The sequence below is a fragment of the Protobothrops mucrosquamatus genome, unplaced genomic scaffold (assembly GCF_001527695.2).
Source record: "Protobothrops mucrosquamatus isolate PMUCROS unplaced genomic scaffold, P.Mucros_1.0 scaffold673, whole genome shotgun sequence".
Classification (NCBI taxonomy): Eukaryota; Metazoa; Chordata; class Lepidosauria; order Squamata; family Viperidae; genus Protobothrops; species Protobothrops mucrosquamatus.
The window spans coordinates 7,541-79,629 of NW_015386961.1; positions in this window are offsets into that span (position 1 = coordinate 7,541).

Consider the following 72,089-nt stretch of genomic DNA (forward strand, 5'->3'; position numbering starts at 1 on the left):
CTGTTCTGGTTTGGTTATCAATAGTTTTCCTGTTGATGTCCATCTGTCTGTCTGTCTGTCCCTCTAATGTTTTTCCCCATAATTTCTATTCCATATTCTGATGAGTTAAAGCAGCAGTTCTCAACCTATGGGTCGCGACCCCATTTGGGGTCGATCGACCATTTCACGGGGGTCGCCAAGCAAGGCTGTCCGCCATTTTTTTCCCCCTTTTCCGGCAGGTGCCTTACCTCCCTTGAGCTGGGCCAGCTGGTGGTCGGCCTGCTCTGTCTCTGCCGCTTGCCAGCTACGCCTCGGCCGGCGCAGGAGGCGGAACCACGCATGCGTGGTGCTCCCGGGCAGGGAAAGTCCTCGACTTACGACCGGTTGGGTAGTCCTCGACTTACGACCGGTTTAGTCCTCGACTTACAACCGGTTGGGGGTCGCGGCATTAAAAAGGTTGAGAACCACTGAGTTAAAGAGAAAGAATAAAACTATCCAAGTCAGTTCCAGATTGTTGCCAAAGAAAGATATCTAGATGTGCCCAGTGGTGGGATTCAGCTGGTTCGGCAGAACTGGTAACTAATTTTTTGTTGCCCAGGCCAAGAACAGACTTCCAGAAGCAGCATCCACACAGAGAACTGGTTGTTCACAAATTTGAATCCTACCACTGGATGTGCCCATGAGGTTCCCAGGAGTTAAAGGAGATTTTATTTGTAATATGTAGCTAAGGTCAACAACTGGCTAACAGATTTCTTCATAGCAATGATACATTTAATTATTAGTTTCTGTGCTGATATCAATCTGTTTGATAAACTGCCAAGAGACATAGCTGTTGCTTATTTACAGCAGTATTCTATATGTTCCAACATGGCACACCTCTGTTTTCTGTATAGATCAAATGAAGTATCCGGACACTGGAGAAGAAAGAAGTGTCCTAGCATTTAGACCACATAATGTGAAAATACTGGGCTTTGGAGGAAACATAATTTAAAAATAAATTCATAATTCATGTAGGTTAAGATTGGTTATGGATATCATTACTACTAAAACTCTACTTACTGTGATTTTGATGGATTACATATCCCATATAACAAGTGCAAGAGCAATGGATGGTCTTCTTAGGAGAAATACTAACTTTCTGCTATAAGGTCTGTATGTGTTTGTATGTGTCTGTGTGGAATCATAGTTGGCACATAATGTTCTGAAAGCATCTGTAACCCATAAAAATTAAATTTTCTGCCCAGATTGCAGAGAGCACAGTGGAACGTACTGTAATGCTGCATGTACAGAGAGCATTTCTGTTTCAATTTCATATGAAAATAATTGAAAACATGTTATCAGCATTCATCAGCAATAAAATGGCGATGTTTTTGTATGCTGCAGTCAAGCACATGATGATATGATATATATTCCCAGCAACTAATAGAAAATCATCTGAAAAAATATTTCTTGAATGTGTTAAGATCTTTTCTTTGAATTTCTAACCAACATAAGAGAAAGACATATATGAAGTAACAAAGTAACCTCAAGTTGTCCTAGATTCCAGAACAACTTTTATGGAGGGAAAAGCTTTTGAATGTTCAGAATATAAGAACTTTGTAAAATATTGGAATAACACATTGAGGAAATAAACAGGATCTTTTCTGCTGTTAGATCTGCCATCTGTAACTAATTCCTAGTTTATCTGGTTGGCAAAATCAGCTAGAAACGTGAGTAGAATTGGATGCAAGCTGTTATAAATGCATCCTTAAGTGAAGGGGTGATGCCTCCTGCCTTGAAATAGGTGATGGTATGTCACATCCTCAAGAAATTATCACTCAAAGCAGGCAATTTAATCAACTATCAATTTTGACTCTAACTTATCTTGGTGGTGCAATGGTTAGAATGTAATATTGCAGGTTAATTCTACCGGCTGCCAGCAGTTCGATTCTCACACACCTTCCATCCTTCTAAAGTTGGTAAAATGAGGACCCAGATTATTGGGGGCAATATGGTAACTCTGTAAACTGCTTAGAGAGGACGGTAAAGCACTGTGAAGCAGTATATAAATCTAAGTGCTATTGCTATTATCTTCTAAAGGAAGATGGTTGGATTAAAGTTAAAAAGAACCTTGAGTAAACTGGATTATCCAAACTGTTTTCAGTGAGGATTCATATGGGATGAAAATGTGGTGTATTTTGCTCTTGCTAATGAGCTTTGGTGGGACCAGGATGGCGGGTTCTGCTGGATCTCTCACTGGTCTTTTATAGCTTTAATCATGGAATATTCCCATTTCGGGGAAAGACAGTTTAAGCCTTCAACAATTCTGTTATGTTGCAGATGTTCTCCCTACTACTTTATGAAACAATTGGGAGAGGTCATCTGCCAACATTGGTGCGACATCATCACTGGATTAATATACTGATGTTACATATTTGTATATCTACAAGGCAGATTCCATGGAAGTCTTGATCTAGGAGGATATGGGCAAGAGAAAATAGGGTTAAACTGGGCTGTGAATCCAGAAGATTATTGTCTCCAGAAAGAGCTCATCTTTGACTCTGAACAGAATAATTCTCTCCCAGACAGAGTGGGCTATAATTTGGAATAGCAGGTGGTTAAAAACAAGTGGAGGCTGAAGATAGGAGGGTCTTTGCACAGATTTTGTATGCCAATGTGAGCCTTTCCTGGATTAGGAGGCTTTGTATTGTTGTGATTCATGGGTGGATATTGCAATGATTTTTTCCTGGAGCTGTATTTGAGGTCAACACAGAAACTTCAGTTGGCTCACCACACAGCAAGCATACTACAATATGGGTGTAACTGAGATTCATTCATGTAACACCACTACTATAGAACTACTGGTTAATTTCCATGTGCACTGGATGATGTTGGCTTTTACCTTTAAAGCTCTGCATTACTCCTGGCCTAAATATTTCTATGACCCCTTGGTCCAAATTGAATCTCCCTTTGGAGAGAGGGCTTATCAAGGGTACCACAGTTGAGAGGAAACCATCTTCAGAGATCCCAGACTCAAGCTTTCTTAATGAACACATCCCTTATTTAAAACACCTTGGTCCCAGATATTCAAACCACTACCTCATTACTACCTTTTTGATAACAATGTAAGTCTTCAGAAATGCTTTTTTTGTGTGGTATAAATAAGATAATGGTGGCGCACCAGACAGAACCCTTAAAAACAAAAATAAATACAATGATTGTCATTATATTAATAATATAAGCTTCTCAGAATCTCTGGAAGTGGAATAATAAATTAAGGTTAAATTTCATAATATTCAGTAGAGTCATCACTACTGTTGAGCCTCTTTTTTTTGTAGCTATAGCACAGCAGCTTGTCCTTTGCAAAGGATTTCTTTCTGACTTTTAGCCAAGCACTTTATTCCAACTAGCAGTAATATGGGAAAATCATATCACCGTAGGTCAGGAGTAGGCAACCTTGGCTCTTTTATGACTTGTGGACTTCAACTCCAAGAATTCCTGAGCCAGCGTGGCTGGCTCAGGAATTCTGGGAGTTGAAGTCCACGAGTCATAAAAGAGCCAAGGTTGCCTACCCCTGCCGTAGGTCTTACTGGATGATCTGTCACTCCTTGGCTGATCTTATACACTGGCTGGAACCAGGAGGTGGCAAGAACAGAAAAAGAGAACTTATCTACATTGCCTCCTGGATCTCCTGGGTTGACACTAACTGGGATATGACTTCTATAATCTTCCAGCCTGCTGTGCAGCAGAGTTCTGGTGCTGGCCTTGAGCAATGCTAGGAGAGAATGACTTTACTGCTTTGGGGACTTCAGTGTTTCTTCCTGCTGAGACTGAAAGAAGGAATTTAAGCTCTGGACATGAATAACTCTATTCTGTCTGTCTGTCTGTCTAGCTACGTAGCTATCTAGCTATCTATACTTATAAACTGGATTAAAATACAAAAGTACAATAAAATAAAAAGTTATCAATAACAGCATGCATAATGCACACACATGGAACTGAGAACATTGGTCATATAAACTAAAGAATTTCCATTGTTACAGAAAATAATATTGCAACATACCCACCTAGCCTGGTTGAAAAACCACGTTTCAATGGTTTTCCTGTAATCCAATAGGATCAGAGCTATCTGGATGTCTGGGGAAATGCCGATCCAGAGAAGAGGAGAGCAATTGAAAGGATATTTCAGGAGGTAGCGTAGAGACGTTCTACAATATTTCTCTGTTCAGATAATCCAGATAGTCCACTTAAATAAGGGAAAACTGTAGTAGACTGATCCATAACCATCCAGAAGTTCTGGATTGAATGATGTCTTCTTGTGGAAGAGGAACATTGCAACTTCTGTAAAAGCAGGCAGTATCATCCTTTCTCTCAAGAATGTATTTTTTTCCTCCCAAATCACCCCTTAGTTCTGACTTTGGAGGCTTCCATCAACCAAGGAGGGCTGGGATCCAAACCAATTGGCAACTGTTGGCAGAGATTCACTTAGAGTGAAGGATACATTTAATAGGACACCGATGACCTTCAAACAGAATCTTAAGAGCAAGTTGCTTTTGAAATCTGGATGATAGGGTCTTTGGAAGCACCAGACTGGGAAGTCTTTCAAAATCCCTAAGGCATTCCAAATAGACTTACAAAGACACAGAGCATTGAGCTATAGTAAGTTGTTTTTCTGTCCCTGTCATTGTGCACACTACCACCTTACAATAGCTGATCAATAGAACCCACTAAGGTCCCTAACTTTAAAATGATCAAAATCGTTTTGAATCTTGAATGTCATTGTAAAGAATGTTTAACTTCTTTAAACTTAGTAAGCCCTTTGTCATGTGTCTGATTAACGTATATTAACGTATATTAACTGTATATTCTTGCTTTGACACCCTTCCAGTCTGCCGCCTTCTTTCCCAGCACAGGGACATCACACATATTGTAAGTGTTCTTTTTCTTTCTGAAAACTTCCTTAATATGCCAGATTTTTCTTCTTACGCATATAGATCCAAGAATATTTTAGAAGACTGCTGGCTGACAAATGATTTCACCAAAAGGAATTTATATTTTGATAAACTGGCACGTAGAAGACCTGGATTACAGACAGCCTCAAGTACTCACAAGTCACAGTGGTGACATTAGGAAGATTATAGCAATGCTTTAAGAATGATTCAATGTGAATCATATTCATTGCGTAGTACTTAACATATGGGGCAATTGCAAAAAAAAAGCAGCATATGATTTAAGCTGAAGAGCTTTTCAGTGGTATTAAGTGTTGCTGAAGATAACAGAACTTGGCTGACCTTTAGGCAAACTATTGACCTATCATGAAATATTCTTCTTCAGCTGATTCTTGGTTTTAGGACTAGGACTTTCTACAAATCATGCCAATAAATTTCTTAAATTGGTTCTTAAATTAAATGAGAATCAGTTTGGGGTAGTGGTTGAGGTGCTTGCCTAGAAACCAGGAGAATGTGAGTTCTAGTCCTGCCTTAGCTATGAAAGCCAGCTGGATGACTTTGGGCAAGTCACTCCCTCTCGGCCCAGTCCACCTCACAGGGTTGTTGTTGAGGGGAAAATAGGAGGAGGAAGGAGTATTAGGTAGATTCACTGCCTTGAGTTACTTATAAAGTAATAAAGGTGGGATAAAAATCAAATAAATAAATGATGATAGACATGAACATGTTGGGTTGATTATGTTATGTGGAATTAATTTGTAAGCAAAATGTATTCTGATTTGATGGTGCTCTTCTAATTTGCCTATCTTGGTTTAATTGCAAAGAACTGTGTTATCTGAGCATCATTTAATCCTTTACGTAGTGTAAGAAATATAAGTCCCCTGATTCAGTAAAACACAATTCAATAGTGTCTCAAGCTGTGTATTAAAAGAATAATTTATTTTCTACTTAAACTGAAATCAATTTAAGTTCAATTTGATGGGCTACAATACCAGTAAAAAATTTTTAGAATGCTCATAGTTTGCTAAATTGCTTTTTACAAATAAAGGAAAAGAAACGGATCACAATGCCCTCCCTACAGTTAGGGCTGAATATTCGGAAATGCATTTGAATATGTAACATGATTGCTTTAGAAGTGGCAAAGAGGTACAAACATCTCTTGTGACCTCGCTATCTGCAGCAGACTGGGATCCCTTCCAGCAACTGTTATCCTGCTAGAAAAAAAGGGAATGTGGCCTTACACTCATAGCTAATTTAGCAAAGTTCAACCATAGTGCAATTGGAGGTCTTAACATGGGCTGTATAAGTCTGTATACTAGGAAAGAGAGTTGCCAGGCTATTATTCTAATGTTCTCAAGCATCTTTTTTCTAAGGACAAAACTATGTGTTGTTTTTAAAAATAAAAGGCTTGGTGGGATAGAAGTATATTTTCTTGCTTTCTCCCTTTCAGTAAAGAAAAGCTTTTTTTAAAAAAAAAAATACTACGAGATTGTGCTCAAAAGTCTTTATATTCCTCCCCACCTCTTGGGGGGGGGTGTAGGTGAGAGAATTGTACCTTTATTTATTTAGTGGATTTCTACAGTCATCCATCTCACACACATGATTCTGGAAGCTAATAATATTTTTAAAAAAGATAAAAACTTGTACAAAAAAATACAATTGACTCATAACAACTATGGAAAGTACCACCATCCAAAGGATAATTCTGAGTCATGCAAATATTTTAATCTAATCAACTAACCTTCGACATTAGCTTGGAGGAGACGAGCAGCAATGGATCCATTTGGGACGAAATATAATCCCTCGAGTCGTTTCTGTTGTTTGAAACGGAATGAAAGGGTGGCCAGGAAGAACTCTCTCTTTCCATTCCTGAGACAATGATGATGTTGGTCAAGGAATTCTGGGAGTTGAAGTCCACAAATCTTAAAAGTTGCCAAGGTTGGAGACCCCTGTTCTAGAGTGACCCTGTGAAAATGAATTGATCAAGGCCTCCTAAATCTCCCTTCTTTGCAATTTTCCAAAACCAAATGGAAGAGGTGAAAAAAGGGGCAGAAAGATTGAGGATAGTATATCCTCTTCCAGCTCTGTCCATAATAGTGCTGATCAAGGTGGTATCATCACACATTTTAGAATGTGCAGGACTTGGCTGATTCCTGATTGATTGGAGTTTGGGTGATCGGGCACACTGAGGTAAAACAACTAATTGGAGGGATCATGTAAACACAAGTAATTTTCCTGCCTTATATCATACAATACTTTTGTGAAACTATAAATGATATAATGAGTTCAAAAAATCAGTAGGTGGCCAAGTGCTACATATTATAACACAGAGAGCCAGTTTAGTCCAGTGGTTAAGGCATCAGGCTAGACATCAAGAGACCAAGAGTTCTAGTTCTGCCCTAGGCATGAAAGCCAGTTGGGTGACTTTGGGCAGTCACCCTCTCTCAGCCTAAACCACCTCACAGGGTTGTCGTTGTAGGGAAAGTAGTAGGAGGAAAGAATATAATTCACCTTGAGTTATTTAAATAATAAAGGTGGGATATAAATAAAATAAATAAATAATCGTTAAATCCAGGTTATTAAGCTATGCTCTTTGTGAAACATTCAAAAAGCCATGTCAAACACCACCAAACAAACACATCGGAAAGCAGCATGTTTTAATCTACTCAGGTTTACAGAAGAAAACATGAGAAATGTAACTTCCCCCAGTTTAAAAGAAAATCAAGTTGCCTAAAATAAAATTGAAGTTTTATTTTAATACTCTGAGACTATTTAGTGTTCTATATTATAATGTACATGTTGGATGAATCTCCCATTCCACTCCTGCTTTCCTTTTAAAGTTTGATTAATTTCCTTTCTAAAATGTAAGACATTGTTTAAATTAAACCTTTTGCTGTTGGAGAAAAATCTTGCATTTATCTTTGCACTGAAGTTAGCTGTCGCTTGTCATATTGGGAAAATATCACAAAACCCACTAAGGATTATTGTGAGATTTCTACCATGTTTTGTTTTTCCCTTTCTCTAATCTTTCAACTTGGAATGCCTTGAGAACATCACTATCTTAACTGCTGAGTCCGTCAGGAGCAAATCAGGACTGAAATACTTCAGAGAACTCTTTTGTTGACAAAACAAGGCTTGTTGTAATTTTCTTTTTATGTGATTATCAAGAACAAGGTCTTCTTTCCTCTCTTCTTTCTGGCTTTTATAGTAGACAGAAACCATAGACTGCTAATGAACTTTCACTGTTGAAGTTATTTTCATTAACTTTTGTTACATTACCACACCCTTTCTATCCTGCTACATTTTGTGTTGTGTGAGAGTGTCCATGTTTATTTGTAACTCTTTCCTCCTCCTATGAGATGTGTGAACTATATATGGCCTGGGAAATCTGTGGCACTGTTGGTATTTTTAAACTGTTTTGGCCTCCGGTTTGAACACTGGCATGACACAGATAAGCAACATTTGCAGTTTCTCATGGGAACCCAGGGGTACCCCCATGGCTACTTGTAGCTTTGTTGTAATTTTGGAGTTACTTCTCTCAATAATACAAATCACTCCCAAAACATCTTCTGGGACTTCCCCTCCCCACCTCTTGCCCAAGGTCTACACACAGAAAGTTAATTTCGTAAGAGGGTAGGTTTAAAAACAGTGCTGTTTCTCCAGCTTGAGTCACAAGCCTGTCATAACTCAAGGGGTTGCGTTTTTTGATCTTCAGACGGCTTCTTGGTTTTGTACAATTCTATTACAATTGTCTGCCATTCCATTGGAATGATCTAGCTCAGTGATGGCGAACCTTTTAAAGACTGAGTGCCCAAACTGCAACCCAAAACCCACTTATGCATCGTCGAGTGCCAGGTGGGTGTGGCCCATTGACTGGGTGTGACCAATTGGGTGGGCGTGGCCAATTGGGTGGGCATGGCTGCAGTGGTAACGGCAGACTGGGTGGGACTAAAAAGTTCAATCAATCAATTCCAACTTTGCAAGAACTTTTTTTTCCCTGCGAGAAGTTGAAATTGACTGATTGAACCTTTTTTTTTTTTGCACATGGCGGCGGAGGCCTAAAGCGAAAAGATTTTATAAAACCCAGCTGAGGGCCTAGGTCTGGAGCGACGACGTGCGTGCCCAGAGAGAGGACTCTGAGTGCCGCCTCTGGCACCCGTGCCATAGGTTCACCACCACTGATCTAGCTGGTCAGATTTCTGATTCTTTGCTTTAAACAGGAGGATACAACACTACCTTGAAACAGATGCACACTTTAGCTGGGCGCGGTGGCACGAGCCTGTAATCCAGCTACTCCGGAGGCTGAGGCTGGCGGATCGCTTGAGCTCAGGAATTCTGGGCTGCAGTGGGCTATGCCGATCGGGTGTCCACACTAAGTTCGGCATCAATATGGTGATCCCCGGGGAGCCGAGGGCCACCAGGTTGCCTAAGGAGATGCACACTTTGGGGTGATCTTCACCCTCTCTTGTAAATAAACTAGGATTCTTGCTTCCCACATTTTTCTACGAACATTTATAATAATTGGATATTTTAATTACTGTCGTTCAATTTTATTCTGTTCATCAACCCCAAAGGCTTCCCAAAGTGGAAAAATGGTAATGAAGCAAAATTAAGAACAAAATAATGGTAAAACAGAAGAGAAGTTAATTAAAGTAGTGAAATCAGAGCATAGGGCACTGATGAAATCTGCATTTTTAAAAAAAAGAGAGAGAGAGAACAAACCACCTGCTGAAAAGATAAAATCAGCACTTCTGGCTATTGCAACACAAGGGTCAGCTTTCCTGCGGTTCCTCCTCATAGCAACCAGGTGCTATTCTGAAAGTAGCTACTATTTTCATAGTCCTGTAGGGGGTTCAATTTTTTTAAGGAGGCTCCAATGAAAGTCTGTTGCCCAGTTTTGACTCCCTTGGGTGGCTGAGTGGCTGGGTTTGGAGCAGTACCCAGTGGGATGGGTCAGGGAGATAGGCAGAGGATGCTGTAGCAACCCTGTGATCAGTCATAAGGGTGAACAACTGCAGGAGCACTTTGTAACTGTGTTTTAGTAGCTTTTGGTGAATCTGTCAAAACTTTGAGCCATTGCTAAGCAGTCATAAATCAAGGATGACCTGTAGCAAGTGTCTCTCCACCATTTACCCTTAAACAGTAAGGAAGGTAACAATAAAGAATATCTAGTAAGAAGCAAAATAAAGAACAAAAACACTCTCACTCAAACGAGAATCACTACTGGGGGAGGCCATTATTATATAAAATAAAATTAACTGCTTGATTTTAAGCTTTGATTTATGTCTTCTACCTTGAGAAAGACAGGGGTAATAGGTCTAATTGGTCTCCTTCCCAATCTCCTTCCCAATCTCCCAGACTTCTATTTGAAATATAAGGAGTGAATACAAGAAGAAAAAAGAATTAAAGTTCATTCTAATACTATTACAAATTTATTTCTGAACATATTGTATGCAAAATGAAGTCTGACAAATTTGTAAAGGGGGGGGGAAGCAAGTGATCATCAAAGCTTCAAGAGTGCCCAAAAAACAAGTTTGTGTTACTGTTATGATGGGAACATATATAATCTATGAATTGTCTTTACTGCTCTACAATATTGCTATATAGCTACAAGATGGTTCAGTACACAGGGAAGAGGTTTGCCACTTGGTTTGCCACTCTAAATGACTGCATACTTTTCAGTAAGCCATGATTTTTAAACTACGATTTACTGAGGAAGCTAAAACCATAATTGATAGGTTAGGATATCCTGCTGAATCATGGCACAATTTACCTAATTGTGACTCAACATGGGATTCAAACTCATTCATCATTTGCTGTTGAAGGATGGTAACTTAAATGCAGCAGCACACATTGAACTTTAGTGTGTAATGTAAGAGGATATAGATCACAACCATTCACATCCATCCAACTTCTTTTCACCTAAAAGGATGCTCAATTGATTTTTTTCTTCTGATAGATTTGAAAGGCTATATGATTCACAAAATTATACATACATACACCTGCAAATTATACATACATACATACATCTGCAAATTATACATTCTCTCTCTCTCTCTCTCTCTCTCTCTCTCTCTCACACACACACACACACACACACACACACACACACACACACTAGTTGTGTAACTTCTCAGATTTCTTTTGCTCTTCAAGCAAACCCATCTAAAGAAATTCTAGTAGAAGAGAGAGAGAGAACTAAAATTACAAAGAGGGCGCTTCCCAAACCCTGTTAGGATTTGTAGAGGTGTCAATTTTTTTGTGAGCTAGCTACTTATGCCAAAGAGCTAATCCACCACTCAATTACCACTCAGCTCTGCCCATAAACTGAAGAAAAGCAGCAGTGGTGATTGAGATTCTGAAAATCCACCGAATCTTCAAAATCCACTTAACATCCCTCAGAAGTGATCTGAAGGCACTTGAGTCAATGCCTTAAATTGATGCATAGATTTAATTTGAAGATTCAATTCGACTGTATCCCCTTAAACTGAGCAACCCATTCAAAGCTTTGCACAGCTGTTCTTGGCTGGGCTTCCATCTGAAAAGGCCATGGGATGTTTTCCCTTCAGAAAATAGAGCCCCCTTTTCCTGTTTGTTCTCTGAACAGGGGAAGACTATAAGTAGCAAACGTGACCAATAAATGAAGCAAAGAGTGAAGAGGTGGACTCAGTCGCTGAACCACATGACCTGAGTTAAATGGCTTCCTGCGCTGATGCTAAGACCACAAGCCCTAGCAGGAAAATGTTCAGGAAAGAGAAAGCATTTATAGTGGCAGGACTTCCCCCCCACCCCCTTTTTTTTTAACCAAAATAAATGAAAGGAAATCTTGTGTGTTGGTAAAAGTTTAGAAGTCATTTTTAGGTCACCAGGCTTTATTCTGGATGTCCATATTCTAACTCCCATATTCAGATACCACCTCAATCTGTAGAGTTACTGGAAGACTTTAGATCAGTTATCTTATTTTGTAATATGTTTGGGGAGATGAATTTAGAAAGAAGTAGGAACAGAAGCATATATGTGGTCTACTGCATTTATAAATACTCGTCAATATCAGTATCAGTCCTGTATTACTGATATTGAACTAAATCAATTTAGTTTGTTCCAGTCATGAATAATAATTAGGAATTATTGTGAACTGACGTTAGATAATATTTTAAGCCTTTAAGCCTCTGTCAGTCAATATTAGTTTCATGAGCTCCTGTTCCTCTAAAATCAGTTCAATTTTTCCACTAGCAGCATGACCTTACCACACGAGCTCTTTACTCACTCAGGGATCTTTTAAATGTTGGCTTAGCTTAATTTATCTGTTTTATGGAATCACACACAAAAAAATATCTTGGATTTACCCATTATATAGAAGTGATGCCATTAACACATTATATTTTTGAAAAGCGATGATCACTAATACTTCTGATGTGCCTTCTTTGGTTGGTTAACATAACAGTTGCCAATTTCCAGTATTTAATTTGAGTTTTAATTTTTCTCAGCATGCACAGCTTAAGGAATCTTCAAAGCAAAAAAAAAGGAGAACGCAGGAGAAAAGGATTCTTTTTATAATAAAATGGGAGAAAACACCAAACTCTTCCCACTCCTCTCTCCCTCCACATTTGTACATGCGCTCCTGTGAAATAAGAAAGCAGAAGATGCTTATGACAATTGAGTCTGGAGGCTGCCTAGAAAGAAGTGGTTTGACTGTTGTGGTTTCTTTTCAACCACAAGGATTTAGTGTGATGTTAAGGCTAAGTCGCATGTTACATTATACCAGATGTTTTTGCACTTTGGGGCCTTTGTCAAGGAGAAAAAAGTGTGGTACAAATGTATAAGTTAATCAAACTATAGGAAAATCCATGCCTTTCATAGAAAACTTCTGTATACCAGAGTAATGGTATCAAGGAAACTCTGTACTGGACCATTGATAATGAATTTCAGGAAAAGGTTATACTTACAGTACATATGGTAAGCTAGTTTAATGTTGACAATAGAGCTACCATTGCTTTTAAATGAGAATTGCAAAAATGCAGCAGCACGCTTCATACATTTATTACAGAAGTAACAATCCACCATTAACCAATTTCTTAATTAAGAGAAAGTTTTAAAAAGAGATTTAAACCGGAGCTTAAAACAACTGAACCAATTTCAAATGTATTAGCAAAAGGCCCACAATTGGGCCTTGCTACGATTTTCACGTTACCTTCATTAAAGGCACTTTTATGCAATGCACAGGCCAAAAACTAGATGTGAACACTTGCCAGTTGTTTAAGATTTTTTCATTATTAAATAACCAGCACTAGGAGATTAGCACCATATGGGAAAAAGTATCAACCTTTTTTCTCACTGTGATTCAAGCTCAGCTAGTGCCCATACGGTTATTATCTGCAATGAGAAACAAACAGTAAATAATTACGAAAACCACTAGATTTGTTTCTCTTACTACTAATAGCAGAAAAGCTTCTGATTGCAAAGCTTTAAACTGCCTGGTCCTCATGTCATAGTTCCAGCTCACCTTTGCCTACTATTCATTCTGTCTCTTGATCTTGATCCTGATCCATGACTCTACTATCTATCATACGTAATTTCAAGAGCATGCAGAATTTCTCAAGCTGGGGGCCCAGCCTTGGCCTTTTGAGTAGTGGTTGTCACTATGGTCCAAAAAGTGAGGGAAACATTTTTAGTAAATGATTATTAGTGATAGATTTTATAATTTCCCCTTCTGGCACATTAAAAGTTATCACCAGGTAGCAATATTTAGCAGGGCTGAGATGAGTACATCACAAATGGCGGGAAGCTACACGTGTCCATAGAGTCACAGCTTTGCCATGAAGTAAAGAATTGTAACCAAAGAATAACATAATTTTTCTGTAAACCAATGTAGGGCTTCTGACCTCCAAAACTCTCAAATATCACTTAATGGTGGGTTTTTACATCTCCTGGGTGCCATTCAGTGATCTCCTGGATCTTTGTAGCCAAAGATGCTTTGCAACTGGTAGCCTTAGTCAATCAAGGTGGTCAGGTGTAGTCTTTGAATGTTGCAGAGCCATAATGCACAGCCATGACTAATCAATGACACATATCAAGGAAAAAGAACAATATCCCTAAATCTCAAAGTGTATGTATATATGTATGTTTATACACATATATAGATATACATTATTTATATTATGTATATATTGTGGGTGTGTGCACACATATATATATATATACGCACATATACATATTTATACACATCTTAAGTGTAAAGATCTTCACTAGATGAGACGGTCTTATAAAAGAAAAGCCTAACCATACAGTACTTTCAGAAGGAGTCAATTTGTCCAACAAAGCATATTTCTATCACAGACTATATAATGAATTATCTGAAAACAGAAACTGATCACTAATAAAGCAGCTGTTCCTACCACATTCCATGCAGATGTGTTGAAGCACAGTTCCCATTATCTAAACCCTGTACTGCCACACTGACAGAGAAGGATAGGATGCATCGAGAGAGCACTATGGTGAAGAAGACTATTATAATAACGCCAAATTCTTATATAATTCATATAATTTCATCGCATTCTCATGGAATGAGCTATTCACTTTTTATTACATAAACTACAAACTGTTCCAGGATAAAACAGATTCATAGAACACACAAACAAAGCCAAAAGTTCAGATGATTGCAATTAAATCTATTGATATGTTCACATTTGAACAATTCCTCTTCCACGTTCTTGCTATGCCATACTTTACAGCTCCAGATTGGAAGAAATTAGAGACCAAAGCAACCAAAGAAATTAGAGACCCAGCTGAATCTAGAGAAATCACTATAATTAAGGTTACCAGGGCAAAATAATTTCTAATTCCTATCAATAACACAACAGTTAAGTAACAATATATCAGTCAAGATAAAATGTAGAATTCAACGGAAAATTCAAGACTTAGGATAAACATCTTTCTCTGGTTAGAGTCCCCCCCCTCCATCCATGTCATAGTTAGAAGCCAGATAGATTTTATGTGTAAGAATGATAAAACAATGAAACAAAACAAATGGATAGTATTCTCAAACTCACAGTGTCAGTAGTAGTGTGTAGACAACACCAATACAATATAGCAATTGGTATGTAAGACCCAGGTTCAAATTCTCATTTGCTCATACAGCTAAGTAACTGAGTTTGGGCCAGTCTCTGATATTCACAGAGTTCTTGTGGTGGGATCAATAAGGGAAAAAAGTAGCTTATATATATATGTTGCCTTTTGTTCCTAGGCATGACAAATCATGCTACTCAGAGGTATTCTGTTTTTTTAAAAAAAATTCCTAGCTATTACACCCAAGATACTGCAAAGCACTGCATACTGTGATTATACAAGCTAGCAGTGGTGGGATTCAGCCAGTTTGCACCACTTCGGCAGAACCGGTAGCTAATTTTTTGTTGCCCAGGCCCAGAATGGACTTCCAGAAGTGGCATCCACACAAAGAACTGGTTGTTCACACATCTGAATCCTACCACTGCCAGGCAGGTACAATTGACTATTCCTATCTAACAAAATGAAATTCAATGGTGAAAAAAGTAAGATTCTACATTCAGGCAAGAAAAACCAAATGTACAGGTATAGTATAGGGGGTACCTTACTCAATAGTAGTAACTGTGAGAGGGATCTCGGAGTCCTAGTGGACAATCATTTAAATATGAGCCAGCAGTGTGCTGCAGCTGCCAAAAAAGCCAACACAGTGCTAGGCTGCATTAACAGAGGGATAGAATCAAGATCACGTGAAGTATTAATACCACTTTACAATGCCTTGGTAAGGCCACACTTGGAATACTGCACCCAGCTTTGGTTACCATGATGTAAAAAAGATGTTGAGACTCTAGAAAGAGTGCAGAGAAGAGCAACAAAAATGATTAGGGGACTGGAGGCTAAAACATATAAGGAACGGTTGTTGGAATTGGGTATGTCTAGTTTAACAAAGAGAAGGATGAGGGGGGACTACTATCGTCACAAGGTTATAGAGTCCCCGACGGTGTTTCTTCTCCCTCAGTTCGATAAAAGGTTTCGCGGACTTCTGTCCTGTTCTTCGTTGCCCACCTTTGATTGGTTTCTCTCTTCGTTGGATCTTGATTCCTCTTTGAAGGACTGTCAATCTTGTTAATTGGTCACCTTGTTGGACGGAGGTCTTGCGGTGAATGTGCCAACACTGGAAGTTTTTAAGAAGAAACTGGACAGCCATTTGTCCGAAATGGTATAGGGTATAGAGCAGGGGGTTGGACTAGATGACCTCCAAGGTCCCTTTCAATTTTATCATCATCATCATCATCATCATCATCATCATCATCATCATCATCATCATCATCATCATCATCATCATCATCATTATTATTATTATTATTATTATTATTATTATTATTATTATTATTATTATTATTATTATTATTATTATTCCAGGCAATTGATTCCTCTTTATATTATCAAAAAAGAGCCACTCTTTTGTATGCATACCCTTCATCAGGGCTTTTTTTGTCATAGAACGCCCAGAACGGAGTTCCGGCACCTTTTTTGGATGGAACCTTGTAGGGTAGGCAAGGTGGGTTGTATGATGTGTGTGAGTTCTGGCACCTTTTTTTTTTTTTTAGAAAAAAAGCACTGCCCTTCATAGAGGCATGGACCGTCTGAGATTCTAAGAAGATATACACATTTAAGATGCATACATAAAAAACACCCAACTGCCTCCCTCAGGCACTTAGACCATGGATAGTCTCAACTTACAGCCACAACTGAGATGAGAATTTCTGTTGCTAAGCAAAGCAGTTGTTAAGTTGTTATTTTATGACCTTTTGCCACAGTTGTTAAATGAGTCATTGCAATTGTTAAGTGAATCATGTAGTCATTAAGAATCTGGCTCCCCCCCCCCCCTTGACTTTTGACTTTGTTGGAAGCTGACTGAGAAGGTTGCAAATGGCAGTCTCCATGACCCGGGGGATGCTGCAACCATGGTAAATACATGCCAGTTACCAAGTGCCTGAATTCTAATCACATGTCTGTGATTAGTAAGTGTGAGGACCGGTCATATGTCACTTTTTTTTCAGGGCTGTTGTAACTTTGAATGGTCGCTAAATGTATTATTGTAGATTGAGGACTATCTTTACATGTATATCTTCTTCAGGCTACCTGCCGGGTGTTAATCTTTCAGATATTACATTTCCTGAAGGCAAAATCAGCAACTTGCTGAGAAGTCCCAGCTGTCTCACCTCCAATTCTCTGGTTTTTTCCCCCCCATCTTCAATTTGCAAGTGGAATAGGTGATTCTTTACTATTTAACATGGGGCTAATTAACAAAAGAAAAAGTATGCACACGTACAACAGTGTTAACAATACAATGTACCAATATTGATATTCATAAAATAAAAATTAAAAAGGCAGAGACCCTTAGAATATATTATAAACAGAACAATTTCCAAAAATGAAACACTGCTCTAAAACATTGCTCTTTGCCATCTTATGACCATAAAGCAAAATAAACTTTTACCAATGTTCATCAAGCATTTGCCAACAATCAGGTGTATGTTTCACACAGGTTTCTTGTCCCTGTTTAGAGAAGCCCGTTTTGTATCTGCTGACAACATATTGTGTAGGAATGAAGACCTGGCCTTGAAAATGGAAAGTAAACTGTTAAAGAGGGGAAGTTTTCAGAAAAGATTGCTCTGTCTTGATAAGGAGAAAAGTGTGAGAAAGAAACTCAAGATACAATTGCCTTGGTTTTGTTTGGTATAAGACGGGGCAAAAGAAAATTCAACAGGCTTTCAAGATTCTGTTATTATACACAAAAACATTAAAAAGAACTTTTCTGGAATCCTTACCACGCCTATGTTTTTTTAACCTACCCTACCTCAAACAGTTGACACATACAGTATATACAGGATGAAGTTTCCATCTTGGCAAGGTGAAACTGGGAATTTGGGGTTGAAAATAGTGTTTTCTCTGACAAAATGGAGAACTATCACCTATGCAAACATTCTAGTGTATATGAGAGACTGGTCATCAGTTGCCTCCAGTTACCAGAGCCTGTGGCTTCATGATGATTCGTGAAGATGACGTGGCTATTAGAAAGACCAGCTGTATCCCTTGCCCAGGTGTTATTTTTGTCTGTGTGGTTAGGCCAGGGGAAGATTGACCTTGCAGAGGACTTTCCACAAGGTTGACATTCCACTCGCCTTATCTTCCCTCACTATTTTGCAAAGTTCAAAATATGAATAATTTACACAGGGAAGCAGTGGAGTGGCTCTTTGGATGATTAGAATGGGTGGGAGGAGGATTCTCCCTAACCTTGATGACATTTTGTGAAGGCAGCAACATTCCCAGACTCCTGGCAGAGATAGAATACAAGGCAGGCTTTGATGCCAGCGGTTCTTTCCCATGTCAAGGATAGAAGGGAAGCAGGGCAGCATGGCTACATGGATGTGCCTTCAGGATTGTATAATCATTCTTTTAGCTAGCCTCCAGGTCTGAAAAGTTCACTGTTCTTTATATCTTAATAGAGTCTAAAATCTACACCTAACAACTGGACTCCAAATCAACATTTATTGGGCTATAAATCAAAACAGGCATCTATTTGGAAGTCATTATATTTTATAATTTAGGGTAGGGAGGAAGGTTTTTTTTTCCTTTTCTTGTACTTTTTTCTGCCTTTTGTTTTCTGTCTTTTTCTTTAGATTTGCTTTTTCCTCTATATAACCCTCAAACAAGAACTTATTTTACACATAGCAATCCCAAATAATTAGAATCAATTGCAGCTCCAAATGTTCCAATAATAGTAATAGTTCTTTTTCTTCTAGTGGACAAGGCAGCACCTGCAAACAGCAGAATGGAAAAGATGGATAAAATCAAAACATATAGAGACCTGCAAATAGAAGTAGAACGACTGTGGCAAAAGAAATTATCACATCAAAGCAGAAGTCTACCAGATCAGCATACACTTCTTTATACCAAGTTCCTTCTGAATTCACAACTTTTTCATTTTATAAGCTGTAAGGCCTGAAAACTGTGATGAGCCATAATAGGCCATGCATACACATTGTGAAAATATGATTCACTGGAATAACATATCCAATACTTCACATTCAAGGGCTCTAAATTTTCATTAAAATAACATTACAACCTCACAGTGGATAGTTAAAATGGATAGTTTAAAAAAAAAAAGCTATGGCTTAGTTAGACCAAATACAATCCTTAACTTATCTTCCAATGCAAGTGGCACCATCTGCACATGTCTCCTCAAAAATATTCTATGGGACTTTTTCCCAAGTGAGTAGACACTGAATCATATCCTTAAAAAAGTTGAATCGATGGTCAGTCTTCTGCCCAAGAGCCAATCGTAATCCAGGGCGACATCTGACTAAAGAAAAGACTGGGTTCTCCATCTTGTGCCAAGAATTTGAGGGACTCTTCAAGCAGACCCTTCACGTTATCATTCCTTAACTTGCAACTGTTCAAATCAACAGATTCTGTTTTATTCTAATCAAAATAATAGCCAAATGATTAGGTATCGTGAAAGTTTCTCTCACAGTAAAGCTGGTTATTCTACATACATTATATAAGGTTATTCTTATTTGAGAATATTTGTTGCTAATTTATCTAGATCAGGCATTCTGTACTGAGTACTCTATTGTCAGCCCCACTAGGTAGACTGGGCCAGGAAATCAATTCCACAAGAAGAATAAAATTACCTTTATTGAGATTGCCTATAATCAGAGAATCTTACAACTCTGATTGTGCTGTATCTCCCCCACTTTGTTACAATTCAGTAATCAGGCAGGCCACTTCCAAATGTTATTCCATTGTCTTGGATTTAAACACTGTCAGCCTTCCTTGCCGAGTTAATAGTTCCTGGTAATGATTCTTGCAGATTTCCATCCATATTATCTTCCTTAGTCTCTACAGCAGGGGTGTCAAACTCAATTTCATTGAGGGCCGCATCAGCATTGCAGTTGCCCTCGGGGGGGGGTGTCGCCAGGGTGGGTGCAGCCTACTGGGTGGGTGTAGTTGGAGTGGGTGTGGCCTACTGGGTGGGCATGGCCAGCTCTACATCATTTGCGTCAAGGGTGCCTGTGGGGGCCTGGGCAGGAGTGGGACAGATCTGAGAGTCTCTGGCAGAAAGGGGTGGCACCAGGGCAGAGCCCATCAAGCTGGATATGTGAAGTAGGCGAGGGCCATTTGCTGGCCACTTCCAGATGATGGTGCATTTCTTCATTCCTCACAAAGGGTGACACTTCCCCAGCATACACCCAAGGGGTGGGGCTGACGCAGCAGGGGCTGGTTCCTCGCTGTTTCCCGACAGCCTTGGGAGCTAAGACTGAATGCATTTCAGCATAGATGGCCACCACAAAAATTGGACATTGGCTCCCGGCCGGCCTTGACCAGGGCCAAGGCAGCGGGGGCCGTTCCCTCACTGTTACCATGATGGCTTCGTGGGCCACATGAAACCACTTCATGGGCCGCATCCGGGCCCCAGGCCTTGTGTTTGACATGTCTGCTCTACAGGTATATAGATATTTGTGGCTCCACTTGGATCCTGGAGCATCCACTGGGAGAGGTTGGAGTGAGTTAAAAAAGAGAAAATGCCACCATGTGATGCCACTACATATAATCAAGTGACTCCTGCTAGTATCTGCTCTAAGAAAAAGAAGGAAAACATCCTTTGACTGTTGTATTTTTCCAGTTCTTGGGTACAGAGGTTGAATATTGTCGTGTTTAAATTAAATCTGATCTAATTAAAAAACAGGCCATCCTTTTAGGCTGGGACAACCAGGAAATCTTTACCATTTCAATGGGATCTTCATAGAGCCCAAAGGCATTGCTGCAAATTTTAAAAAATAAATTCGGAAGTTGATACCCTGCTGCTTGCATGCTAGTTTCTTGTTTATTTTTAATTAAAATGATCTTTTAAAAAAAGTAGGTAGGGAATGGAATTTGGTGGCACTTGGAGGTGAGGAGTGCTAGGGACAAATTAAGTTTGTCACCATTCCTAAATTGGTTATTCATCTACTGCCTGTGGGAGGAAACAGATGATTAGGTAGAACTATTTTCTCTATTGGGCCTTCTGTGAAGACTGATGCAGGAAAAAAAATCTGGACTGTTCCTTGAGAATGCCCTGCAGTAGAATAGAGACCCAGAGGTTTCCTGTTACAGGCTCAACTGCAGTACTTTAAAGAGCCTGGCTAGTTGCTCTGCTCCCTAGTCTCGTTCAGACAGAGGAAGCATCTCCTGAAGATTTACTAAAGTTCTGGATTTTTTTGTTTTTAAAGAAATGCTCTTCAGGAGAAAGGCTGGAGAGAACTTCCTTAAGTTCCTTAAAAAAAAGTCCAGTAAACAAACAGATTGAAAGGAGAAAGCACGAGTGTGAGAGAGATGGAAAGAAAATGCACACAAACAGCAGCAGACCATTTGACAGGAAAATAGCACCCTGACCTTCTCTGGTTAAAAGCTATCAATCAAGTTTAAATTTAGCTCCCCCACAGTCTCAGATGAACAGGAGGCAGCCAGGGCAAGGCAAGCTTAACGCCTGAGAATGTTTGTACTGTGTGGCAAGGAAAAATAAGAAAGAGCCACCCAAGCTTAAAGTCAACAAAGGCCAGCCTGTAAAAACAAATGGGGCTGATGAGAATGGGGCTGCCACCAGAAAGCTCATTAGCGGCCAGATGCACCCACTGGAGCCGTCTCTCTTCAGCTTCCTGAGAGACAATGCCGCCATCCCGTTGATGCCGCAGACTCTTGGGCTCAGGAGCTCTTTCCCTCTACCATCAGAGAAGAGAAGCCCACTCCCCAGCCCACAGAGAGAGAGAGAGGCAGAAATCCAGCAGGAGTCCTGCCCTTCCATGAAGTCCCCTTGGGTTTGGGGCACCAGTGGTTGAGGGCAATCATAAGGACAAGATAGGAAAAATCTATAGGATTTTCTGAGAAACAAAGCTGTTTTTCAAGACAAGAAATATGTGCAGAGACTTGGAATTAGGGAAGGGAAAACCCATTCGTGTTGCTTACTCTCCATCCCTTCTTTGTGCTAATGTGTCAAGTTGAGAATGCCAACTTGAGATCCACAGGTGTTCAGAGGGTGAGGTCAACTTCCACAAGATGGTTGCAGTTTTGGCATATGCATGCAATGTCCAGACACACACACAAGGGGCAGGACATCAAATACAACACTGAACCTGACAACCTGCAGATTTTGACGCGCTTCATGGATGCTGCTATCAATTTTTTTTTAAAAAAAATGGCACTAAAATACATTTTTGTAAATTTTTGTCCCCTTTACAATTTTATTGAGGGTACAAATTTCCCTAATATAGTCCACTTTTGCACATTATCTTCTCTTAAATACAAACATATATACATTTTTTAAAATTGTTGATGAATTGCATTGACTATCTCATGAAATATAACCAATTATGTTTTCAAAACTAATATATCATAATGAAAAACATTTGGCTAAAACATTTCCACTTGCATTCCAGGGGTGCTGTTTGTTTTAAATAAATGTGGAACAGCATTCAAATATGCAGTCTTCACTTGCAATCCAAGGTAGTCTAGTCTAGTAAAATATTTATTTATTTTTATTATGTTTCCATAATTTCTGTCCCACTAAATCTCAAAAAATTCAGTTGATACTCAACTATTTTTATGGCTCATGGTAGTATACCTGCTTATACAACTTGTGCTTGAATGAATGAGTGATAATCACATTCTTATTGGCAAGCACCTTTTAACGCTATATTTGCTGAGTAAGGAGAATAAATATGCAATCAACCCTAAGTTAGAATCAGTTATAATCCAGACATAATAGTCTATCAAGTCATCTGGGGAAAAATTACTCCTAGTGGCCCACTGTAGTAAGACAAGGGAGTTGAAACCGGCAGGAAAATTTCTCAAGAGTAATGCCAAATCTCTGGAGCTCTGTTGCTATGAAGATCAGGCTGGCCCCCATCTCTGCATGTCTTCAGGAGATGCTGAAATCAAAGCTGTTCAAGAGAACATTTTCTTGATTTGTTGCTTTTCTTGTTATTTGTTTTTATATCTTTATGCATGCCATGGATGTTTAAATTTTCTTTCTTTTGTGTAAACCAAACGAACAAATACATTGACAGTAATCGTATACATATTTTCAAAGATAATCCTGTTGAACTCCATGAACTCTTTCTGACATAGATAACAGATGATGATAGATAGATAGATAGATAGATAGATAGATAGATAGATAGATAGATAGATAGATAGATAGATAGATAGATAGATAGATGGACATAACAGAATTGAAAAGAAGAAACTAGAAAAAATAACAAAATACAAAGCCCTGCAAATAGAAATAGAATGACTATGGCACAAGAAAGCAAAATGAAAGGTGCCTTTGGTACAATACCAAAATATCTTGGGCATCACTTGAATACTAAGGGCATTGACAAAATTATCACCAATTAACTGCAAAAAGCAGCTTCACATAATACAGCTTGTGTCCTGTGATAATACCTTTAACAGCTTCAACAATAACATCTGGGTCCTTAGAAGGACTCAGTAAATGCCAAATCTAGTCTAAACATCTGTCTCACTGTGTAACTAAACTTAATCATATATGCTTCTCACTTCCAGTGACTAACCACCACCTCCTCCTCCTCCTCCTCCTCCACCACCACCACCACCACCACAAAATAGGGACCTATTCCAGAGCCATTTACCAGCACCACTCCGTCCCGTGAAATCCCCTGAATTTGCTATCCTGAAAGTGGGAATAGTACTTTTGCTGGTTCAGGGGCTGGGGAATAGTAGTTTAAATTAATCATGAGGAAGACTCTTTTATGTCATTTGCTAATTAGGATTCTCCTTTTCTTCCTTTGACCCTCCAAGGAGTTTCCCATAATGTTTCATGTGGAACTCTTTATATCTCTCTTGTTTAAGGCTACTATATCTTGGCTTCATAGATGTGAATGTCCATTAACTGCACTGTATCATAAGTCATAGATACGTCGCACACTGAAAGAAAAACCATAATATTGCAACAATTCGGATTGCTAGGTTGTAAAAACCACAATATTTCTAAGATCTTTTTAATCACACCCTTACAAAACAAGGCAGTAGTGTGCTTTAACCATAACTGTATTCATTGTGGAATACTTCCTAAGCGGCAATTCCATTTGGGAAAAAATACTACCATACGTGAAAGGGGCTTCAGGGTGGAGCCTGACTGTGTCTAAGCCTTTATGTGGATAAGCACAAACAACTTTTGTAACATCATTTGTCTGTGTAAGAGTTGTCTAAGAAAGTTGGGCCAAGTAGCACTCAGACAGATGCATCTTTGCCCAGATTCCTGATGCTCTTTGTAACCCCTGCTGGAAGGCTGAATGCCCATTTGTCTGGAGGATGCCTTTGGTGAACTTGAAGCACAAGGAGGAAGAAGGAACAGTCCTCCAAGCTTCACCCTGGCTGGGAATGTCACCTGGTCCCGCAGAAGGGCAGACCCCGCAGGCAGCAGAGGTCAGCTTCTCAAGTGGGATCAAATAAAAATGACAGGCGTAGGCCTTGTCCATAAAAGGACCTCTTTGAGGTCAATAAAAAAAAGCAATTCATTTTCTGTTCCCGTTTAGCCTCTTTAGAACAGGCAGTATGAGAAAAGGTCTGTGAACAGTTCTTGTTTGGAAGCTGGCCAACCAACAGAAGGACGCCCAGCCCCTTTTCACAGGACCTTTAGCTGCCATTGCTAACCTACGAGCAGCTTCAGCTGCAAGTTAGTCCTCTGTCTTGCCTCCCAGGCTTCCGTCCTCCCCACGCACACATGTTTTTACCTCCCAGAGACGTCTGCTCACCACCGTGCCTGAATGCCGTGCCAAAGCAGCTGGCCCTTTGCAGGACACAATCTTGAGAATCAGGGACAGGAAATTTAATAGAGATCCTCAGAGACAGGCTAGATATAATGCAACAACAACAACAACAGCAGCAGCAGCAGCAGCAGCAGAAATGGATTTTTCTTGTTGTTGTAAAAAAAAAAAAACTAGTTTTCTTCCTGCAAATCACTTTCCCTATCTTTGGTTTTAAAGACGAAACTATTCTCCTCATGTTTGGGATAAAAATGTCCCCTCCCTCCTCTCTCTCTAACAGACACAAATAGAATTGGGCTGCATTCTTGTTTCGAGTTCCCACCAAAAGAAAATGGCCCTTCACAACAAACATATGACCGTCCAAAGAAATGAATGGTTGTACTGAAAAGCACTATCAAATGAAAAATAATCAGGAAAGGTCACACGGTGGCCAACTTTCGTTTTTGAATGTGGGAAAGAGCAAAAGCTGGGGGCGGGGAGGACCTTTTTATTGCTGTTAAAATCCTGACTCTCTGCATTGATTCTGGATCTATGTGCTTTTGATGTTCCCCTAAAAACAGGAATCTTTGATAATCTAGATTATCAAATGGTTATATATGGCTTCCAAACAATTATCTTCTGGAACATAGTCATCTATTAATCCAGCTGTCCTGTTAAAATGGAATAGAGCTAGATCCCCCTAAAAGCAGGAAGGCATGTATAACCATTTATATCATCTCACTCAGCTGGCAGAAACATTTACCAGTGATCAAAATTCTAGCTGCACTATATCAAATCACCCATTTCCCCCCCAAATTTATCAATTATGTGAAATGATTGTTAGAAATTACTTTGCCCATTTATTGAAGACTAGCTTTATTTCGGCAATTTAGCATTTTGGAGGGGGTGTAGAATCTCTTCTCCACTTCTTGTTTAGGCTTCTTACACTTATCTTCAGAGCTGCTCCCTTTCTGAAGATTTCTTGCTAGCTGGAAATGCCACTTGTTCCAGGAAATAAATATGCAGAAAACAGCAAATGTATATATAATCATTGTGATGAAAGAGAAGGTTCATGGCACCACCCCACAAATGGAGAGAGATGCACAGAGCCCACATGTATAAGAAGCAGAGAAGGAACTTCTCCTTGGCCATTGAGAATCCTCACTGGCCAAGGATAGGATATTGATGATTCAGGAAGAACTCAAAGTAGCTCTGTATAAATGTGTAGAATTAGAGTGAGGCTGTTGCTTCTTCTTATCTTGCCGATTGCCCTTTCACTTGGCCCAATTCAGAGGAAGACCTCATGGTGAGTACAATGTGGCCTTGCCATCATCAGATAGGATTGGGAGGAAAAAACCCAATTCTGACTAAAATATTATAAGGTCCAATATATTAATGATTCTAGCTGAATGAGTGGTCTGATACCATGGGTTCTAGTCCTCTCTAAGGCATGGAAGCTGTCTGGGTGACTTTGGTCTGGTCATTCTCTTTCAACCCAACCCACCTCATAGGGTTATTATGGTGGGAAAATAAGAGATGGAAGCATTATGTACATCCCTTTGAGTTGCATGAAATCATGGCAGGATATGTATTTAAGAAATGAATGAATATATCAAAATTATCTGAAGAAGAGTAGAGATTCCAGCTGTGATCATTAGTGTCATAATAAATGCAAGTAGAGTTGTTTCATAGATAGCAATAGCAATAGCACTTAGACTTATATACTGCTTCATAGTGTTTTATAGTCCTCTCTAAGTGATTTACAAAGTCAGCATTTTACTCCCAACAATTTGGGCCCTCATTTTACCAACCTTAGAAGGATGCAAGGATGGAACCATGAGCAATGGTATATAGCTAAGCTTTTCTTTTAAAATACCACAGGTCAACTCTCTGTTCTACTAAAGCATAATACTAAATAACCTTTTTTCTGGCAGAAGCAATTGGAACTTGATTTAGAACAGGCATGTCAAACTTGCAACATCACACGACATCGCATGACGTATTGTGACTTTTTCCCCATTGCTGGCAATGGGGTGGGTGCGGTTTCGGTGTGACGCATCCAGCCTGTGGGCCGGCAGTTTGACATGCCTGTTTTAGAAGCTTGGATAGATAAAATCATTTTCAGCTGGAATCCCCTCAAATGATAAGATAGCATCAGACATGTTTCTCTGATGCCAGCTCTCCCTCTAGTAGTCATTACTTAACTTGCTTGAGTAAAGGACCATGGTAAGGACCTTGAAGATTGAGTAGTCCATATAGTAGGAGCTGGCAGTCTCTGACTATGATTGAATGTGGGTTTAGTCATTTAGGTAACAACAAAGTTGAGGACACGTTAACTAATCTTGACTCTGAAACATATACAGGTAGTCCTCAACTTACAACTATTTGTTTAGTAACTGTTCAAAGATACAACGGCACTGAAAAAAAGTGACTTATGGCTGGTCCTTGCATTTATGAACCTTGCAGCATCTCTACAGTTATGTCATCAAAACTCAACGCTTGGCAACCTGCATGTATTAACAATGGTTACAGCATCTCAGGGTGATGTGATCGCTATTTGCTACCTTCCCAGAAGGCTTCCAACAAGCAAAGTCAATGGGAGAAGCTGGATTCCCTTATGACTGTGTGATTCACTTAACAACTACAATGATTTGCTTAACAACCATGGCAAAAAAGGTTGTAAGATAAGACATGACTCACTTAACAATCTCCCTGTTTAGCAATGGAAATCCTGGTCCTAACTGTGGTTTTATGTCAAGGACTACCTGTATTTCAAATTCCCATCAAGAGCTGAAGCTTATTAGATACCTTTGACCCAATCAATCTCACTGAGTTTAGAGCCTTCCTTCAAGTAAGGAAAGTTGGAGTATCTTCTTTGACTATTTGACAAAAGGAAAAATAAAAGCTCTCTCTCTGGATACACCCCTGTTAGTGGAAGACAGCGAACTGATCCTATGCTTCATCTGGCAGTCTTTATTTTTTGTAATGGAGACAAGAAATGATCCATAGCGAATGTCTTAGTCCTGCTTAGCCTGGCCCCAACAATCCTAAACATGTGTCTGTGCTGTGACATTGCGTGACATTGTTTGTATAATGCCATATTACATGAGTTTCTGGTGTGGCTTTTGGAATATCTCCACAGTTACCGCAGCGGCTGTTCAGGCAGCAAATTTGCATCAAGTGTCTCCACAAGCCAATTCTGCTCCTTTTCTAATCAGCTGCTTACTGAAGAATGAGCCCTGAGCAAAGCGGATGCTGCATTCCCTTCCTCCATCCCTCCCTCTCTCTTACACACACTATAATCTGGATGAAGAAAAAGCTAGCAGTGAAAATAATGAGCTGACTCTGAATCACATATAACAAAGAAAACAAACTGCTCTTGCATATCTTGATGGCGGTCTCTTAAACCCAAACTTCTTCAGGGTTCTTTAAAGATAGTTTTTTAAACCCAACAAGGGTTTAAAGGCTTGGGACTATTGTAGTACACTTGTCAAGGTACAGAAACTGTAATAATATGTGGGAAAGACATTGAAAGACTGGCAAAGAGCAGCCAAGGAAATTGTTCAAATAAGAGACAGCATAGCCTGCAACTGGATAGTGAGCAGGACAAATGGGTCCCTAGTTTCTCAGGCTGTGAATGACACCTGTGGTGGTGAGGATTGTATTTTCAGACTTGCAAGATTCTGTTAATGTAGTGGGGGTCCTTGGTGCTCTCTGAGCTTGGTTGTTTTCTTGCAGATGTTTCATTACTCAAACTAGGTAACATCATCAGTGCACTGAAGCGTCTGCAAGAAAGCAACCAAGCTCAGAGAGCATCAAGGACCCCTCATTTCAACCTTGAGCTGCAAATATTCCCCTCTATCTGTCAGTATAGCTTTACAATAAAGTACAATTAGCTGTTCCGGTTGTGAGTCCCATCTGTGAGGAATCCTGCAAGGCTAAACATAATTTTTATTGAAAATGTAAAAGGAATGCAAACAATATTTCGATCTCCCAATAAATTTAAATTTAATATTAAAGCAGTATTGGGGGGGGGATTATTTTTTCCTGAAAAGCTAATGGTCATGTGGTAGAAGTCCCTTAGCATCTTTCTCTAAAACACCATGTCTCTCAAGTCCCCAGATAAATAGTCTCACAGGATAACTTTGTCAGTTATATGGAAAACTACAATTTTTCATTACATGTTCAAGAAATTCTGCATTCCCAGATTAGATCTACAGTGTGATTGGGTCATATTTTTAGATTAGATTAGGGTCATAGTGGTTGGAACCATCATATAGTACAATATCATGGCCAAGAATGGCAGGTTTGACATTTGATAACAGAAACCAGTGATAAGTATCTTCAGGAATGGTTTCACATTACTTCCTTCAAACCCATAGAAAACATGCAATTCTTCCAACACCTCTGACATGATTTAATCAGCTCATCTCTAACTGATTGTCCTAATTAAATTCAAAATTCAATCCAAGAAATGTTATGGACATAACATAACCCTATTCTTTATGAGAATGGCTTAATTTTAGCAGAACACAATTAATTAATCTTAAAATTAATCTTCTATAATAACTGAAATTACTCAAAGTGACACCACCAGGTAGTTTTGATTCTGACATTTGCTATTCCAAAATAAAATTCCTGCAAGTTTCCCTTCCTTCCTTCCTTCCTTCCTTCCTTCCTTCCTTCCTTCCTTCCTTCCTTCCTTCCTTCCTTCCTTCCTCCCTCCCTCCCTCCCTCTCTCTCTCCCTCCCTCCCTCCCTCCCCATCCATCATAAGTGGCTCCCTCATTACAGACTTTGAAAATCTAGAGTTATTTTATGAATGAAGTGCAGAAGAAGAAAAATATAGGTACAAGCTGCAGATGAAGTTTTAAAAATGAAAACAGGAAATGTCTAATCATTACAATACCAACTTCTATTTCTAATGAAGGGATAGCCATAATATCCCCCTTATTCCAGGCACTTCTACATTATACAATAAGGATGTTAAAGAAGATGCCCGTGGTATGTATTGCAAATGAATGGGTAATCTTCCAAAAGTAAACAGACTCCTCCTACATTAAATGTGATTTAATGCAGGTTAGCTTTTTATTTATTTGGCTCTAAGGCCAGAACGTTACATAGTTATGTAAAATGTAGGATGCATTTTTCTGGTCTCTGCAGATATTTATCATTCCATATAAGATGTAATATGATGTGAGGAGCCAGCGTGGCTGCTGAGACTCTCTGATGCTGAAACTAGTGGAAACTACCGAGAATACTTAAGGGGCCGAAACATCAGTGTTTACCATTTCCATCTGGACTGTTGGAAATAATTCTAAAAGGGTTGCAAATGATTTGGGGATATAATACATCAGAGCATATATTAGAACAAATACATTCCAGTTACCTTCTACAGCATATGTTAAAATGGGGATAACGTGGGGTAGCACAGTTAACTAACACCCCCCCCCCCAAATTAAAAATCAAAGCATTGCTGCATCAATGAGACCATTCTTTGGGGAGGGGTGCGGGGTTGGGCTCTCATGTCTATCACAACGATGAAGTCAAACTTTTCTCAGGAGCAATTTAACCTTAAATAGCCTAATTATCCATAACTACCTGTTGACATAGTGTTGCTGAGGAGTTTGTGACACAGTACACTAGAATAACAGCACTTCAGTGGTTGACCAGATTCACTAATAATGATGGCATGACTTGCTTAACTATGGTTTGTTTTTCATATATGAGTTCACATCACATTCTGAACTAAACCAACCAAAACCATTTTTTTTATTATTCAAAGTGCCTGTGAGTAGAACAAACAGAGACAATTTCTAGAGTGTGTTGAACATGATTGTAATTGTTGGATGCTGTGCTAGGACAATGGAGACTCAGATTCAAATCCCATTTAGCCTGTTTTGCCCAAAATTCCTGCTGCATGTGCTTCCATAGATTACAGCCAGAAAAGTCAGTGAATGACCTTAGCTAGTCTTCTCTTGCACTATAAGGGAATACAAGACAAAAAGCTAACAACAAAACAACCACTTGTCTGGAATGATATAGGGCAGGGGTCCTCAACCTTGGCAACTTTAAGGCTTGTGGACTTCAACTCCCAGAATTCCTCAGCCAGCAAAGCAAAGCAAAGCTGGCTGAGGAATTCTGGGAGTTGAAGTCCACAAGCCTTAAAGTTGCCAAGGTTGAGGACCTCTGATATAGGGTCTCCTGCTTGAGCAGGGGATTGGATTAGAAGACCTTCAAGATCCTTTCCAGCTCTGTTATTCTGTTACTTCTATAGGATGAATCAAGCAAGGAAGAGACAGAATGGGACTACAGTAACCTGAATGTGGGGAGCTGGAAGGGAGCAGAGATCCTTAAGAACATTTTTATTCTCAAGTTCTGGACCAGAAGTAAGGAAGACAGCCAGAAGGTGTATCCAAGTGATAGCAGAACATAAAAGCCCTAATCAATCAGTGGAAGAGAAGAGCTGTTACTGTCCTGTCCTTGCTTGCAAATCAAGCAGGTGACTTCCAGACAGTCACCAATACAAAAAGGAGGACCATAGGCCTTTTCCAATGCTGCTCCCTAACAGCTGATTTCAAGACATGCCACCATGTTGGAAGCAACATATTCGTTCCAAGACCAATTGCCTGACCCTATTTGAATTCAGGTTAAATATGTAACACAATTTAAATATATAGCAAAATAGTATTTATTTTTATCAGTCCTTAATAACTTCACATTTATCTTTTATAAATGATCCTGAATTCAAATAATGTAAAAGTGAAAAAAATTACGCTTCTTAGCTCTATTCTATTCGATCCATTTGCCAATTCATATAATTAAAATACAAAAGTTCGTCAGTTCAGAAAGCAGGCGTGATCAATAAAAAGCAATGTTCCCGTTTTTGGTTCCCCCCCCCATTTTGTTGCACCCTGCACCATTATTAAGCAGCATATCTGTAGCATTCTTTTGAATTTAGTGCATTCATTAAGAAAAAGCACTGTTTAACTTTTCGTCATCACGGCACTTTTAGATAAGAGAGTTAAACAATACCCTACATTTAAAAAAAGAAAATAACCCAATTTCCTAGTTTTGAATCTTACATATTAGCTGTATCTGAAATATGACTCTAAAAGGTCATTGTGGTGAACATTACTTAGTCCAGGAACAGATAACGCTTCCCTAATTGTGTGTTTTTTCCTCCTGAAGATAAACAGGACCAACAAAAGAACAATTCTTTGTAAAGTATTAACTATGTACATTGATAAAATGTTGAGATCCAACAGGTCAGTGGCTATTATCCCAACCTTTATAAAGAGGGCCATAGGCAGGTGAATTTGGTGGTAGGAGTCCTGTCATAGGCCAGAAGGACATGCAAACTCTTTCACGTCCTGTAAAAAGGGATACCTGGAAGCAGAGTCCATAGCTGTCTCACAAGGCTTTGCCACTGTGGCGATAAATAATTACCAAGGCTTTGCATTAGTGACCAGCGTTAACATAGAAGGGTTTTTTTTTAATTCAGAAAGTCAGATTGGGCTTTGATGCCAGGCACCTATTGTTGAATTGTAGTAGTTACTCATTCAATATTGGAATATATTTCATAGTTCGCTATAGAGCAGCCACAGTGTTTAGTAGTGGAATCATGTTCCTGAGCGCTGTCACAGCTACTTCCCACAGGTCTCAATTCTATGACAAATATAGGATTTCGTGGTACTCAGCTACACTGAATGTAGCAAGGGCAACTGAAAGCAGCAGAAAGCTAACGGATCGGTAGAAATTTGTAGTATCTATTTAGTATATGCTCAAGTGCTGAGTTATACAATAATGCATTTCCTCACAGATTTGCAAAGCAGCTATTACTATTATTTCTGTACCGTCAATGAGAGATGGTGTGTTTGGTTGGTATCTTATGCGTTTATGATGAAGGTGAGACTGAAAATAAGGGAATTTTTCTTGTTTAGGTACCACTCTTATTTATCTAGTAGAGAAAATGAACTGAACTCAGTGGAATTGCAGTATTATAAAAAATATTGAGTGGAGGGTAAGCACAGAAAGATGAATGGAATTGCATAAAGCCTCAGTTCCTGAAATCACAACAGTATTTTACCTCAGCAAAAGGATGTTACATTGCTAACGGAATTCCTTATGGTTTAGTTAAAGAGCATTATATCTTCAACTATATAATGAGAAAGACTGTACCAAAAATAAAACAGAAAATGCTTAAAGTGTTAAAAATTTGCTCTTCTAATGAAGCAGATCATATGTGACTTGGAGGTCAACCATCAGAAGACTGGGTTAAAAAAAAAAATCAAAGCCATTCCTTTTATTTCTTAAAAAGGCAGCCTTTAATTCATTCAAACAGAAATGGAATGTTCATACCAAACCACTAAAATGTTCATAATTTCTTAAAGATGTTCTTTTATATGATATAGAATCATCTGACACAATAAACCAGCATTAGGTTGTGCTTGTATGATTTGTTTGTTTTTTGTTTGTAAAGGCAAAACCAGCAAACTTCTCACTTCTTTTTCATTTGGTTTATCTATGGATGAATTCCTTCTAAGGGAAATATTAGAATGATATTCTGAGGTGTCTAGATAATATTGAATCATGACATAGAATTAAAATGTTTTCTTTGTCATATTATAGCTTTTATCATATTAAAATATGCTGGGATCAGAACAATAGTTTTCTATGAACGCAGCTTAAGTAGCAGTACTTATTTATTAATCTGTTTCTTTTAAAAAGAAATTCAACTAAAAGGTCTGTATGTTTCAGCTCTACATTTGTTATATTTTCCCTGTAAACACCTACTTATCTTAAGAAGAATAAATGTGTAAAGTATGCATGGCTGATGAGAAGAGAAAAGAGTTAAGTAACTCTAATACAGCTCGTTAGTCTCATTATAGCTGATTCCCAAATATGTTGAAAGAAGAGATTTATTGAATCCTTGGCAGTGCATAATGGTAAGCCACACTTGGCTTGGTGGGTCATAATCTATGCAGTCCTGGTGCAAGGTATGTGTAACTAAAGCAGTTCTGAATCTTGAAGTAATTGAGAAAATCCTGATGAGTTGACTTTTTTTTTCCCCCTTCCTAGCATTTTCCCATAAGTGCAGAGACTGGATCAACCGAGTGTGGATTTATCGGCTGAAACAGGAATTGACCGACCAACTTGATTGCCGGCATTGCTGGCTGGGGAATCCTGGGAGTTAAAATGGTCAAAGTTGACAAATATTCCTTTAAACATGCTCCCACCATTGATTTCCTCTAGGAGCAATCTACTTCCCAAGTAAATCTTTTATCTCCCTGGCTAAAGCTATTTATTTTTAGAATTAATCTTAGTAATTGTTGGCAAAGTTTACATATCCTGTTGAAATGGATAAATTAACCTCTTTGATTATAAAAAAAGGCAGTATCTACATTTATTGGTGCCTGGAAGCCTCTTATGGATTTTTTGTGCAAAAATGAAAAATTGAACTTGTAACTTATACAAGATTAGACAAGATAGATTATAGAAAGAAGAGCAATATGATGGACCTTTAGAGAGAGAGGCTAAAAGATGTTTGTACTAACAAATGCTGTGAAGAATATCAGAAGCCACTTCTTTCGATCTCTTTTTTCTTTCATTTCTATTTTTCCTCAAATTCTTTTCTTGCACTTTTTGCTTTCTCTTTGCTTGTTTTCTTTTCCCCCTTATTTTATATAAGTTTGTGTTGGTTTTTAATCTTCTTGTGTAAAAGTCTTAATAAAAACTAAAATAAAAACATCTAATAATAGTCATTATTTCCACACATACCACCCCCGCCACTTTGCTTTCTTCCCTCCCTCCCTCCTCTGAAAGATGACGGAAGTGGGACAGAGTGCTAAATCAATTTCTTGCACAAGTCTTTAAATGAGCTTGAAGACTGCAAGTGTTCATATAATTATAGCAAGTGGAACATCATGGTAAACAAATGTCTCTCTTTTATGTGTTGGAAAATGACTGTCAGTGACTTCCAGTATAATTTGCAACCAGCATCTTCCCAGTCAGTCCCTATATCCAGATCAGAGCAAGCATAAATTGCCACACTTACTTCAGCCAGCTAAAATATAGCTTGAGTTTTATTTATAAAACATCAGCAAGCAACAAAACTATAAGTTTGCAAAATAGGATAAAAGGCAGGCTGAAGCAGGCAAAGTAGGACCTGAACAATAGGGAAGAGCTAAAAACAGACTGTGACTTAAACACAACAATCTATATCTCTATCTGTCTCTCTATAAAAAGCATAACATTTTCCAGGCTGATTTGGAAACAATACAGTTACTAATTAACATGGACAGTCCCAAAGTAAGTATTCCAGCTTTAGCGTTTTTTATTTATCTAACAGCCATAGAAGAAAAATGGAAAAATAGGATACCAAGTGATACCTCATCTATTCTAAATCATTTCAGAAAGAAAAAAAAATACATTTAGTGGGTGGAAAAGATGCTTCCAACAATGTGTTGATAATTATAACTGTACTTCATATGGATGTATTCCTTTCTCCTTGAAGTGCTATTGATAATGTCTTAAAATATCTCTGTAATAGCTACATTACTGTTTAGATAAAAATTCAAAAGAATATTATTTTGGCTTAAGTAAACGCCACATTCAAAGTGCAGAAGGAATTACTCATCTTATTTCTACAAGATGATATGCAAAACAGTTCACTCCCTAGAGACTCAGAGGAGAGAGCTCACTCCTCTTAGAGAATTACAAGCTGAAAAATGAAGCAAAGTAGATGGCCTTAATGAGACTAATATGTGATTGCCTTGCTTTAAACACTTAACATTAAAGTGCCCAGATTTTATAATGTTTCAGGCAATTTTTCTGACCTTTCTTACAATTATTCAGATTGATCTGATTAGCTTTCCAGGTATATGCTGAATATTTAGTTAGATTTAGTCACAGTGCCACACAAAGTACTAAATAATGATTTGGTATTTTATTGGGTTTCAGCTTAAAGTGTCTAAGCATATCCAATTAAAGGAACATTAGCATTTGAAAGTTGAATGTAGGTAACAGCAATTTCAGTTTACTTGATTGATAAATATTATCCATGCCTTGAATGCTAGAATATAAAGGTAGAGGGTGAATAATTAAACAATCATAACCACTCGGTTTCTGACTTCCTTGCTATAAAAAGAAATATGATTTCAAGCAAAGCAATTCTAATAATTAAGTTTAACACAAAAATAAGGCTGCAATTATATTAATCTGCGCAGAGGCAGATTTTTTTTAAAATTGGTTTTAATTTTCCCCCCACAGTAGGACTCTTGAGATAGTCTGTCTTTCTGGACTTTAGCTTCAGATGTTTTGCAGAAATTCTTCAGAATATTCATAGAAAACCAATTTTTAATTATTAAAGATAGTTTAGCCTTCATAATCAAGACCATCTGAAGCAACAAGCAAGGATAATGATAACATGCAGAGCTGATCATTCTGCTTTACAATTCTATGGACCTCCTGCATTCCAGTTATGGTGGATTTTTTTTTTATAAATTGCCTGTCAGGCCATGAAGTATAATCTCCATGATCTACACAAGTCACATTTCCAAATTTTGTTTGGAGTGTCTAGAAAGGCCTTACCAAAGAAACACACAAACATCAGAAAAAGAATCAAGTCAGATGAGTGGCAGAGACCTGAATCAGCGATTTTTCCTGCAGGCAATATTTTACTGCTTATGTTGAACTAAATATGTTTCAGGAGCATAACTGGTGGATGATAAAAATTTCTCCTGCTTCTGAATGCTTATTGCTCAAAAATCTATTTTAATGCAGAACTAGTAAGGAACAGTTTCTTGTCAGTACAATCAATGTTCCTTTTATTCTAGTTGGAAGACAATGAGAGCATAACCACTATCAAAAGGGAATTAAAAGAATGGATTGAAGAAAAGAAAAATTATTCTAGAAAAACAGTTAAGTAAGTGCAGAGTCTCCAGGGAAGAGGGAAGACTGTTGAAAGTAGCAGAGCTTGCCATTTAGAAATGAAATTGTCCTTTTCAGTTCCACCACTTATAACTTAGAGGTGAAGATGAAGGAGATTTTTTCCCCTAGCACTACTATGCAAACTATATTCTTTCTTCCTCTCTTAAAAGATTTTTTGTGATTTAAAAAAAAAAGTCTAAAAGATGGCATTGCAAAGTTTCTTGTGGGACTTTTTCTCTTCCACTGTTCTTTCTATTTTATGTAGCACTGAAATGGGGTTGGCATTAGACCAGTTCTCCAATATAGGGAAGTATCAAAAATGCTTGTTGATCACAGTTTTGTTTTTTTTTTAAATTGCTACAAAAGTGAAACCCAGGAGTTTCTTGATCCTGGGAAAATAGGCTGGCAACAATGACATTACCATAAAAAAAAAATAAGGGAGGACACAGAAGGATAAAAAAGTATAATATAAATTTGGGGAGTGAAGAAAAGGACTTAAATTCCCAGAGGAAATATCGCAGTTAGTTCATACTAACAATCCCATCCCTAACTATGCTTCTCTGATCTTGTCACAAAATACAGACTCTCTGAAAACTGCCTGTTGAGAATGTTGCTAGTTTCCCTTTCTCATGTCTTGTCTGTGGCTTAAAAAGAACAATATTACTGTACAGGTTTTGGAAAACAAATATTGTATTTTCTGTTTGAAATTACTATTAAGAGTGCCCATTCATATAATTGAGAAGAGCTAACAATTAAATACTCTTGGTGCAGATGTAAACTGGCCAGATCTTTTGGGTGGGAAAGGTCTGCCTTCTACATTACTTTAATCTGCTGGAGAGTGAAATCCTTTCTTTGAAGGAAGAACAGTTGACAGCGTTCATCCATAAATGCATGCTTAGTCCAACCATCTTCTTTGTCTTCTTTATGCCTTTGTGACTGAGGTCTGTCCTATTTGGACAAGCACCTTGAAGATTTGTCAGAGAAAGATCACAGGGAGAAGCACTAGAGATTACTTGTATCCCCTATCTAGGGGGACTCATCCGGAAATTTCTGAATACCAGTGAAGCTTTAATTAACTTCAAAAAAGAGCTTGAGGTCTTTTGTTTCAGGTATGTAAACATGGAATCCGCAGATACGTCTCATTGTTTACTATAGTGAGGCTTCAAATCGTGAGGCTTCAAATTAGAAGAAGAATGCCATCCTGACAACAGGAAAGAATGTATTGCTAATTATAAACACACTGTGCAGTATTGCTTCCCTTGAAGTCTCTGTTCCCAACCTATATATTACATATCAGGTAGTTCAACATTACATCCATCATGCCTTCCTTAATGTTAATCTAACCCTGTGTTTTGTGAAGACTTTATTACAGCAATGAATAAATCCAAATATCCAAAATTCTAACATAGTATTTTCCATTTTCTGATCCAATCTCAACTTTTTACATTTCTATAGTAGTATGCACTAGCCATTTCTGTATCGGCAAATCAGTCTAATTGGTAAAACCCAAAATCATGGTATCATTTTTTTCAACCTCAAGCACAAAGTCCAGAAGCGGTTTCCAAGTAGAAACAAAAGTACTTATGTTCTTTTCTTTTATCAGCATAGTCAATTTGGCCATCTCTGCTAATTCCATCAAGTTTTGTAACCATTCATCCATGGTAGGAATCGAGGCATCCTTTTGTGCATAGAGCAATCTTGCTGCCGTCACCATATATAAAATCAGAGTAAGGGTAACTTTATGTGAGCCTACAACAGTACTCCCACAATTCTTTGAATTGTGTTGCTGATTAATTAAATCTAAATTTCTTGATTCAATCAGAATTATTACTCTCATTTTTTAAACAAATAATGTCCATGATTGCATGATTGATTCTCAGGGAGTTGACTGATCAGTTGCTAGATCGTGGCGTTTTATGGAGCTTTGTGAAAATAACTTTTAAACATATGAACATAATAAGAGCATTGATACGTTTGAGAAGGCTAGATGAGACAAATTGTGATGGGCTGCAAATATAAAGCCTGCTTTCTTTCCCCTTTCATTACCCCATCATCAGCACTCCTTTGTGTCATTGGTTAACAAAAGTATAGCTTTCCACGTTGACTTCAATTCTGGGATTATTGAATGCCATTTTTTTTTTTTTTGCCTTATCTAAACTTTTCAGCCACTTGGGAGCAGACAGGAAAAAGCCACCTCAGAGGAAAACAGAGGTCGTAGCTTAAATGGATCCGACAGCTTTGCTCAAAGAAAAAGATATTTATCCCTGTTTATGGACTCCCCCTCCCAAGTCTTAGCTGGTGTGACTTTTTACAGAGTCTTTGTTTGGGAGGGGAGCTAACTGGTCCCATGTCTTTGAAAGCAATCTGAGCAGCTAAGAAACAATTGCCTATGATGTCCATTTATAGAGGTCTTGGTTCTCTGCTATAATATTTCCATGATCCCCTAGAAAGCATGGTGATAACCTGTCTCTGCACTTACTGAAATTTCAGAGTTCTTTTCCTTCAACTTTGCCAGTAACTGGAGTAAGCCTTAAGTCATGAGAACATAAAACCATAAAAATGTATACATTTGCCCACAAACATAATCCCCATGTAGCAGAGTCCCTAAGAAAGACAGATTTATTGATATGTGAAACAGGCATCTATTTTAGTAAATATTAATAAAAATGTATAGATCAAATATATCCTCATTCTTTTAACATGTGGGGGGCATGCATAAAACCTTCTCCTTAATTAAAAAAAAATGATCTTTAAGAACTTTCCAATGTTTTAGAAAATTCTTATTCGTTATTTCATTTGTTCCCATTGATTTTATTATTTCTATTTCGGGAAGTGCGTTGGAAGAGTTCATTGACATACAATTGTCTTGGAATGTTTTCATCTTATCACGGTGCAGTGCTTTCTAGGTTTTATTTTTTTATGTTTGCTCAGTGGGTCTAACAAGTCCATGAAACAGGTGGGTCTTCTTGATCTACTGAACATGGAGGACAGAAAGTGAATGGTGAAGGCTTGGAGCTAAGACAAAACACAAAGCAGAAGCAAAATTGAACCACAGGATTTTAATTTCAGCCACAGCTTTGTTGTTTGCATATTTTACACCATTATGTGACAAACTTTTAAGCTTCAATATTAAATGCACATACATACAAAATTCATACAGAATACAAAACCTATAGTTTGGAGAAACTGAACTGTTAGTGATGCATATGGCTGGGGATCTCAGGAACAAATGGCTAGAGGAGAGATGATACTCCAGATGTAATTGCTGTTTTGAACATCTGGCACCTGGGATAGTTGCTTCACTCTACCTATTGGTAGGAGTGGTCCTGATTCAGATGGCAGCATCAATAAATTGATACTGTTTTGTTTCTAAAGGGTGAAAGTAAATTGCGTGCTTTGCTGTTAGTATTTTAAATGACAGTTTAATTCAGAGGTGGGCAATTAATTTCCCCATGAGAAATTGAGACTGTTGTGGGGGGCTGCAGCTGCCACACCAGACGCCACCATACCCCTGCTCCTACCCCTGCCACCCCACCATTGCTGATGTCCAAGCCCCTGCTGCTGGTGCCCTGCCCTTTCTATCATCACCATGAGTTGGACAGGCATAGCCAAGGGCCAGATGTGGCCCACAGCTGCAAAATGTCCAGATCTGGTTTAATTGCAGGGAGCATCAGGAGAGAAGCAACCTAGAACTAAGGAGAAATTTCCTGACAGTTAGAACAATTAATTAGTGGAATAACTTGCCCCCAGAAGCTGTGGGTGCTCCAACACTGGAAATGTTTAAGAAGAGATTGGACAACTATTTGTCTGAAATGGTATAGGGTTTTCTGCCTGACCAGAGGGTTGGAATAGAAAACCTCCAAGGTCCCTTCCAACTCAGTTATTAAGTCGTACATCATAATTTTCTTCTTAGTCTTTAGCTTCCAATCCTAGCCAAGGGTTGAGGAAATTTCTCATTAGAAGGAAACATGACATACAATTTTCTGGAAACCAAACATAACATACTTTAGTAGCAGATTATTTCATTAGAAACTAACATAATCCATCTGAAGGAAGCCAGTTCAATATGTGTTTGCTTATAGTATATGGTGATAATACTAAACATACATTTATTTTGCAATTGCTAAATTACTCTTCTATTCAAATGAAGAATGCCGCACTGTTCACCGGAACTGCCACCTGCACCTTTTTCAAAAGAGATTTAAGAAAAAACTTCACGATACTTATTTTTTTGGAAAGCATAGATTTTAATTTTCTCTCTTGAAAGCTGGGCAGAAATGATGTTATGATTCATTATTTGGCCTGAAATCTGTCATGGAATTTCAGTCTTGCCTTTTTTTTTCCATTCAATTTTTTCAAACCTCAGAACAACAGTGCATGTTCTTGATACCCAACCAGTTAGCACAGTTACTGTCATATTTGTGCCAGGAGCAATTATATTAATTACGATGCTGGTTTTAAAGGATTCAGTGACAAAAAGAAAGGAAACCTGTCCATGTTTATGGGAAGCTGAGGAAAGCTTGGTTTATTACTACCTTTTCAGACTGTACCTATCAGATACAATGGAGCAACCAATGCTGGTTGGGAATGTCAACAAATTTGTCGGTTGTGAAAGACCAGGACCACATATGAAGTTCCATTTAAACTGATTCAGTGCTCATGCTTATGCACAGGAATCTACTCAACTAACGGTTAGCACTATTTTGTAATTAGATAAGGGTTAACGCAATTCAAAGGAGGTTGGACTTTATCCATCTTATGGCTTTATAGAAATTCTAGGCTTTTGACTCTTTTAACTCTGCTGGCAGGTTCTGCCATTCCTTCTACAAAATTCTACATATGTTGAAACTTGTAATTTAACACAGCGAGAGAGCAGAAGATGTAGAAGTTTGCTACGCTCCTGAAGTTCAATACCAACAAGTTGTCTAGAACAGGGCTTTTCAACCAGTGGTATGGGTACCACCTGTGGTACATTGGCACATGGCAGGTGGTACGCAACCATCCTAGAAAAGTAGCGGGGGAGGGGAATGAGCTGAATGGGTGGCAGCACCATACAAGCCTGAGCAAGAGATGGCTGGAGCTGCAGGGCTGTCAGGGCTCAGCAGAAGTCCCAGGATCAGCGCTTCGGGGCTGTCAGGGCTCAGTGGAAGCGCCAAGATCAGCCCCAGGCTCCAGCTAGAGCTCGGCGCTGATCCTGGCGCTTCTGCTGAGCCCAGAAGAAGCGCCGATCAGCTGGAATGTTGCAGCATGTCCAGGGTCTTGTGATTTACATTCAGATGCTTGGCAACTGATTCATATTTATGACGGTCACAGTGTCCCAGGGTCATGTGAAGTGACCAAAACCTGCTGCAACTTCCCAGCAGATAGGGGGAATAAAAAAACCCCCATCCCACCCCCGCTGCCAATCCTTAACAGAAATGCTCACAACAATGAAAACCTCAGACAGGAGGAAGAACATCGCCAGGTCTTGCTCGGCTGTGGCTTGCTTGGCACTTTTTTCAGTGCCATTTGAACAGTCACTAAGAGAACTGTTGTAAGTCGAGAACTACCTGTACTTCATCACTTTTTTGCTTTTTTTTTGGGTCATCAAGTTTTTGACACCTTGCTAGGTGACTGGTGGTACTCAGATATTGCCATATCATAAAAGTGGTACAGTTGGTGAAAAGGTTGAAAATCCCTGGTCTAGAACAGGCTTTGATGTTACTATAATGTACATAATTTTGTTGGGCCATTACGAGACAATGATCCAGTAGAAGCAAACAAATAAAGTCCACTCACTACTAAGTTGTTTATATTTAGCACTCTACTTGAGGAAATTGACTCATATTATAGATCTTTGTAATTTAATACTATCTGTACTGGGGTTCCTTGAACTATTCCTCTAGAGATGTAGTTGATTATAATTCTCCTTATCCACAGTCAGCGTAGTCATGTGTTCAACAGGGCTCATTTTCCCACTATGAAGATGTCACAGACCAAACCCAGGGCCTTATGCATATAAAGCCTGTAAGATCCCAAATTGTATGGAGAATTAAAACTAAATTAGGAAGAGCTGTGTGCCTCCCCTTTCAAACTTCTTTGAATATCTGAGTACAGAGAAGTAGACTTGCTATTTGACTATGAGTTGATTGGAAGTACACAAGCTGATAGGTATACCAACTCTTGAACCTTTGGCACAATCCTGAAAAATGGCAATGACCACACACCAGACTGGCAGATATATCATTCATTGGAAATCTCGATGGCATCTAAACAAATTTCAGTTCAATGCAGGATTTCTAAAATGAGGGGCCCAACATCCCATTTGCCAAAGCAGATCAAAGGCAGTGAGAACAGTCCCTGTTAGCTGAGCTGCAGCTGAATTCAGATCCTGTCCACACCCTTCCTGCTTCTTGCAGTAGCTTACCTCTGGATGATTAGGTCCCTGCAGGGTGATGATTAGCAGTCTTCCATTCCCTCCATTCTCTGGGGAGGGTGTTACATTGGCACTGGCACTTGTCTTGCTGTCTGCTTTGGTTCCTCATTGTTTCTTTTTGCAAGGTGCAGATAGTGGGCTAGACATGTCTTTGCTGCTTGTTAAGATAAGGCTTGGGAATGGGTGTATTTGGTTACACAACTTTTTTTTCCTTTAAACCTCAAAAATAGGGTTGATATTTGAACACACTAAAACCACACTAAAGAAAGAGCTTGGAAAATGCAAAAGGTTATGATCTCAATTCTATAGCTGAAATGTAAACTTCAGGAAGTCTTGATTGTTATAAACCCTACACCATTTCAGAAATATCCCTTTCTTGTTAATTAACCGTCACTGCAATCTGCTCCTTATTAAAGCAGAACATCTCACTCAAAGAAAAGGAGGATAATGCTGGTTGCTCAATTTTCCAGTACACAGTCTACTGTGTAATTGGAAATGACCCAAATAGTCTGTATAATGCTACTGATTCACTGTATGTAAAGTTGTTCACTAACATACAGCTGACCTATACAACCTCTGTTGCTGGTAGAGAACATACAGATTATAATATCTTCATTAGGATAGGACAGATGGGCAGTTCCATAACTGTAATGAATCCCAGTGCTTAACCTTTGCCTTTCACAATTACATCTTCCATTCTTACTGCATGAGAGTCACGCTAGGTACCACTGTAGGTTGAGATAGATATTTGGTTAAACTCCTATTTGGTTGTATTACTTGGCTATGGAAACATTTACATGGTCAGTCACCAGATAGGAAAGTCAATTCAGTGCTTCTCTCTATTAGTTATGTTTTCCTGTTACAGATATGCAAGGCTTAGTATACAGTTGAATGGCACACCCTTATAGCACTTTCTCTTAACTGGCACAATCTGGTATTGTGCCAGTTAAAGATATAAGGACTTCTGGGAAATATCAGTCATGCAGGGTATAGGGCTGCTACTCACAACAGCATGGATAATTGTTTTGAATCCAGCTTTGGGGTATTTTAGCAGTATCCTATGTAAGACCAAATGTTCACATGGTAAAGAGCCACTAAATGCTAGTTACCCGCTCAATTTATCTGCTTTCATGCAGAAGTCACCAGTATATTCAGCATTCAGTCCTAGCATCTTCAGCTAAACAGTTGGAAAAGCTGATATGCAAGATTGCTTCTGAGACCTAGATAGTAAGAGTATCAGTTAATCAGAGTAAACAATACAGGGCTAAATACAGACAAATAATCTTATCTGGCAGTAGACAGTTTCCTATATGTCTAATAATTAAGCTCAGTTTGCTTTTGTTGTTTGTTCAGTTATTTTATTTGTTTACTTAGCTGGGATTTCCCCCATTAAGTGTGCATTTTTGGAAGTGTGTGTGTGTGTATGTATAATTGTCCTTCCCCATTTCCTCTGTCTCTCCTGTTTCCTTTGATAGTTGTTTCCTCTCCCATCATTGATTAGGGCAATGCAACTTCTGTGGGGGCTGCAGTTTCCTCCCTCATTTTCTTGTCATTTGAAAATGGAACCACCAAGAAGGTGACGCTAAGTAGGAAGGCCATCCTGGCTCACAAGCCTTCTGGCACCTTGTGAAAGCCCATTGTTAAGCTGTGTCCTGTCTCTGTAGCCCTGCTGTCTAGTGGTGGGAGACTGCTCCATGAGAAAGAAAGACATTTCACGAAGATCACAATAAAGAGAATCTTTTCAGCTGGGAAAGGAAACCAGTTCATTGTGTTCAAAGAAAATAATATTAGGAAAATTTAAATAGCCCGAGAGAGTGAAAGAGACAGATAGAATGGGAGCAATGGATATCTTTTCTGCTGTGTATTTAATTTAAACTGAATATAAAAAGGAACCAGATCAATGTAATAAATAGATTTACATGCCTAAAATCTTTGTGAGAAAGCAAGATGATACAACTCTTTGGAGTATATTACATGTATCATTATGAGATACAGAGATATGTCAGGGGCACTTTATGTAATTACCCATATTCTAGTCAGTATAGATTGTTTTGAGAAAACAAGTCCTGTGAAACATGCTTTTGTAGATCTGGCTACCATATTATAATTCTATTTGTACATATTTCCAACAGAAGCTGGCACTGATATTTCACCCCTTGGATTCATATGATTGACAGCTTTCTGCCCCTCTCCCCACTTTTCTTATTTGCTTCCTCTTTCACACACACACCCCCATTTGTGACATAGTTTCCCTTTGGCTGAAACCATTTGTTTTTTCTTTGGGAAGCCTGTTGCTGATGGTGGAGATAACGCCTTCTGATGAGCTAGTGGGTCAGTGGGCATAAACCTTCATAGCATGGGACAGAAAAAATGCTAGTAGTAAAAGTAATAGCAACAGAGCAGGTAGAAATAAATGTATGTTTATTGCTGTTCAACATATAATGTATTACAATATGGATAGAATACAAGCTTCGATTCCTCTACTGTGTATTAATCTAGTACCACTAGAGCAGGAAAAGAATTAGCAAACCTGAGCTATAACATATTATGGGAGGTATTCTAAATATTACACCAGCTTTGTAAATAGATATAAAATCTCCTCATGGGTCTTATATATCAGTGCCATGCTGCTTGTTGACATCTGGAGGAAGCTTTCATGGCCAACACTTGGGTAAAACAGGGACCATTATAGCATTTTGTCTTTAGACATATAAGCAGGCTCTCCAAATTACTCACACTGTTTATCAAAAATCTTGACCCCGCTCTTCACCTCTGGTTCGGCAGGCCTGCTGCACAGTTATCTGTCCTGGCAGGAATTTGCCCTTTGCCTCCCATGCACCCTTTTGACCAGCCACTTGCACACTGGACTGCAGGGCTAACACTTCAACAGTCCCAAGTGGAGACCTGGAAGCAGTTCAGTCCTTCATCTCAGGCGAGGTGTAATAAGAGTCAAGTGGGAGGTCAAGCAGAACTAACAAGTTGGGTATCTCACAGCTCTGCTCAGAAGCTCATGAGACAATATAATTGGGAGTCTAAAAAAATGCATTATTTTTTCAGAGGGGGAAATGCAACATTTAGGATACATTTCCAGAGGTTTTGCCATGTTCATGTGATATAGTAAAAACAAAAACAAACAAACAATGACTCTCTTGGCACATTAACAACAAAATCATAAACTTTTTATTCTCAGGGCTTTTCCATTTGTAGCCCCAATGATCCTATCATCTATAATACCTATTTAAAGCATGCCCAAAATATAGAGGGTGAATCTTTTGGTCTTTTCAGTGGACAGTCTATATAAATCTTTAGAAAAGAGGTCCACATTTTTCCCCCTTTCGGGTAAGTGTCCCATTAGTGGGCTTTGTGGCAGATGTAAAGGACCTCTTGTTTGTAAGGTAGGAGGAAAATGAGCATAGTTAGGAAAAAATGTATTCAGCATTTAAACATTTTTCCCTTCCATTCCATCCACTACTTTGTAATAAAGATGAAGGGGCAGAAAAAACTTTCAAGCAATATGGTTAAAGTTTTTGGAGGGGCTAATTTTCAGATCCTTGTTTTTTCCCCCTTCTCTTCTGATGATGATGACGAGGATAATGATTAAAAAGGCAATTAATGTTATTTCATTGATGATGGATGGATGGTGTGCCATCAAGTTATTTTCAGCTTCAAGTAATCACATCGATTTTTTTTCTACATGACTCGTCATACATTTCTATGGTGAAATCTGAATAGTATGTCATCTCGACTCTATATTATTGCTAGCATATGTTCTTGAAAATAAGGATTTGTTGGAAGAAGCAGTCTTTGTGATGCTGGAAAAAGTAATTTTATATACATATAGCCTAAGTACATTTCCTTATAGTTTTTTCATTGTAATTTTTGTTGTGGATACCAAGAAATTTAAACAGTTAGGATATCCTCCTTTTCCACCTGTCACCAAATCTTTGGCACAACTCCTGTGTTTAGTCCACCTTCCTATGTTGAGTTATTCAATGCCTTTATATCCCAGATGCAGCAAGAAGTCTTGGAATTAACTCAAGACAAAGTGCAAGTCTTGGTTAAGAACACTCAACTATTGGTTGAAGTAAATATTTTCTACTATAGGGCCTAGTACTTAATGCTAACAATCCACTACTACTCCACTTGCTTTCAAGGAGCAGTGAGGAAATTTTCCCACTGTGGGTTTTTGTTGTAGCTAGGAATAGGGGATTAATAATCAAACATTGTACCGAGACAGAGATTTATTGATTCAATCAGATAGATCATAAAAACAGTTCACATATATAATAACTAGGAATCAGATTAGTATTCCTAAAGTGATGTAATGAGGAGCATCTTATTTATCTGAAATATTAGAGTATTTACTTTTGTACATTGAACATTCTTCTCTCAATGAATCTAGATGATGAATTAAAGAAATGAAATAGAAATGGTGGAGTGTGTCATGCGTCATTTTATTTTGGAAAGATATTTATTTATTTATTTATTTGTTTGTTTGTTTGTTTATGAAGATTTATATGACTGCCCAACTCACTCTCAGTGGCTCCTTTATAATTTATAACCATAGTCACTCGTTATTTTACAAATATCTTTACAAAAGCCATATTAATTTCTATAAAGGAGTCCATCCAGAGGAAAAACCTATTTCCATACCATTCAAAAAGACAATAAACAATCTAAGAAGGAAACAAAAAGACTAGAACATGTCATGTCCAGCAGCCAGCGTCCAGATAAGCAGAGATTGACACCACACAATCAAGCAGAAAACAATACCCTCATCAAGGAATTACCAATGAGAAAAACCACACCCTCACCAACACTGACAGAGCAAGCTACTGTATATAAACAGGGAGCCCACATTAACTTGTATTGATGATGTTATTTAGTTGGGTAATGAAATGTCTGCAAGTAAACAACCAAGCTCAGAGAGCACTAAGAACTCCACAGTTGTATATATTGTTTTCTATTAGCAGCTCCTATATTCTTTAAATCTTAGGAAAATTCCAGTGATATTTATGTCAGATATTTATTGAAGATTGTGAACCAATTATTCTATAACCAGCAGCTACATTCTGCTTGGTGATCTGCTAGATAAGGTGACAGTGTACAAAAGATAAGGCAAGAAGAAGAGGAATAGGATACTCTTGGAATAGATGGGACAACCTTTTAGCATGTCTGTACCTTAGCATTTCATAATTTTTCAGTTTAGCTTTTTGGCATGAATAGTATTTACATTCAAATTTTATTCCAGTTCACTTTATATTAATTCCTGAATAATTTGATTACTGTTTCTTTCTAATAAAAGTTGTAACTTTCATTATCCGACTGTAGAAAATCTTGATCAGTGACCACAAAAAGGGTTTGATGTGATTTAATTTGACAATTGAAGGGTTTCTTTCTTCCAGGTAAATCTACTCGCTTAGAGTTTTCATCATCAGAAGTGTAGCAGTGTGTAAAAGAACCTGCTCACAAAATTTCCGCTTTGCTAATTTTTAGCTTACAACAGCTATACTCCTACAGGAGAACCCATCCTCCACATCTATCTAACTAGCATGATGTTAGCATATTGATTGCTTTGTTAGTGCACACACTCAATGTTGTTTTCCATCCAAATCAGAGCTACTTAAAGTTACGTTGAGTTGGTTCAGATTGACAGTTATGCTATTGTACTTTTCTGCTTTCCTCTTTTGCAGTTTTTGCTGTGACCCTCTCCCAATAATATGATTGATCATACATACAGGTAGTACTCACCTACTGACTGCTTAATTTAGTGACCATTTGAAGTTACAGTGGTGTGGAAAAAAAACAAGTTTGCGACCAATCCTTGCCTTTACAATCCTTGCTGGATTCTGTGGTCATATGATCATCATTTGCATGCTTCCCAACTGGTTTGCAACAAGCAGAATTAATGGAGAAAATGGAAGTAAAATTGCAAGTTACAGTCACATGATGTTTTGCCTAATGATCAATCACTCAAAAAGCATGAAGCAATCTGAAAGCTTTGAAAGAAGATGTCAGGGGTTAATTTTCAGCTCTGTGTATAAAGCTGCTTGTGCTAGAAGACTCACATGAGAGGCATATACATGGAATATGATGGAACTATAAGGGAGGTGAAGGGAAAAAACATCTTCAAGAGCAAAAAGCAAATAGAAATATGTTTAAGATGGTCTACAACAGTGCTTTGCAACCGTGGCAACTTCTTGATGTGTATCCTTCAGTACCCAGAATTCCTTAGCTGCATGACATTGCTGATAATTCTGAGCATCTAAAAGTTGCTAAAGTTGGGAAACATTGCTCTATGGCAGCAGGCAGTGGCGTGGCTGTTCAGTTCATGGGTGGCAGTTTCCACAATATCTAATCTACCATAGCTGATGACCTAGACTTTGAGATCAGTAATGCTGGGGCCTCTGTCAGGTTCCCCATGCAGTGTTCTTCCTCTGCAAGAACAGCTTTGTGATGCCCAGAGAGCATCCATGCAAAATGATGGAGACATCCATTTCCAAAATAGGTAAGCATAGCTGTGCCAAAGTGCATCTTACTGGCATGGACATCTTCACTGGGAAAAAAATGAAGTTATCTGTCCCTCAACTCACAACATAGACATGTCCAACAACAACAAGAAAAATGACTTCCAGCTTACTGGGATCCAGGATGACTAGCTTTCTCTGCTCCAGGACAGGGAGGATAGCCAGAAGGATCTGTGTCTCCCTGGGCAAGGAAATTGAAAAGAAATATGACAGTGAAGAAGAAGATAGTGATCAGAAGAAATCCCGATCACTGTTCTGTCTGCAATGTTCTATTCTGTTCTGAGGAAGCTGCTGCTACTGCTATCAAGGCCGTGGCTAAATCAAGGAACCGCAGGCAGCGGCAGCCACTCCAATTTGTTATGAACCAGAAAGGATCGCAACCCACAGAATGTCAGATTTGGCTCCAAACCACCTACATCTTTTTTTCCCCTCTTTCCCTTCATTTGAAACAAAAACAGAATCCTCCCACTCCTCCCTTTTGTATTAAACAAAAGAAAAAATTAGGGAACAGTACGTACAATAAGGGAGGAAGTTAAGGAATGGCATTAAAGCCAAGGAGTTCTGGGAGTAAAATAATAATAATAATAATAATAATAATAATAATAATAATAATAATAATAATAATAATAATAATAATAATAATAATAATAATAATAATAATAATAATAATAATAATAATAATAAAAGTTGGAAGAGACCTTGGAGGTCATCTAGTCCAACCCCCTGCTCGGTCAGGAAACCCTATACCATTTCAGACAAATGGTTTTCCAGTCTCTTCTTAAAAACTTCCAATGTTGAAGCATTCACAGCTTCTGGAGGCAGGTTGTTCCACTGATTAATTGTTCTCACTGTCAGGAAATTTCTCCTTAGTTCTAGGCTGCTTCTCTCCTTGATTAGTTTCCATCCATTGCTTCTTGTTCTGCCTTCAGGCGCCTTGGAAAATAGCTTGACTCCCTCTTCTTTGTGGCAACCCCTGAGATATTGGAACACTGCTATCATGTCACCCCTCGTTCTTCTCTTCATTAAACTAGACATACCCAATTCCAGCAACTGTTCTTTATATGCTTTAGCCTCCAGTCCCCTAATCATCTTTGTTGCTCTTCTCTGTACTTTTTCTAGAGTCTCAACATCTTTTTTACATCGTGGTGACCAAAACTGGATGCAGTATTCCAAGTGTGGCCTTATCAAGGCATTGTAAAGTGGTATTAACACTTCACGTGACCTTGATTCTATCCCTCTGTTAATGCAGCCTAGCACTGTGTTGGCTTTTTTGGCAGCTGCAGCACACTGCTGGCTCATATTTAAGTGATTGTCCAGTTGGACTCCAAGATCCCTCTCACAGTTGCTACTATTGAGCAAGGTACCCCCTATACTATACCTGTGCATTTTTTTTCTTGCCTTAATGTAGAACCTTACTTTTTCACCATTGAATTTTATTTTGTTAGATAGCGCCCAATGTTCAAGTCTGTCAAGATCCTTCTGTATCTTAAGCCTATCTTCTGGAGTGTTGGCTATTCCTGCCTGCTTGGTGTTGTCTGCAAATTTGATGAGTTCCCCATCTATCCCCTCATCCAAATCATTGATGAAGATGTTGAAGAGCACTGGGCCCAAAACACTTGAGCACTGCCTTCAGCAACTTTCCCTATATATAAGACCATCAGGCTTCCCCAACTGCATGCCCTCTTCATTACCAATGCAGTTTTCTAGAAGTGTCATGAAGATCTAATCTGGTACCTTACCATAATTTCTGCAAGGAACTTTGATATTTGATGCCTACATCAGCCTCTATGGATTCTTCTTCAGTCAACCTCTGGGACTCTGCTCTAAGAATCATTGAAAGGCTTTTCTGGCTTCTTGCAAGTCCTTGATTTTTCTGAGTGGGTCCAGAACCTGTCCCAGGATTGCAGTAAGTTAGAAGATTGAGGCACACTGTCATTACTTCTATGCTCTGAGAGAAAGCTTGAGCCAGAGCTTTCATCAAGGCTTTGACCTCATTCTGATCCACAACAGCCTGGGGAGCTACATCTATTTTGTGTCAAGATGTATTAATGGTGCTGTTGCATACCTGCTCTTTACCCTCTGGGCATCCTCATGGCCAACATGCAGTCCAAAGTGGGGAGACAGGAAACCTCTGGGACATTATAACTGACATCTGGAGAGCTCATGGGAAGAAAGCACGGCTGCCATTTAAGAACAGACATCTCCTCATTGTCTGCTCAAGCCTCTCCCCCACCTCATTGTTACCTACCACTTCTTTTTTTGTTATGAGCTAAGAGCTCTTCTCCAGCTTGACTGGGTATTATAACAGTAATTAGGGATAGGAGGGTTCTCAATGTAGTGAGACCAAAATGCAAAATATAATGAGAATGTAGACAGAGAGTGGGAAGAAAAAATTGCCCTAGAGGCAGGAAGTAGCCACATTATATCAGTCTATATGCAGGAATGCAGGACAAACCCACAATCAGGAAGTTCTGGTCACAAAACACTTAGTGACTTTCTAGAAATTTGAAGTGGCAATACATATCTGCTCAATCCTCTAAGATGTGGGAGGATGCACCACATCTGGATCAAGTTTGATTCCATCTGAACCTTGGAAAGCCTTGCCTCGCTCCGCCCTGAACTGAACCCGCACTGGGCCAGCAAGAACCAACTGTTTCCACTTTTCTGCACGGCAAAGGGAAATTGGCCTGCAGAGAAGGGGTCCATCTGAATATCAAATGAAATGATCCATGATCCTTCAAGCCTGATATTGTATTGTCATTGTAATTGGCATTGTAAGCTGCCCAGAATAGCTTCATAGTGAGATGGGTGGCATAACAAACAAACAAACAAACAAAATAACTATTCTGGGGTTATTTATAACCCATAAATCTGATTTAGAATTAAGATGTGGCTTAATTTTGGGAAGTATACTGTATGTATCATTCATATCAACTAACTGAGTTTACCTTGGATCCCTTTTTTGTTATTTAGTTAAGATATAAATAATGATTGAGTTCAGTTTCTATCAATTTTCTCTTCAGCTGAGTTAAACTGAGTTAGATTTTAATATCATAAATTAAAATAGAGGATTAAATATAAGTTGTTTTTAAAAAAAGACTGTCCATTAATAACTGCTTCTTTGAATTTCTCTACAGTATACTCAAAGTGAAAGGATCTTCTCCTTCTGTCTCCTACCAACCCCTTTTTAATTGTCTTTGACTTTTGCAAGCATCAGGGTCTTCTCTAATGATTGGTACCTTCCAACTATGTGTACAGATGATTTAAGTTTTAGCTTCATTAGTAGCTAATGAAAGGAGGGTGGGGGAGGGAGATACGAAAATTGCTAGCATTGGTATACAATCTGCAAAGGGAGGAATCAATAAATTCCCCCTCACCAATGCTAGAATTATCAATTGTATGGAAAGGCACCCTTCCCTACCCATGCTTATTTCTGAGTAAGGAAAAAAAAGGTAGATATTTAAGAGTAGTTTGACTGGGAAAAGTTTTCTTCCATTAGAAAAAAACCATGAAGCATTCCTCTGTTCACTCTAAACAGAGTGTGCACACTATCACCAGGAAAAGTACGATGTGAAAACATACTTTTGTTATGAGTTATTATGATATTTTATTACTTAGCAACCAAGGGCAATGCTGTGCATATAATCTAATGTGATTTCATCAAAGCTTTTATCGAGATTCTAATGATGTTCTCATTGACAAGTATGTTAAATTATGTTTTGAATAGGAGCACAACTCCAGCTCCACAACTGGCTGGCTAGGAGAACCATATTGAATGCATATGCCTCCCATCTCTCCCTATCCAGCTATCATTTACAACTGTATGTCAAGATGGAAAGCAGTAAACAGTGGGATCCTGTAACAATCCATCTTGAGGCTGGTATTATCCAAAATTTTTATTAATGATCTGGGTAATGGGATTGATAGGCTGCTTATAAAATTTGCAGATGACACCAAATTGGGAGTATTGCCAACGACGAGGAAGGTAGAATGAAATTCCAATTTAATCTGTGCAGGTTGTCATTTTGGGATAAGAGGAACAAGTTGTATTTCAATGAAAGAAGTTAAAATATACAAGGCACACATACCAAATGGGAATGCTTAGCTTGGAAGTACTATAAGATTTAAGTACAGTCAGTTGATCGCAAGCTGAGCATGGCCCAGTTGAGTGAAACAGCTGCTAAAAGGCCTAACCCAATTTTTTGATACAAGAAATACTATATGAAGGATGCATGAAGTCCTTATTCCTCTCTATTCTGCACTAGTGAGACCACAATCTAGAGAGCTCTGTACAGCTCTGGGCATCACATTTTCATAAATAAAAAGATTTCATTAAATTACAAAAAAATAAAAATAAAAGGCAACAAAGTACAAGTGCTACAGTGCTAAACTGTTAACTAAAGATTAATCATAGTATTGTAACACTCCTTTGACAACATGTAAAAGAAGAACATAGTTATGAAATAGAATAGTATGAACTTATAAATTTAAATAGAATTGCAAAATTATATTCTTTTCTTCCAGTCAAGCTGAATAATTACCTTGTTTCACTACCTGTTTCCAAATGATATAAGCTGTGAAACTAAATTTGGCAACTTTAAAAGCATCATCGTTGCTATAATCTGTGAAAGGAAAGAAATACAGAATTTGGATGAAATATTTGTGATATAATTCATCATAAAAATCAGGCGCAGAGTAAGCCATGATCCACAGTTTCAACTATTCCGGGTGATAAGGCAAAGGCTTTCTGTAGGGTAAATATTTGGTATCTGCCATTCAATAGGGCTGAAAGCAGTGGGAAAGGCCCTAAGCTATTTTGCAGAAGCATGCTTTTTTAACAAATGTTTAGCCAGGACAAAAAATGTACTTAAGTTCTCCTTCTCCTAGCATCATTTCTTTGGAAATCAATAGCCATTCTTTGCCGTTTGACAAATTCTTTAGCTGTTGTAAACCCACTAAATCAGTGGTTCTCAACCTTTTTAATGCCGCGACCCCAACCGGTCGTACGTCAAGGACTAAACCGGTCGTAAGTCGACTAAACCAGTCGTAAGTCGAGGACTAAACCGGTCGTAAGTCGAGGACTACCCAACTGGTCGTAAGTCGAGGACTTTCCCTGCCCGGGAGCGCCACGCATGCGTGGTTCCGCCCCCTGCGCCGGCCGAGGCGTAGCTGGCAAGCGGCAGATACGGAGCAGGCTGACCACCAGCTGGCCCAGCCCATGGGAGGTAAGGCACCCGCCGGAAAAGGGGGGAAAAATGGCGGATAGCCTTGCTTGGCGACCCCCATGAAATGGTCGATCGACCCCAAATGGGGTCCCGACCCACAGGTTGAGAACCACTGCACTAAATGCAGATCTGTTATAAATAGGCCAATATTTTGTAATTTCATATCTAAAACCTTCCAAGCCATCTAACAACATCAGTGGGAACAAACTCCCAGAGAAAAATGCTGATTTCAGCCAAGAGGTGATCTTACTTAATCCAAAATCATGCTTCCACTGAACTAAGCCCTGTTTTCCAATGGAAGGGTGACACTGAGGACATGCGAAAGCTAAAGATAGCTTTCAGAACATAGGTTGTAATGCCTTCAGAAGGGACAAGTCCTTGCAGACATATGCTTGTACATTCATATAATATACTCTCAAAAAGTATAACTTTGGAGGGAATATATAAAATCCCATTTTGGAAAAAACACAGTCAAAGTCATAGGTGGGTGGGTGTGTCCTCCATGAATGTAACACCCATCTATTTTCTTTTGTTCTATTTTAAGTCCATTGATTTTCTAGCATTATTTTACTGCTTTTTTCAACGCTTGAAAAAGACAAAAGCCTTGGTCTTCAAATAACTTAGAATGACTTTTTCTTTGGGAGATTAGGAAGTAAAAGCCTGGAGGGCTCTCCTCAACTCCAGAGTGAAGAATGAAACAATGGCTGCATTGCCTAGAACAGGACAACTTAGCCATCATTGCCATGGTAGAAACTAGGATCAGAGCCTTACAGTGTTTCTCAACCTTGACAATTTTAAGGCATGTGGACTTCAACTCCCAGAATTCCACAGCCAGCATTTCTGGCTGTGGAATTCTGGGAGTTGAAGTCCACATGCCTTAAAATTGTCAAGGTTGAGAAACACTGCTAGACCAATGAGTTGATGTAGATGTTAAACAAAAGGGGGATGAATATACAGCCCTAATTCACCCCTTTGCTTGAAAAATCAAGCACATAAGACGCTCCTGAGAAGCACAATGAACTTTCAAGCAAGAGTTTTTGTATATACTCCAAATAGGGAGATGAAGCTGGAAATCAATCATAGATTCTTCCAGATTACCTCATAAACTATCCCTTAGGACAAGATCAAAGCTGAGTTGAAATCAACAAAGACTATATTTCTCAGTCAAATACTGTGAAATTAAAGAAACCTGCTGGGTTTTTTTAATTTAAGTTTGATTTAAATTAAACATTTAAATTAAGTTTCCCTGATAGGCTTTTTCTTTTAAAAAAAAAATCCTTGTGTCTTTTTCTTTTATGTACTTCCCTCAAATAATTTTTTGAAAATTGAACGATTGCCAAAATATATTTTTCTGAATGCAATTAATGAATGGCTTTCTTTGGGGCTTGGAAAAAAATGTGACTCTAGGGCTGAATTTACACAATAAGCTTTCCTGGGTTTAAGTTAACCATGGTTTTCCCCACCTTCTTCTTTGAACCGAAAATATACAGCCAAATATGGGTTGACTAGTTTGTGGTTTACTGGGTCATGTGACATAGTCATTTTTAGCATCTAGACATCAGTTGACTGTATTCAACACTGATAACTATGCCAGAGCCTACTCTGCTTGGGTGGATTTGCAGAGCTCTGCTCTCATAGAAATCTATCATGGATGTATTTTCACTCCTGTTAAAAGAAACAGACCCAAACAAAGGTGTGCAAAGAACTATTCAAATTAATGGCCTTTTGAAAGCCTTGGTATTGCTCAGTAACTTGGTAAGAAGAGCAAAGCGACCACCACAAAGGATTGCTGTTCTGGAGTTCTTCTTAAAGCAAGCTCCAGTAGCTATTGGAAGTGGTTTGTTTTTCACTCAAAACACAAATATTTGGGAAGAATTTGGGCCAAATACATGCCTAGTTCCCATCCTTCTTCATCTCTGCTCCCCATTCAAAATAGATTCCAGCACGAGTCTTTTTAATGCAAAATATCTGGTTTGAATTGGGATAAAAGTTTACATATTATTTGTTGGATCTTCATAAGACTCAAGAATAAATCACAAACAGACAATACAGCTGAATTGGCCCTGTAAATTTTCCTCAAGTAAGACCTACCCTATCTATAGAAAGTCAAAGAGGTTTCAATTTAAGGCTGATTTTTTTTTTACTATTAGATTATTCCTAGTGGGCCATGTCTTCACTTCAGTGACTTCAATTCAGTTTCAGAACCAGTGTTTGACCTTAAGCAGAATAAGAAGGGTGGGTTTTTTAAACATTTGTTTTGATTTTTTTCTATTGACATCATGGAAAGAAAAATTGTTTATGGTTAATAAAGAAATTAGTATATGCTTTAATTCTTGCCAAGCTGGTTGGTTATTTATATTGATAATTTAAACAGTAAAAGTATTTACATGGCAACTCTCATCACAGAGGAATCTTGAAGCACTTTACAGTAATTGTAAAACAGCATTTCAGATTAAAAACAGAATAAAATAGTATTCTAAAAGACAGTTGTTGGGGAGATAGGATGGGTAGAGAAAGCCAGTATAAAAAGATACTGCCTAGATTTGCTTAACATAAAGGTTTTAAACAACTCTGAGCCTGAAAACCAATCCATAGGGTTTTTTTTAATTTCTTCATTAAGTGAAGGTGGAGCAAAATGAAAAATTAGGCTTAGATACAAAATTGTTTTTGGGATATCTGCTCTTCTAAATGTACGCATGCTTGTGATTTTTATGCTTCCACATATTATTAAGTTAATAGTTAACTGGATTCTCTATTTTTGCAACATTCAATTAAGCTTAAAAGAGGAAATATAGAGCAATGTGCTAATATCATGTTCTCTAATGACAGGCTTACTGCTGGAGACATGTGTCTATTATTCTTCCAGCATGAAGGTTTGGAAAGGGAGGTGGGTTGGACCTGCCCTGCAAATAAAAGCCATCTGCTGGCTTTGTGTACATCTGGCACATGGTCAAAACCAAACTATAATTTGTATCATGGAAAAGCAGAAAGCAAATGCCACTTGCTACCTGAAAGCAAATAGGTCCTGGTTATAAACACGATGTCTCTTCTCTGCTTACATCTGGTACAATTATGGGAAATGCTGAAAAAGAACATGTCCTAATCAACCGAAAGGCCAAGCTTTCAAGGAAACCCTTTCCTCCCATGCACTCTCTCCCTCTCTCTTTTTTTAAAGAAACAGGCTTAAATGCTTAGAAAAACCCCATAAGGAGTGAAGCAGTACAATCATGCCCCGGTAAACAATAAGTAACAAGTCATGTTTAAATGTTCCTTTTCCTTCTGAAGGAATGCAAAATGAAGTACAAAAAAAAAAAGGTTAATGCACTCTTCAATAGAAATATTTACATAAATAACCAACAAAGAGTATCTGTCATGAAAAGACAACGAAAATAATTAAGAATATATAAAAATGTTTAATTTGGACAAAGGCCGTGTTGGATTATGGAGTAGATATAATTTGGAATTTTGTATTCTAAATCAGGTGTCCTCAGCCTTGGCAACCTTAAGACTTGTGGACTTCAACTCCCAGAATTCCTCAGCCAGCTTTGCTTAAAGTCTTAAAGTTGCCAAGGTTGAGGACCCCTGTTCTAAATTGAAGGGTCAGGCTGTTTCAGCCTTTTCTCATTATGACTGGGTCTTCAGCAGGGCGGTTAAAATTCGGTTTAATTCGGTTTTAAGGGGGGGATTGTATATATGTTCTGGTTTTAAATATGTTGTGCGCCGCCCTGAGTCCCTGTCGGGAGAAGGGCGGCATATAAATTAAATTAAATAAATAAATAAATAAATAAATAAATAAATAAATAAAAGTGTTTGTTTCATGGCATAATTGATGTGGGTGACCAAATGTAAGGGGTATTTGGGCTAGAATTTTGATGTTTAGAAGCCCCAGACATGCGGACATCCTCTGCTCTTAATTTTTACATGATGATTTAGAAAATGCCTCTTCTTGCAAGTGAGCATGTAAAACTTAAAATGATTGCAAAGGATGTGCGTTTGTCCTACAAGACCAAGTATCAGGAACTAATACTGTAGTCGGTGACTACCATGCCATGTTATGCTATGTACGAATGAATCAAAAAATATTGTTTTGATACGTGACAGCCGAAATTGAAAATCATAGCTGCTTCATACTTTTTGGTATCCCCAGAATTCATGGTGTTGTGATTAAGTTTAAAGAATAATGCTAGTCTTCTTTTCTTCTTAGGCTTACTTTAGAACTTGACTATTTTTCTTCATATTATATGAATAATTTCCTTGGCAAGAATCAGGCATGGTTTTTTTCCCCCCTTGTTGTTCTTTATTTTCTCTTTCATCACTTCAGGTGTTGAGGGAGATACAAAGTTCGAGTTCTTGCTTTTCTGGCACTGACAGTTAGAACAATTAACCAGTGGAACAACCTGCCTCCAGAAGCGGTGAATGCACCAACACTGGAAGTTTTTAAGAAGAAACTGGACAGCCATTTGTCTGAAATGGTATAGGGTTTCCTGCCTGAGCAGGAGGTTGGACTAGATGACCTCCGAAGTCCCTTCCAACTTTATCATTATTATTATGTTACTGTAGTGTGTCTTTAATGTTGTCTCTCCATTTTCTTCTGGGTCTGCCTTGCTTTCTTTAACCATCTCCTTCTTTTGTATATGCCTTGTACGGTATGAAATCCCACAACATCCTCTCCAGGTGAGCAAACCACTTTATTTGTTGTTTTTGTATATAGTTTAAGATTGGTTCTATGCCAATGCTTTCTCTTATAATCTAATTTCTGATTTTACTTGTTCTGGTCTCTCCAGCAACTTTCCTCAAATATCTAGCAAGGGGGCTCATACAAGCAAAATCACTTGCTGTATCACTGTAAGGAAAAATGAACATCAGATACAGAGATATTTTTGAAACCTCTTTTACACCAACATGCTTTTCAGAACTGCAGCATCCTTTAAGTGTCATACAAAAAAGTGAATATTTATAAAGAGAATCAGACCCATTCTTCCCTTTCTCCACCCACATTTTTGAAAAGACTAAAGCTCACTAGATCCAGATGACTCTTGTTAATGTCCTGGTCTAAACGGCGGCAAAATTACCACAAACACCACTTATTATGCCAAAGAAATTATATTAGAGCCAACTAGCTTTTCAAATAGACTTTACTTGTTTTCAGTAATTACTTCAAGGTTCCTTAAAAGCATATTAAAGGTGCTACACAAATTAAAACCCTATACAATACACATCTTTACAATCACAGTTTTAAAAGGCAGGGAACCAACTTGGCATCTAAAGTTGGCTTTCTAACTCCTCATGATCTATATTTTCCATAAAACAAAGAGAAAAGGTTTGGAACTAAAAACAAAAAAATGCTATAATAAGGTTGTGACAAAGTTTAATATTTTTGTCAGAGACTGAAAAGAATGCTGCCCTTTTTCTTCAGTATATATTAAACTTCATTTTTCATTTGTGGTTTTTTTTGTTTAAACTTCTACATGAGAGACATTCAAAATAGTATGGGCAATTTTGGGATGCTGATAACAGCACTCTTAGTATCCAATGTGTATCAATGTGCAGTTCACTTTTGCACATGAATTCTGTAAAATGTGTGGAGGATAATTAGGTATCAACCAATCTATTGATGTGGGGTACTGTCAGTTTCTAATGTTTCAGACCTAAAATTTATTTCTATGTGCACATCATTTTGGTTTTTTTTTAAAAAAAGCTCATACAAAATCTGAGTATATTGCTTAATAAACACATTTTTGTATGCAATAATACTAAATATTTGACACTTTGCAAAACATTTTCCTTAATATAATACAACTTGGATATTATTTTCATTAATATATCCATTTTTAATCCATGTTTTCCTTTCCAGAGGACTGTACTGCAAAATTTGGAGAAGTATGAATTTCAAAAAAATAAAGGAATTTTGTTTAAAATGAGAAATTCCCTATAGCTGTCAAAGTGATGGCCACATAGTGCTGATGAGCAGAAAGCAGAATTTTTCATAGATTAGAGAACACTCAATATTCAAAAGTCCATTAAACAGCACGGTTTTAATTATGTATAGTAAAGCAGAAGCTAAGATCTTGTTTCATGGGATTACTTTCCATTTTGGAAACGAAAAAGAAATTGAGCAACAAAACAAAACAAAAACAAAGCATGGCTTGTTGCTTTCCATAGTTTGACTTGAGGGTAAGATAAGAACCAAAGGGTGGAAGCTTAATAGAGAGCGATCTGAAGTTGAAATAAGGAGGAATTTCCTGACTGCTAGAGCTAATCAGCAGTGAAACAACTTGCTGTCTAAAGATGTGGGTGCTCCATCCCTGGAGGTTTTCAAGAACAGATTGGACAGTCATTTGTCTGGGATGGTTTGAAGAATTGGGCAGGGATTTGAATTGGAAGACTCCAACTCGTAGGATTCTAGCTTGGCATTCAGAAATATTGGTTGAAACAAAAATATCTATGGACCAACCAATAGACTTAGCCATCTCTCACTGCTGTAACGGAGAAGCAACAGCTTGTGAGTGTAAGCAGCTACGTGTTTTGTAACATCCAAATGAAATGAAAAGAGAAAATAGAATGTCTATGCACATAGGAAATATTAAGAGCAACATTCTCCTTCAGGACTGCACAGAAAGAAGGACTTTAATAAATAGCAGAATTGTGGTGCCCCAGTCAGTTCTCAGGCACTTCTCTCAAATCATTTTTGAAGCTACATTGAATATTTTGAGCAATAAGGGCCAAAGGCTCAAGATATCTTTAAAGTCATCAATATCTGTGTCATTTTGACACAAGGTGTGTATAGCAATTTCGAAGATGCTAGAAAAGAAGAAAGATGTGGAGAAATATCTGAATAACCAGGGTTGGGATTGTTCTAATCAGATTTAGCTCACACAGAGATTATAATTAATCTCTGACTCATTCAATGAGGGATTGAATCTAGTTTATCAAACACTTTAAAAACAGGCTAAATGAAAACCTAGCTCAGTGGGACATTGGCATAAACACCCCCAAGGATTTAAAGGTCTCAGTGACTTTAAAGGGGTTGCTTCTTGTTCTTGGGCCCTAGTTGCCTTGCCTTGGAAGCCTTTATTCTAAAGAGCCTATCAGAGGGACACTAATTCTTGTAGAGCAGGGGTGTCAAATTGGTGGCCCGCAGGCCGGATGCGTCACAAACAGGCCATGTCCACTGGCTCCACAAAGGCAAAAAACATCGCAATACGTCACGATACATCACGTGATGCAATCGAATTTAACACCTGTGTTGTAGTACATTGCTTTTTTNTTATTATTATTATTATTATTATTATTATTATTATTATTATTATTATTATTATTATTATTAGTCCTGCAGAAGCTGATAGATATATGTGATCCATATTCTTCACAAGGATTCTGTTTTATTCTGCATATAGAGGGTTGTGGCTGATTTAATGCTACAGCATCCAACCAGGATATTGCTATCTGAATTTGGGTTTAACTTATTAGAAGCAATCAAGGAAGGTAAAAATAAGGCATAGCAAGAGTTATTATTTTTCTCTTTCTGATTAATTTCAGATGTAAACTTATCAGTAAGGGGGGCATTTAATGGTATCAAAATTCAATTAACTATGATGTAAGCATGCTAAATATGAGGAATACAGCTTATTTTATAGATATTCTATTTCTCTATTGTCAATATTGGCTGATATATTAGAGTCTGTAGCATTTGAAATAGTTTGGGGCTGTGTAATTAAACTTCCTTACTTCCAGTGGTGTGTGTCTATGCACGTATACATTTGCACACAGACAATAGCTAGGCTGGGTAACCTTTTGACAGAGAAGTGTTAGACTTTTGAAGGACCTGTGGACAAGATGATCAGTCAGGCTTCATCACACAATCAGGCAGAAACTGGATTTTCCATTTTTCCTAGGTTCCAGGATGGGAATTATAGTGATTTTTCATTTCTTTTAATTGTGTTAGGATTATTTTAGGGCATATATTACAGTGTGTGTGTGGAATTTTGTCTTAAAATATCAGACAAAACAGAGCTGTTTCTTGTAATGATTATTACAGAACCTCCAAGGACCGCAATCAAACTTTTGGTGGCAACATGTGACCCTTTGATTATTATTTTTTATTCCTGACATAGAATATGATGGTATTTTCTGCATTTGCATGATAAAAGAACGTTTGTTTTTTTTCTTTTTAGTTCTAATTATTAGTTCTAATTACCATCTGATAACTTTATAATTATTGTACATTCAGAAAAAGAACCTGGAAAAAACAGAAAAAGCAGGTTGCAAATAAAGGGGAGGTTTACACGACTGTAAAATTAGCAGAAAAAGATTTAAAAGGTAATAACATCTACATATTAAAATATAACCAATATAACTTTATGTAAATTGTTTATTGAGAAAAAAAGAAGAAAAAGTACCGCATATCCTATCCGGTATGGAGAAAAATAGCAAATCAGAAAAATAGGAAAAATAAAAGCTTAAATATTATAGTTTTATGTTAGGATTATAGCTAAACTTTGGACATAAACAACCCTTTTTCTAATATTATAATCCCAACATGCTTTTCATATTGAGATAAATTCTATATCACATTTGTTTTATAAACATGAAGCAAGTTTTGATATTGATATGTACATTAATTTGCCATTCCTCAATGGAAGAAATTAGTTGTTGTTTCTAATAACAGGCACAGTATATCCTAGCAGCTATTAATTCCATGTGCAATTCTCATTCTGTGTATTTTGTAGGCAGATAAAATTTAATCATAATCAGTAAAAAGATAAGGAGCTAAAGAGGAAAAAAATGACTTTTAGAATCTCTTTTTCTAGTATGAATAATTTTCCAGAATTGTTGTGCCTTACAACATTAAAAATGATGTTTAGAAAAGGAATGCTCTGTTTTGGCAACTAAAACGGGAGTAATATAAGAACAGGCAGAATATTTTATAGCGATTTACTCTAAATATAATATTAACTGTAAATCTGTCATTTTTCTTCCATTGATATTGTCAGTGTTGCATATCAATTGTTCCGTTCAAATTCTGCATTGATTTGATCCCACAATCATTAACTTGTTCACCTTCTAAATCATATTTCACCAACAACTTATACATAAGTTCCAATAAATGATCAGATTTTTGTGTAATAGGCATTTTGGATTCTGTCATATCTCTAAGTGTTCCACCAGGTTTTTTGTAATTCCTTTAGGGTTTATGCTGCTTATCTGTAGATGTTGTTCGTCCATCGATTTCGATGAAGACCTTGACATCTTATGGATTATGGGCCATCAGCGGTGTGTCCGTAGATGGCTGATNACTATTGCTTCAGCATTTGCAGCTCTGGCTTTACGGAGTGCTCGCTTCTCTTGTGCCAAGATTGTCCTTCTGTGTTCATATGTCTGGCAACCCTGGTAAACCAGGGTATGCCATGTCGGTCGATCATGCGCCAAAAATTCCCAAGAGATGGTGTCGATATCCAGGGACTTGAGAGATGCTTTCAGCGTGTCTTTGTATCGCTTCTTTTGTCCCCCGTGCGATTGCTTTCCTTGAGACAGCTCACCATAGAAGAGCTGTTTAGGGATGCGATGGTCTGGCATCCTTACAACATGGCCTGCCCAGTGCATCTGGGCTTTCATCAACAGAGTGTAAACTGATGATACGCCTGCTCTGGAGAGGACATCTGTATCTGGTATCTTATCCTGCCACCGGATCCTCAGAATTCTGTGAAGGCAAGTCATGTGGAAGTAATTCAGTTGCCTGACGTGCCTCCTGTACACTGTCCAGGTCTCACTAGCATACATTAGGGTAGTTAGCACTGCTGCCTGGTAAATTTTAAGCTTAGTAGCAAGGCTTATTCCACGGCGGTCCCACACGTTAGTCCGCAGTCTGCCAAATGCAGAACTTGCCTTGGCAATTCTACAGTTGACCTCAATGTCAATTGTCACTGCATGGGAGAGGGTACTACCAAGATACGTAAATTGGTCCACTGCTTGCAGCTTTTGTCCCTTTACTGTGATGGTAGGCTCTTGGTATTGGGCTTTTGGAACTGGCTAGTACATCACTTCAGTTTTCTTCGTGTTGATAAAGAGGCCAAAGTTGTCACAAGCGGCTGCGAATTTGTCCATCTGTAGATAGAGAAACCATCAAGGTGTTTCTGACAATTCTGAATTTGAGAACCTCAAGACTTCTCTTTTATTTTATTATAATTAATTGATATTTGTACAAATTGATTTTAAAAAATCTTTATACATTCTGCATCATAAACATAGATATTTGCTCTGGCAACCCACCTTGTTGAGAGCCTGCCCACTTATCCAGTCAAGTGTAGATTTCAACCTGGATGTGTCTGGTTCTAATACTACACATATTAACTGCTGTCTGAATCAGTCTGTTCCTCAGCTTCCAACGTTAATATGGGCACAAAATAGCAATGCAGTGATGTTACAGTATCAAATAGGCTGGAACTGTAATTCCAACTTTCTTTTGCTTATTGGGGCTGTGTGGTTAAGTAAAATAAGTTTCCATAGCTAAGAACTGAACTGAATTAGGTCTCTCTGGTCCTAGGTTAACAACTTGACCACTACACTAAATTACTATAGCTATCATTGATGAAATGATTTTATGAAAGAGAAATCCCCCCCCCCAAACAGGCTGAAGAAACGTCACCTTTTTTTAATGCCCAAACTGTCCTTAAAGGTCAAAATATCTAAAATTATTTTACATTTTACTTTGCTATTTATCAAATTCTCATTGTTTGGAGATTTTTGTTAAAGTTCAGCTTCCATGGAGCTACAAAGTTAATGGAAATCATTAAACGTCTGTGTTGCACCATTTGTTTCCTTTGATAAAATATCTTTCAAGCATCTTTCAGCTCTCTAACCTTTGCCCAGTTCCTGTGGGTAAGAACAAATGTCAGCAATTAACACATATGTGCCTGTACAACTTCCCCAGGCTTTGGCATGAACACATGAACAGAAATGACAAGCTGCCATTAACCACCAGGACACAAACTCTCTGGTTTGAACAATGAAGTGATGTGAGGCAGCAAACCCCTCTGGAGTAAGTCTCAACTATAATCATTAAGGGGTAGTAGGGTTTTGACTGGGAAGCTAGCCAGTGACTGCTGCAGAGTTGGATGATGGAGTCCCATTCTGTAATAGCCAACAGGCCAAGATGGCAGCAGAAGGATGATGGGTTAGCTAATTGCTAGAAGAACTTTTGTTTTATTTTGCTGCTCAGAACGCTCAAGGACTTCTCTTCTGGAACTAGCTATTGTGAAGACTCTTCCAATCACTCTCTGCAGCAGCAGAAGAGCCTAAGATTCCAACTCCTCTGCTGATTAGCATAATCTCCAGGAACCACCTATAAAAGATTTTAAGTTTAGGCTGGCATACTCTTTTCCCTCTTTATCCCTTCAGGACTGCATTTTGTTCTGAAGGGAACTGAAGCTTCAGGATGCAGGCCAGACCTCACTTCCAAACACTGGTCCTGAATTGTAAAAGGACTGTTGCAAATAAAAGCCAGTTTCAGTTAATCACCACCTCTCTGTGTCTTTTCTGAACAGCTAGCACCCCTAAACAGCACTGCTTCTCCTCTTAACAAAAGTTGTGTGGCGTGAAGCTATAAATACTTGTTTCTAAAAGCTTCAAAATTCAAGTCCTTGCTCTGTCTTCAGTTTCTTGTCTATAAAATTGGAACATCTCTTAAATACTGCTGAAAGAGGAATCTTTAAAAACGACTTTCCCCATTGCTGACCTGAAGCACTCTCCATCTTTGAGTTGGCAGAAAATTCTACTAATACAGCATTTGCTGTCCCCACTGTTGACCCCGTTTTCTGTCTCTGTTCCATTCATTTTGACATTCTTGCAAGGTAATGGGGGAGAAAGCTGATCAGGTTTTATATTCTTTGGGGCTACCTTTGGATGGTGTAGAACTGGATGAGATGAGAGGGGGACATGATAGGAAAAAGACCTTGCCAAGGCAAGTGGAGAAAGGCCATAGGACAGAAGTTCCCAAACTTTCTTGGTTCACGGAACCTTAGCGGCTCCCAAGTTGTGTACCATGGCAAAAGTTCACTAAAAGTTCTATTTATTAAGAAATAAAATATCCTGCAAGGCCCCTGTGAATTTGGAAAACCCGACCATAGTTATAAAAGTGTGGTGTAATACTATGAATATGACACTATCACTGTATCTTTTATTATATATCTTCCTATATGGATCTTGATCATCAGATTTTGAGACTTCATGATCATCACAAGAAAAGTAAAGTTAATCATAAATTCATAGCATGCTGCTAAACACAAACATTAAAGACAAGAATTAATCAGTATATATAAAAAGGTAAAAGTAAAGGTTTCTCCTTCTCCAGTGATATCTGACTGTAGAGGGTGGTGCTCATCTCCATTTTTTTAGCTGAGGGAGCCAGCATTGCCCAAACACCCTTCTGTGGTCATGTGGCCAGCATGACTATACACCGAGGCTCACAGAATGCTGTCACCTTCCCACCCAAGTGGTACCTATTTATCTGCTTGCATTTGCATGCTTTCAAACTTCAATGCGAATGGGTCTACCATTTATAACAGACTGCCATTTGAGGGAGGGATTCTGGGTAAAGATAACTGTGCTTAGTTAGTGTGGTTTTCCTCCAACGCATATCTGAATAAATATATGAGCCTTATGCATGTGCACATTAAGTCATTGAGTGGCCCTGCAGGGGTGTGGTGCATTATTCTTGCCAGAGGGAGTGCATAAGGGTCTGACGAAAAACGACACTTGCTTGCCAAGTCTAGCCACAGTCCAGTGCCAATAAGCACACCAATAAATCTCCTCTAGGGCCACCCAGAGACACACAGTCTAGCACTCACCTACAGAATGGGTACACTGCATGCTTCTAATCTGCCTTCCTGCAGCAGCAGTCCCTTGGTAGCAATATGAGATCACACAGTATCACGTTCCAGGGCTGGGTAACTGCTTTTCTGGGAGCACTTTCTTTAGAATTAGAACCTGTAGTCAGCAGGACATAATGGAGAATGGCTTCCAGGAGCTCAATGGGAAAGTCTGACAGAAATACAACCTCACTTGGAGAATAGCAGGAAAAGCCTCTATTATTCTGCTTCATTCTATCTGCTGGAAGCCATGTGGCGCCTGGAGCCCGTCTGTATTTAACTCACTACCCTGGATTTCCGAGTCACAACCGTAGCTTGGACTCAACACCAAATATTTCACTCTGGAGACGTACTACACTTCCTGATATAGGATGCACTTGCTTGTATCCCAGTGACCTTAAACACTAATAAAGGAGTCATAATATGACCTAGACAGGCCTTGAAAGCCAATTGTAACATGAGTGATGGATGGCGGGGGAGGTAGGGGGGGAAAGCATTTAGTGGCCTAAATTTGTCCAGAAGCCTTGACACGGAGATCTTTTGATGAAGATTTGCATGGGTAACAGCTTTCAAAACAGACTTGCAATTGCTTGTTTGCCAGATGTAAGAGTTAATCATAGAAAGCGGTAATTTAAACACACAAGCAAACCAGTCAGTGCCAACAGGATGGCTAATGTCAGTCAACTTTGTGCCCTCAGCATTTATTTTATAGAGATTGTATAGTTATGAGTGTATTTGTTTTATTTTCCATCACTCCTGTTTTGTCTGAATTTTGCACACTTCAGTTGCCCAGTGAACAGCAGAGGAATCTATAAGTGTGTTGAAAAGCAGTCAAGTGTGTTAAAAAGCATGCTGGCAAAATAATACATTTAAAAGGCAAGTAATAGAAATAGAAAATGTGCAAAAACTAGGGCAATCCTCCTTGTTATTTATCCAAACTGGAGATAGTCAATGTGTGGTTACATTTGGCCTTATCTCATTTTTGCAATCTCCAGAGACTTCCTTTGAATGCCATCAAAGTTTGGCAGCAAAATATGGAAATCTGGGAGATCCATTTTGTGGCTATTTTCTGGTCAAAGACACAGGGAAAATGGGGTTTTAGACTCTATAGGAATTAACACAACTATTGCCTTTCAAAATAACCTTTCTATCAGACCCAACCAAAACAAAAACAAAAAAACAAAACCTTAAGAACAGACCAAACATTTGGCCTTGTCTGCTCTAGTAACTCAATTCTGACCACCTCAATTGAAATCTTCATCTATGGTTTCTAACAAGCACATTCAACCTTTATTTTACCTATAGACATTTGAAGTAGTAAATGCTGCTATAAGAGAAGCGATAGGAATAGTAACTCAGTGTATCCAATAGAAAAAGCGTTGGCCAATATTGCTCCCACAACTTTAGGAGGCAAGCTTAATAGTTCTCATTGCCAGGGAATTCCTCCTTATTTCTCTCTTTGACAAGCTTTCACTTACTGCTTCTTGACCTACTCTCAGGTGATATGGAGAATAAATCAACACCCTTTTCTCTGTGGCAACCCTTCAAGTATTGCTCTGTAGTTTCCTGGATCCACTCCACCACCACGCCCCCCCCCCGCCTTTTAAATATTGGAACCACATCCGCCTTTTCCAGTTCTCTGGCAGTTTTCCTGTACTCCAGGATCTCTCAAAGATTTCATTCAGTGGTTCTGAGATCATATTTCCCAGTTTTTTAAGTACCCTGGGATGTAAATCATTAAACACTTTGAAAGCTTTATTTTTTTTATTACAGCCACTATGATTGTGGATACTGGAAAGTATAATCTAAATATATATAAGAAAAGGTATGTTCAACAGGTGTAGTGTATAGTATATGTAGATTTTACATATTCTACTTTCATTCTGCTTCAGATTAGGGCAGATAAGTTATGTGCATCAGGGAACTACTTTAAAAGTTATTTTAATTACCTTCAAATGTTTTGTACTTCTGTATTAAATTAAAAGTTTGCCAACTTCTGAACAAGTTTATGGCCTGCAAACTTTTCTGAAGGCTGAAATGTGAATCTAAGTATACTGTATGTTCTGCTTGGTTTTGTAAGTTTCCTCTCTCACAACCAACATTGGTTAGGAACTCTTCAACCTGTTGTGTAGAAATAGAACAGTAAGTAGTTTTTTAACTTAGTGATCCACTACGATGCAGACATTACTTCTCCAAGCCACTTCTTTCCTGTCATGAATAAAGACCTACTCCCGTTTCATTTCTGTTGATGATTTGGGATTATGAATAAAGATTTTTGTCCCATTTCATTTTTTACATGATTTGGGTTCTTGGTTCATCATTTGAAGCAGCACATAAAACAGCACAGTATTATTAATTAAGGTGGTTACTTGTGATGTGTTGGATAATGATGTTTACATCCATCATGTTATCATCTGCTAAACTTATTTTGCACCAGAGTAGAAGCAATTGCGAGACAGGGATTTTTACATGAAAATAATGAGGAAGCAACATCCGTCCAATCTATGATAAACAGTGTAGTGAAGAAGAAATACTTTTCTTGAAATGCTGGTTTTTGGGGAAAGACAACTTGAAAATAAAAAAATGGATAACTAAGTTTTCTCAAGCACCAATAGTGACAAGTATCTTCAGTTAAATAGCAAAGGATGATGACACATCCAGTTGAAGAAAGGTATTCATGCGTTCATTGTATAGCATTAGCCACTGTCTTGTTTGTATTTATAAAAATAGCTAGTACTAGATGAGCATCTCTTATAATATCTTCATCAAATGTCCAATAAGGATTTATTTGGAATAATATTGGAATAAGATTCTAGGATCCTAGCCAGATTTGCAGGAGCAAATCAGTGGGTCAAATGCAATGAATCAAATATATTCCCAACCTTTTTACATGTCTGGGATGTTAAAAGGGGACAGGGCTTTGATGACTTGGTTGTATCCCCCAATTTGACATATTTACCATACTTCATTGATGGTCTTGTCTGAGAGATCCGTTCTTCTCATCATGAAATGCAGAAAGTAGTCTACAAAGGTGTGTGGGATAAATTCTTTTATGTGCATACTGCAATTATGGAATGGGGGTGGGAGAAAGAAATGAAAATTTGAATTGTTTCAGCAAGACGTTACAGCAAGTCAATAACACAAAGGAATACATGGAACCATAGTAGTGAATAAATGGGAAGCCATTTCTGAGTGGGTGAATCTTCTTGGTTTGTTTGGTATGTGTGTGTGTATGTGTATTTTCAGTTTAATTAATCTTCCTGTACATGTATGAAAAACTTTGAGAATTTTTATAAGTCGTCATCAAAAAATAAGGCAAACCCTCTGCACCAACCATATTAATTTAAGTACAGCTGTTGTGTAAATGGATTGCATTAATTGTAATAGCTAAAGATGAGACGCCTGCAAAGAAAGAAGGGATCTTGAATTTTGTTCAGTTCAAAATATATGCTACGTAAATGTACAGGAGATAAAACCCCTATTTTTAAGAGATGTGTCTTCCCTCTCCTGCCCCAATCTTTATGAACAAATCTGGTAATTTCACTTTCTCCTTCATCTAAATTGATTAAAATCATGTGTTTTTTCTCTTTATTGTATGGAGAAACATTGCGTAACTCTGCACAATATGTACCTACAGTGTTATAATCTGTTTGTTATTGAAATATGGGCCACCCACTCTATTCCTACTATATTCAGTCCTGTTTATTATGGATTGTATAGTTTGGACTAGATTTCATGGAAACAGTATTGAGCCATCTAAAATCCAGTATCCAGAAAGCTCCAAACTATACATAAGTCCTTTACTTCTGTGACTGGTATTTAGGCAAGTTTCTTGCTTTATCAGAGATCAATAAGAGAGAAATGTCCAGCAGGCCACAGGAGTTAACAGAGTTAACAGGGGACCCTATACCATTTTGGACAAATGGCTATCCAATCTCTTCTTAAAAACCTCACATAATGGGGCCTCACAACTTCTGGAGGCAAGCCATTCCACTGATTAATTTCTCCTTAGTTTGTAGACTTCCTTTTACAAACGTTTTAATGTGGTTAGTGATGGATTTAATTGAGCCTGGATCAAGAAAGAAAGGATTTAAATCCTTTTTCAGACTGAAGAAGCTACTTGGACGAGCAGTGAAACTTTTCAAACCAAAAAAAGAAAAGAAGTCCAGTTGCCATGACTCAACTTGCAGAGAACTCTACCTGGATGACTGAGAATCTTCATCGAAAGATTGAAATCCTTCCAAATCTGACATGATGAGACTGTATATTCGAGTCCCAATTTCTTCCCATTATATGTCTAAATGATGCTTCATTGTTCTACCTTACACACAAATGAAACTCATTTTGACATGCAGTACTTACTGTAATAATGGGGAACTGACAATTCTAATTATTTGTTTGTTTGCTTTTG